Consider the following 72,089-nt stretch of genomic DNA (forward strand, 5'->3'; position numbering starts at 1 on the left):
TGGACCATGGACTAAGAGAGTTACATCTGTGTGTCTGCATACAAGTAGATAAAAGGAAGAAAAATTTGATGATTAATTGGAAAGTGTAGAATCTGGGCATGATGTAGATGGTATGGAATAAGGGGTGGATAATGTCCTGGTTCTGGCCAGGATAGAGTTAATATTTACCTGAGCTGGGTGGAGAACTGAAGCTGGTAGCCCCTATGGCTGGGATAGTTAACTAATTAGCTAACAGCTGGGGTTAATTTACCCAAATTAGCCAAAGGGCTATTCCATCCCATCTGACATCATGCTCAGTATACAAGTGAGGAGGGTGCTGAAGGGAGGCTCTCCTAGTTGGAAGAGACTGGATGTAGAGATCTGTTGTGAGCTATTATACTGTATTTGTGTTCCATCACTCTATTGTTTTCTTGTCATTACTGTTAAATTTACTTTTTGTTTAATCTCAACCCGCGTGTTTGGTTTTTTTTTGTTTGTCAAATCTCCTCCTATTCTCTCGGAGAGTGGGGGGAGTGAGAGAGAGACTGCGTAGTCTGGTCCCCGTTGGGGCTGAACTACGACAAAGACCATGGCCGTTACAGGGTGCTCATTCCCCATGTTTTTCGGCAGATGCGAGCATAACCAACAGTCAGACCATTTCATGACTTTAGCAACTTTTTCATGGAGCTGCAGAAATGTGTTACTTTCCCATGCCTCGACTTGTCAGGATAACGACTAGCGTCATTATAATACAAGTTTTTGAGGCTGTACTTGTGTGACCCTCCATGTAGACTTCGGTGCTCTTTTTACCCTGGTGTGGTGTATCCAGGCACTCTGTTCTCTGATCTTGATTGCTGTGAAGGAGGTGAGGAGTACCTGATACGGTCCTTCCCACTGTGGTTCCAGGGTTTTTTCTGCAAGAGACTTTACATATACATAATTTCCAGGTTGTATATCATGCACAGGTTCATCTAGACCTCTTCCCCGGGTCCCAATTACATGCTTTCTAATTTTATTGAGCTGTTTGCTCAATGCCACCATGTAGGAAGTCATAATTTCATCCCAAATTTGCATGGATATCCCCTTTTGTATCTCATAGGGTCGTCCATTGTCGTAGTTCAGCCCTGATCAGGACCAGACTACGCAGTCTGTCTCTCGCTCCCCCCACCCTCCGAGAGAATAGGAGGAGATGATATAAGAAAAAACAGCTCAAGGTTTGAGATAAGGATGGGGAGAAATCCTTAAAGTTAATGTCACGGGCAAAACAGACTCGACTTGGGGAAAACTATTCATTTATTTCTAAAATTAGCAGGAGAATGAGACAGGGAACAAGATAACCTCCCCCCACCCCTCCCTCTTCCCGGGCTTAACATTATCTCTACTACCTTCCCCTCCCGAGCGGCACGGGGAGGGGAAAAGGGAATGGGGGTCGCGGTCAGTTCATCACGCGTTGTTTTACGCTCCTGTATCATCGCCAGGGGAAGAACTCCTCGCATTCCTCCTCTGCTCCAGCGTGGGGTCCCTCCCACGGGCCACAGTCCTTCGTGAAACTGCTCCGGCGTGGGTCATCTCTTCCACGGGGTGCAGTCCCTCTAGAACAGCTGTCCCAGCAGGCCCTCCACGGGCCACAGCCTCCTTCAGGCCTCCACCTGCTCTGGCGTGGGGTCCTCCACGGGCTGCAGGTGGATCTCTGCCCCTCCGTGGACCTCCATGGGCTGCAGGGGAACAACCCGCTCCACCATGGTCTTCACCACGAGCTGCAGAGGAATCTTGGCCAGGAGCCGCGTTACTCCTCCCCCTCCTCCTTCACTGACCTTGGCATCTGCAGCCGTTCCTCACAACAGGCTGGCAGACGCCTCTCAGGATCCTTTTTACATCTTATTCACTTCTCATCTCCTCTCCACTTCTTGCAGCCAGGCCGGGCCGAGTTGGGCCCAGTCGGCTGCCCGGCGGGAGGCCAGAGGGTGAGGCCTGCAAGGCACATGAGGCTCGCGCCTCCCCCTCTCTGCCCCCTGCTCAGCTGCTTCACATCTTCTCCTCCTCTTTTTCCTGTTTTCCCCTACTTAAATACGTTATCGCAGAGGCGTTATCATGGGACATTCTGCTACCAATTGGCTCGGCCTTGGCCAGCAGCGGGTCCGCCCTAGGCCCGGCCGAGTCCACTGAACAAAGGGGAGCAACTTCTAGCAGTTTCCTACAGAAGCTACCACCTTAGGCCCCCCCTCACTAACAAAACCAGAACATCCATACAGAATTTCAAAGGGGCTCAGTCCTTCCCTCGCCCTTGGTCTCGTTCGTGTACGCAAAAGGGCTAAAGGGAGAGACTGAGGCCATGTCAGGTTTGCTTCTTGTCCCAATTTCACAATTTGCTGTTTGATTAAGTGGTTCATTTTCTGCACTTGGCCACTCGACTGAGGGCGATACGGGGTATGAAGTTGCCAATCTATACCTAAATGGTGGCTGATTTGTTGCACTATTTTTGAGACAAAATGTGGTCCTCTGTCAGAGGATATGGTTGCCGGAACCCCAAAACGTGGTATTATCTCTTGTACCAATACTTTAGTTACCTCCCGAGCCTTGGCTGTCCTAGTTGGGAACGCTTCTGGCCAACCTGAAAAGGTGTCAGTTAATACCAGTAAATATCGATACCCCCCTTTTCTTGGAAGTTCTGTAAAATCAACCTGCCATTGTTGTCCAGGCCCATTGCCCTTCCCAATCTGGCCCATTTCTGGTTTGGGAGTATTTTTTGGATTAGTCTGGAGGCAAAGGTCACACTGTTGAGTCACCTGTCTCACTGTGGTATATAAATTTCTAGCCACGATTTCTCTTATCAAATGTTTATACAGAGCCTCTGTTCCCCAATGCCTTTTTCTATGTTCCTCCCGTATCAAGTGCCACAGTAAACAAGAGGGAATAATTAGTCTTCCCTGTGGGGTATAAGCCCACCCCTCTTCATTATATGACCCTTCTAAGTCTGTGATAAGTTTCTGATCTTCCTTGGTATATTCTGGCTTACCTTGTAGGGAGATTTGCCTATCAGGAATTAGGGCCCCTTCTAGTTTTACCTTCGTTTTGGCCACTTGTTTTGCCTCTCTGTCCGCCAGTTCATTCCCTTTTTCCAAATCCGAGCTCACTTTCTGGTGTGCCTTAATATGCATAATTGCCACTTTCTCAGGGAGTTGGACAGCTTCTAGTAGCTTCAGAGCTGCTCCCGTCTGTGATCCAGTTTTCCCCGTTTTCTATGGGGCTATCCTTCAGGTCTGGGCGGCTTGCGTATGTTGCTTCGATGGTTTCCAAACAGTCATGATGCACTGGTTCTCCTGGGTTCCCACTGAGAAAAGAAGCTGGGTTGACAATGTTAGTGACCACGATTTCCACATCATCCTGTTCCACTATCACAGCTTGATATCGCAGGAATCTTTGTGGAGAGAGCCAGTGCCCACCCTTTGCTTCCAGTACTGCTGACACTGCATGGGACACAAAAACAGTAATTTTCTGGCCCAGAGTAAACTTTCGGGCTTCCTGTATGTTCAGTATCACAGCTGCAACCGCCCGTAGGCATCCAGGCCAGCCCTTTGCAGTGGCGTCTAACTGCTTAGAGAGGTAGGCAACTGCCCGTCGATGCGGACCCAGATCCTGTACCAATATTCCTAGGGCAATGCCCTGCTTTTCATGAGAGAAAAGAAGAAACGGCTTACTCACATCTGGGAGTCCTAAGGCCGGGGCTGACATCAGAGCCTTTTTCAGTTGCTCAAAAGCTTGTTCAGCCTCCTTATTCCATTCAAGGTGTTTCTGCTCAGTCGCTGTCAGTGCATACAGTGGTTTAACAAGCAGTCCATAATTGTAAATCCACAATCGACACCACCCGGTCATTCCCAGAAAGGTCCGCAACTCCTTTACTGTCTGGGGTTTCTGAGTTTGGCATATCACCTCTTTGCGGGCCTGCCCCAAAGTTCTCTGCCCCACACTAATTTCATAGCCCAAATAATTCACTTTACATTGCATTACCTGGGCCTTCTTCTTGGACACCCGGTATCCTTGGAGTCCCAAGAAATTCAACAGACTCACCGTCCATGTCATACAGTCTTCCTCTCTCCTGGTGGCGATCAGTATATCATCCACATACTGCAACAATTTTCCTTTCTCAGACAGGGTTTCCCAGGATTCTAGGTCTTTCGCAAGCTGATTGCCGAAAATGGTAGGACTATTCTTAAATCCTTGCGGCAACACCGTCCAAGTGAGCTGGGTCTTCCGACCACTCTTAGGATTTTCCCATTCGAATGCAAACAATTTTTGACTGGCTTCGTGGAGAGGGAGGCAAAAGAAAGCATCCTTCAAATCTAAGACAGTAAACCAAATTAGATCAGGTGTTAACGCAGTCAGCAGGGTATATGGATTCGCCACTACTGGGTAGAGGTAAGTCTTGGACCACCCTATATGACCCATCAGGTTTCCGAACAGGTAATATAGGGGTATTGAATTCAGACTCACACTCCTTTAATAGTCCTAATTGTAGAAATTTTTCTATCACCGGCTGGATTCCTTCTCTATCTTCTTTCTTTAGGGGATATTGTTTAATTCTTACCGGTTGTTGGTCTTTCTTAACTTTAATTTTGACCGGTGGAGCATTTTTCGCTCTTCCCGGTACGTTGGTAGCCCATACCCCCGGGTACACTTGGTTTAGGATTTCCTCATTAATTTTTCCTTCTGAGGGAAGACTGGTTAAGGTTAGACTCAATATTTGAACGTATTGTTGATCTTTTACCTCCAGAGTAATTTCTCCTTTTTCAAATGTGATTTTTGCTCCCAATTGTTCCAATAGATCTCTTCCCAAAAGTGCTTTTGGGGAGTTGGGCATATATAAAAACTTGTGGATGCCCCATTGTTTTCCCAATTTGTATTTTAGAGGCTTACAAAAATATGCCTTTTCACTTTGGCCAGTCGCCCCTTTTACCATGACATAATCATTTCCCAGGGGCATCAAGGCTTGATTCAAAACAGAGTATGTTGTCCCTGTATCTACTAAGAATTCTACTTCTTCTTTTTTTTCCCCTAGCTTAATTATAACCAGTGGATCTGCTAGGGTAGATTCCCCAGGTTCCCGTCAGTCTTTCCCTACGTGGGCTATTGTTCTTCCTGTGTGAGCCCTTTGGCCCCCTTTCTTATTCTTTGGGCATTCCCTCTTCCAGTGACCAAAATTCTTACAGAAAGCACACTGATTTTTACCCACACGAGGCAGGTTCCGTTTAATCCCTTTTTCCTTTTCCTCCCGCATGACAGCTATCAGCTTCTTTTGCCCTTGCCTATATTCTTCCTCTCTGTTACTAAACACTCTCCATGCTTCATCCAGCAGCACTTCTAAATTCCTGCTTTCTGTGGGACGTAACTTCTGAAGTTTGCGTCTTATATCTCCTGTGGATTGACCCAAGAATAGGGAGATTAACTGTTGTATTCCTACCTCTGACCCAGGATCCAACGTCCCTCAATCGATCCAGGAATTCAGATGGGGACTCGGAAGGGCTCTGTCTGATTGCATACAAAGCTGACCAATTTATAGTTTTGGGGGTTGCCTTACACTTACCGGGTAATCTTTTGCAATCTTTTTCCACTCCCCTAGGTCAGCAGTAGAAAAGGGTACTTTAATTAACATCGTCCCACCATCCGGTCCCACCGCCTCCCGGAGAGGTGCTTGCAAAACTGTTGGAGCGGATTTCTTCCTGGTACGGGAAGATACGGGACTGTCCGGGGGGGTCAAAGCTCTGTCCAAGTCCGCATCCTGTTCCTGTGGTCGAGGGGGAGGCTTAAACAAATCAGTTAAATCTTGTTCTGGTGCCTGACGACTCTTACTTGCCTTAGTACATCTTTGTCCGATACTACGAAACCTCATCCCATTTTCTTTCTCTTCTTAAAAACAACATTAGTTGTAAAAGGGTGTTATAATCTATTGACCCATTGAGTGGCCACTTAGCCTCACCTTCTAGCTTATACAACGGCCACCATTGATTGCAATATTTGATAAGGGTCTTTTTACTTTCCGTACTTCCAGTCCCAGCAATATCTTTCCAGTGAGCAAGTATGCAACCCAGAGGACTTTTCTTTATTATTCCTCCACTCTGACCCCCTCCCATATTTATTGATTTATTATTTATCCTTCTTTCGTACACAAACACAGCCCTTTCTTTCTTATCCCAGTCTAAATTTTACACTTAGGATGCTCGAAATTCCAGCCAAACTCTACCCACAACTTTTCACCACAACACTTACACTCTAGAACAAAATATAGGTTTATGAGAGTTACCGTGGTGTAAAGGGCACTATTCAGGACCGTCAGGGTCCCACCACAATGGAACAAAGGAATCTACAATGACAGAACACAATAAGCTACTACCGCGGTTACAAACACACACTTTGGATCCAATTCAATCTTTGCACACAAACAATACAATTTACATAGACTCACAGTGTTCACACTCTCGTGAACGTCCACATACTCATAGTGGTCACACAGTCATACAAGAAACATGGGAAAGAGGAAAGTCCCCTTGCTTTCTAGCCCACCTCAGAAGACTCTGGGTGGCTAGGGGCGGCTGGACAGACCTCACGCCACACACACAGTCACAGCTTTGCTGGGATTCCCGAGACTCACTCACGCTTTCACAACACAGGCATTTACACCATAGAAGGTCCTGCACGCAACATAGAATTTTTACCATGCAACATAGATCACACACACACAAGAATCCTTCACGCAGACACTATGGCTCAGCAAGTCCAAATCAGTAGCCAACACAAAATGCCTTATTGCAAGAACCAAAAATCGATACCAGCAAAACACAGACTAATTTGATCTACTCCCAGGATCACTAGTGGTCACTCTATCGGTCAGTGAGTCCCCAACTGGAGCCCCAAACCAACCTGGGTACCCACCCAAAGGGGACTATGCTGCACGCCAGACGTCTCTGCGCGATTTACCAGCTGCCCCGGCCACGCGTACGACTTACAGGCCCCCTCCGTTAAACATACCGTTTGGTCCACGGCTTCAGGAGGTTGTTGTCTGCTCCCGTGGTGAGCGGCTGGCAGCGGAGGCTCCTCCGAGGAAAGTGCTCGGGGCGCGCCTAGGAGAGTCCGCTCCGCAGTCGATCCCGCAGCCAAGCAGAGAGCCTCCTGCCTGGCTCACCCAACTGACATGCGGAAAGCAGACTCCACAATCTGTAAGATTGTAAAGTAGGTATGTTTATTCGGCGCCGGGCAGCACGGGGGGTAGTGTGTGGCCCCTCGGTTGGGGAATGCAAGACTTCCCCCCCCGGGTAGTTTTTACAATAGCTAGTTAGCAAAGCATAAAGCGCCATTTGTATTAGCATGCACAGCAATAATCAATAAATGCCATATCTATTAAAGTTTCCTTAGCCCCTCTTCTCAAGACTTCCCCTCCCCTTAGGTAGTTTTCACAATAGCTAATTAGCAAAGCAGAGGATCATTTGTGTTACCATGCACAGCAATAATTAAACAATGCCATCTCTACTAAGGTTTCTTTAACACCTTCTCTCAGGACCTTTGCAACAAGGGTTACCATCTCCTTCAATGATACCTCAACACTGGAGTATTACCGTAATTAATTTGAAAGATTGTTTTTTTCACCATACTTTACATCCTGAGGATGTTCCACGATTTGCATTTTCTGTGCCTTCAATCAATATGAGTGTGATGGTTTAGCCCGAATCACCACACAGTTTCTCGCTCACCCTCCCCCTCCCCAGGGGGATGGGGGAGAGAATTGGGAAGGAAGGAGAACTCGTGGGTTGAGATAAAGATAATTTACTAAAATAAAAAGGGAAAACTACAATAATAACAGAATATAAGGATATTAAAAATATACAAAGTGAACAATATGTGTTTTCTCACCACCTTGTTATAGTTTATCTGCCCTCTTTGTCCAATTAACTGACAGAGATTGGCCAATTAAAAATTTGGTTTATTAAAGCAAGCGACCAGTAAGCAAAACAGCGCTGGGCGGCCGGGGAGTCTCCTGCTCCGCCAACGGCGCGCGCCGAGATAGCAAACCGCCCCATTCTTATACAGTAAAAACAATAAATATTTCGTTGATGCTTATACATATTCATTACCTAAACCCACCTACTCTCGCTTCGTATGTTAATTAGCTTATCAGTCCTTCGCGCTTGCACAAATTCTCCCAGGAATTGTGGGCGAGGGTCTTCGGGGGTCTTTTGGGAGGAAGGCCGTAGGTCTTCTTCACGGTGTACTTTTCACCTTTGCCTGGAATGTGCTGTTCCCACAAGTTGGCAGTGTCCTTATCAGTCTGAGCCGATTCGTGTCCTTCTTGAACAAGGAGATTTATGTGATGGGTGCCATCCTGTTTTCGAATCCTTGCTCCTTTTAATCACTCCCTCACTCCCTCGAGATAATGTGAGACTGTTTCTTGCTCCAAACCAGACTTCCCCCTCCCACTAATTGCTTCTTCAAACTATATGGTTAGAAAGTTACTGGTTTTATACCCTTCGTCTTTATGAGCCCCCCCCGCTCCCTCCTTTCGCAGTCCTGCATGCCGTTTTTACATAGCCAGGTGCCTGTGGCTGACCTTGTGTATTTCATGTAACTTTCTTGTGGCCGACTTTGTGTATTTCATATAACTCTCCATTGTTCTGACAAGGTTTGATGAACAAACAGCTCACAGTTTATTACAATCCCCCCTTTTTCTTTTCACTATTTTGTTCATCAAATCGCTTAAGCACCTGCTGGCTCAAAATGAGGGTCTCCTCCACCTCCGGTATTCCTCCCAGAGGTTCATGCTTGGCTCTCATAAGCATCAAATGAGCTGCTTCTAATCTGTTTTTTACAATTGTAACTACTCTATTGAATATACAGGGTCCAAAAGTTAATACCAGTATTAATATAATCAAGGGTCCTGCAATGGTAGATAGTAATGTGGTAAGCCAAGGAGAGTGGTTAAACCAGGACTCATACCAGCTTTGTTGCGTTTCTTGTTCTCGTTTTCGTTTTTCTAGGCCTTCCCGAAGTTTTGTCATAGTATCCCTTACAATCCCTGTGTGATCAGCATATACACAACATTGTTCTCCCAAGGCAGCACATAGCCCACCTTGTTGTAGAAACATTAAATCTAACCCCCTTCGGTTTTGTAGCACCACCTCTGATAATGATCTAACAGATTTTTCCAAGGCAGTTATTGATTGTTCAATTCTTACCAAGTCTTTGTCTACTGCTATTCTAAGTGATTGAAATTTCTGATTTTGTTGGACCAATGATGTTATTCCTGTGCCCGCGCCTGTTGCTCCTACAGCTATCAAAGTGGCTACTGTCAAAGCCGTAAAGGTAAATGGTTCTCGTTTCTGTAAGTGGTGACTCTGGGTATTCTGGTTATTATGCACAAATTCCTCAGGGTGGTATATGATCCGGGGGATTATCATCACTTGGATGCAATATTCCTCATATTCGTTGAACAATTTAAGAGATAAACAGGGAGTGATTCCAGTTTTGGAGCAGATCCATTTGGTGTTACGGGCTGGTATTAGCCAATCAGCAGGGGGCTTCCCTTTCAGGGAAGCTCTTATCTTGCATAATTTATTTTTCTCTGGGGGTACATTCCCAATACATCTCCCTTGTCCCGATACATGTTGCATCGTCAGGCCTGGTTTTCGACCTTCAGAATCCCATAAACATTGTATTGGGTTTGAACCATTTACCCTTTTCGCCTTGGAGTGGATGCCTATTGCCTCATAGAAGGGAGGTCTAGTATCGTAACACAACCAGCAATGTTGGGTCATATTTGGGTTTGTGTGGTTTAATACCAGGTAACTGGCTTGCATCAGTTTCCAAAGAGGGTTATCCCCAGAGTTTTCGTCAGGGGTTTGGATGGCTTGGGTACTATTCATTACAATAACTTTCGTTACATCACCCTCTGTTTCCTTGACCAAACTATCAGTCAATGTCTGGTCGGGGTCTGTTTTCTTAGCCAAATCATCAGTCAGGACCTGGTTGGGGCCTACTGGCAGTGGATCATTCGAGGCTGGTTTCTTTTCAATGTGTATTAGCCCACCTCTATCTTGCCCTAGTTCCTTATAATAACGAACTCCCCAAGTTCTTCCTACTAGCCAGCTAGGGTCCTGAGGTCGGGTCACATTCAAGTGCCAGTAGTTGCAACTCCACTTTGCGATACTGACAGACCCACTTCTATCCAGTGTACGTACCACTTGCGGCTTACATCCATAAGGGGCCCAAGATACCTTCAAGAAGGGATCTTTTCCAGGCTCTGGAATCCACCGGTTAGCAATTGTTTCACAACCCCAGTATGTGCAAAAATGTTGTCCTGGTTGGTTACAATACGATTTCCCAGGGTTAGAGCTCGGGCATAGATAAAATGGTGTACCTTCATTTTTACACGCTCCATCTACTGGCGCTAACTGACACAGAGTGGTCTTAAAGGCAGGGGCCCCTGGAGTTATTATAGTTTGTATGACTTTATCATCATCATTGCCCACTTGATGCAGTGTCCATTCGAATGGCTGATGAGCTTGGTGGCTCAGTTTCCCCCATGTTTGTGGTAACATTAAAAACAGAATAGTCAGGACGTACCGAAAAGGGTGAAGCCTCCAATTTTGTTTTAAGCCAATTTGACTAGTGCCTTTTTCCCATTTGGAACCTCGGGGCCTTTTCACTTGGAGGGCCTTTAAATCATCTGCAGTGACAGGGGTCAGTTCTCCACAGCACCTTGTCCCTCCACCTCGCTCGTCAACTCGGTTGCTTCGAGCTACGAGGAATGTCATCTTCTTGGTGGCAAGGACAATCTTCAGGAGAAATGTGATAGTGAATCGGCCCTCACTTATTTATTTTCTGTTCGGCTCCCGATTCTCCTGGGAGTAGCACTTTGGTATTTTATTTTTAAATTGTTTAAACGAGGCTACTCCTGTTTTCGGCACTTCCAAAGATATGTAAGTTCCTTCCCTGCTACTATAATGATAATTACAATTACAACCACAATTCTGATTTCAATATAGTCCTTACGTATCCATGTATTTTCCAGGTCTCCAAGTGTGGTTCTTCTGTAAAAAAAAGGTTAACAAGCGAAGCGTCTCCGCCTTACCGATACATGTTCATTGCTCAGTTCAATTTATTAGTCTGTCTTTTTCTTCGCAGTTTTAATTTCAAGGTATTCGGGTCTCCAGAGCTCTCCCACTGCTCCTCGGAGATGGGTCCTTTTACCCGGCTGGCATGGGTCCACCCCCGTTCAGCAGTCCGGATGGCGGTTTCTGTAGTGAGTAAAACAAGATAAGGCCCTTCCCAGCGGGGAGTTAGTGAGGACTCCTTCCATGACCTAATTAAAACGTTATCTCCAGGTTGTATATTGTGTATTGCAATGTCCAACGGAGGCCTTTGTACTGCTAAGCCTTTATCTCGCAATTGTTTCCTCATAGACATGAGTTGGATTATGTACTGTTTCAGTTGTAAATTTTCAGCCTGGGGATGATCTCGGGGAACCTCCAAATCATAAGGCATTCCATATAACATTTCGAAAGGGGAGATTCCCACATCCGTGCGAGGTTGGATTCTAATATTTAATAAGGCTAAGGGAAGGCATTTTACCCAAGATAATTTGGTCTCCATCATTAATTTGGTCAGTTGTTTCTTTATCTCACCGTTTACCCGCTCTATTTTTCCCGAACTCTGTGGGTGCCAGGGTGTATGATATTCCCACTTGGTCCCCAAAGCAGTAAAAACTTCTTTTAGGATTTTTGAAGCAAAATGTGGTCCCCTATCAGAGTCAATAGTTTCAATAGAGCCATACCTAGGTATCACATTTTCAAGCAATAGTTTTGTCACCGTTTGGGCAGTGGCCCTGACTGTTGGAAATGCTTCTACAAAGTGTGTTAAATGATCTATTATTACCAACAAATATCTATACCTGCCTACTTTCGGTAGTTCGGTGAAGTCTATCTGAATTTTGGCGAAGGGTCGGTGAGCCAAATCTCTTCCCCCTAATGGTCTTTCTCTTAATTGGTGCTTGTTCACTTTTTGGCAAATTAGGCAATCTCCAATTATTCTTTTTGCTATATTATATACCCCAATGCAAGCATATTTTATGGCAAATTGATCTACTAGTGCTTGAACCCCCCAGTGGGTGTTTTCATGGTACTTGCGCATGATTCTTATAGCCATAGTTTTTGAAATGACCTCTCGTCCATCAGGAAGTTCCCATTCTCCAGATTTGACTTCCCTTGCCCCCATTCGGACTAACTTGTCTTTCTCCTGCACAGTGAAGCTGTACAGGTGGTACTCTTCCCCATGCACACAACAAAACTGATAATTAGGATTCGCACAGCTACAATGAAGTGTGCTCTTCCAACAATCCTTGCAAGGAAACTTTCTATCTTTCTTTTCCTTGAAGATCATTAAAGCCGCTCGTTTTGCTTCTTGATCTGCTAGATTGTTTCCCCTTGTCAGTGGAGTTAATCCCCGCTGATGCCCTTTTAAATGGACCACTGCTATTCCTACCGGCCTCCGTAAAGCCTGCAAAATTTCAATTATTAACTCCTGATGAACCAATCCCTTTCCCTGGGAATTTATTAAGCCTCTTTCTTCCCAAATTTTCCCAAATGTATGCACTATTCCAAAGGCATATTTGGAATCCGTATAGATGGTGCCGATTTTTCCTTCTAATAATTGTAAAGCTCTTAAAACTGCGTATAACTCGCATGCTTGAGCCGACCAACTGGGACTCAGGGGCCCTGATTCTATTACCTTAAATGTTTTTCCATTAATTATCGCATATCCTGATTTTCTTTTCCCCTCTATTACCCGGGAAGATCCATCTACAAAAAGTTTTTCCCCATCCTCTAGCTCTTCTTCCTCCAAATCTGGTCTAATTTTGGCTTGTTCTTCAATAGTGTGCAGGCAATCATGAGTTATTTCCTCTGACGGTTCCCCGTACAGAAATTGTGCTGGATTCTGTAAACCAGTAACTTCAAGTTCTAGTTTAGGTGAAGATATCAGGATACCCTCGTACTTCAGGAGCCTGGCATCAGTAATCCACTTTTCAGCTTTCTGTTGTAAAATTCCTCTAATATTGTGGGGCGATAATACTTTCAGTTCTCCCCCAAAGGTAACTTTGTGAGCCTCTTCCACTAGCAGAGCCGCAGCCACTATAGCTTGTAGGCAGATAGGCCATCCTCTGCTTACAGGGTCTAACAATTTAGAAAGGTATCCTACAGGCTTTTTCTTCCCTGCCCATTCTTGCACTAACACCCCATATGCTGTTCCTTCATCAACATTAATAAATAAATAAAATGGTTTCTTGACATCCGGTAAACTCAAAACAGGAGTGTTTACCAAATCCATTTTTAAAACTTCCAATTGTTCATCATCATCCTTAGACCATTTTAATAGGCCATCCTTAGATATCTTAGCATATAAAAATTTTACTTTCCTACTATAGCCTTCAATCCATTGTCTACAATATCCCAAAAGGCCCAGCAATTGTCTGATCTGTCTCTTAGTTTTTGGAGCCGGCAATGATAATATGCCCTGAACTCTTTCTGGGTCTAACTTCTTAGTTCCTTTACTCAATCTGTGCCCTAAATATTTCACTTCCTTTTCGACAAATTGCAGTTTTGATTTCGACACCTTTAATCCCTGTAAACTTAAAAAATTTAACAACCTAATACTCTCCTCCCTAACTGCCTCCTCATCGCTGCCGGCCAACAGTAAATCGTCCACATACTGGACAAGGGTCACCCCCCCACCTAATTCGTACCCCCTCAATATTTGTTCTAATGCCTGTCCAAACAAATTTGGAGACTCGGTGAACCCTTGAGGTAAAACGGTCCACCGTAATTGTTGTTTTCTGTAAGTGTCCGGGTCTTCCCATTCAAAAGCAAAATAATCCCTGCAATCTTTCTTTAAGGGGCATGCCCAGAAGGCATCCTTTAAATCAATTACACTATACCACTGATCATTGGGGCCCAGCTGGCTTAAAAGTGTATGAGGGTTTGCCACTACAGGGAATCTGGTAACCGTTCGTTTGTTAATTTCTCGTAAATCATGCACTAATCTGTATGTCCCATCAGGTTTCTTTACAGGTAAGATGGGGGTGTTAAAAGGGGACATGCAAGGTTCTAATATTCCTTTTTCAATTAACCTTTGAATCTCAGGTTTCAATCCCTGTCTCCCCTCCATCGGTAGGGGGTATTGTTTTATTCTCACTGGTATTTCTGGGTTTCTTATTGTCACTGAAAAAGGTTCAATATCCAATTTTCCAATGGTCTCCGGAGTGTACCATACCTCAGGGTTTATTTTCCCCTCATCAACTGTCCGTAAAGGACACAACTTAATTCTTAGTTCATTTTTTATGACTTCTAAGCCAATCCCTAATTCTATCATTAAATCTCTGCCCAATAAGTTATAGTCCGCCTCAGGCACTAACAGCAAGGACCCCACCCCAAATTTAGAATCACTTTCCAAAACCACATTTTTTATTACGGGAACCCCAAAAGGCTCTCCTTTTGCTCCAATAACTTCTACTTTCTCCGAGGATGTCTCACACCCCCGGGGCAATTTTTGAACAGTAGATCTTTCTGCTCCAGAGTCCACTAGGAACTCTATTTCTTGTCGCTGGGGACCCACTTTTAATTTTATCAAGGGCTCAGTTTTCTCCCGGGTCCCCAGCAGATAGAGCCCCTGACCCCTCTAATCTTCTTTAAACATTCTCTCATCCATCATCCTCTTCCTACAATCCTTCTTAATATGCCCCGTCTTTCCACAATAGAAACAGATCCTCATTTCCTTCTCCCCTCTCTGGTCCCTACTTTCCTTTCCAGAGGGTCCTGATGGGTTAAGGTTCGTATTCCGTCTGGGCGGAGGACCTCTCTGTCCTTCCCTTACTGCTGCAACCAAAAGCCTAGCTTGTTTCTTCTGAGTTTCTTCCTCTCTCCGAACGTAAACTTTCTGCGCCTCCCGGAGTAACTCATCTAATCCCCTTTGCTGCCAGTCCTCCATCTTTTCTAATTTCTTCCGGATATCAATACATGACTTAGCCACAAACTGAGTTTTCAATAATGCTTGCCCTAAATCAGTGGTTGGATCTAACCCGGAGTACAATTGTAAACTCTTCCTTAGTCTTTCTAACCATTCTGTAGGGGTTTCATCTTTCTTTTGTTGTTCATTAAGTGCTTTGTTAATGTTTTGTCCTCGAGGAACAGCTTCTCTAATTCCCTGTATAATTATTATCCGCAAGTCGGACATGTGGCCTCTATCAACTTCATTCTGATTATTCCAATTAGGTCTCTGGATTGGCCACTTTATATCTGCTGCCGGACCCCCTTGATGTTGATGGTCCCATATCCTCATTCCAGCTCGTCTGATCATATCTCTCTCTTCAGACGTAAATAAAATACTCAAAATTGCTTGTAGCTCATCCCAGGTATATATATTAGGACCTAGGAACTGATCCAATCTTTCCGAGACCCCTAGGGGGTCTTCCAACAAACTCCCCATCTCTTTTTAAAATTCTCTCACATCCCCTGAGTTAAGTGGGATGGATACATACCCCATGCCAGGTTGAGGTCCCCCCATCGCAATTTCTCTAAGGGGATATAACTCTGCCCGCTCCTCCCTCCGTCTGGTTTGGCTACGGGTTACTACCCTATTTTCCTCAGGGGAACTAGGAGCAGAGTCATTCTCATACCTTGGTGCCACTAGTGGGGGGGGCGCCAAAGGCTGTGGAGGAGGGGGTGGTGGAATATAAGGGGGAGGTGAGGTAGGAACCCCTTCCTTGTCCTTCTGTTTCTTTCTCCTAGCCCCTTCCTTTTCCTTTAAGGGATATAGATTCACTCTGGTCTCTGACCCAATCCACAAATGTGCATATTCACTTTCTTCTAAATTAAAAGGTTCCTTTGAATGTATGTAGATGTTTAGGGCCTGGCAAATCCAATCTTCAAAGGACCCAAATACAGGCCAATATAGATGGTCCCCTCTAATTTGTTTACCACCCCAAACTTCCATGCAATAGTGAATCATTTTTACTTTTTCCTTACCCCGCCTAGAGGGGTAATCATCCCAATGTTTAATCATTAAGCCTAATGGACTATCCGGTGGTATCTGCGGGAGCCTCACCTGGACCCCAGACCCACCCATGGGATCAGAGTGCTTGCTTTTCCTCTGTCCCATCTTCCGAAGCGCCTTCTTTCACTCACACACTCACTTCCCCTGGTTCGTGGCCCAGCCCCTCGCGGGGTTTGGGAACCGCACTACTGAGGGTCCGCACTCACTTCGCCCGGTGGACTACTGAGCCCAATGGACGTCTCACACAAGCACGCTTCAGGATACCCAACCCCAACCGAACGGATAACCGGCCTATACTCACGCGTCCTGCGTCTTCGTCCGGGGCTTCGTGCACAAAGATTATGGGGTTAACCGGTTTTATTTGCTTACTGTCTAATTTAAGGTTCGTCGGTAAAGGATTTAGCATAGAAGCACCCTGACAAGGGCCGCTTATTCAGCGGGGCGCCTCCCCTGCCAAGGACCTCAGGCCAGATTGCCTTTATCCGAGTCACGGCACCAAAATTGTTATAGTTTATCTGCCCTCTTTGTCCAATTAACTGACAGAGATTGGCCAATTAAAAATTTGGTTTATTAAAGCAAGCGACCAGTAAGCAAAACAGCGCTGGGCGGCCGGGGAGTCTCCTGCTCCGCCAACGGCGCGCGCCGAGATAGCAAACCGCCCCATTCTTATACAGTAAAAACAATAAATATTTCGTTGATGCTTATACATATTCATTACCTAAACCCACCTACTCTCGCTTCGTATGTTAATTAGCTTATCAGTCCTTCGCGCTTGCACAAATTCTCCCAGGAATTGTGGGCGAGGGTCTTCGGGGGTCTTTTGGGAGGAAGGCCGTAGGTCTTCTTCACGGTGTACTTTTCACCTTTGCCTGGAATGTGCTGTTCCCACAAGTTGGCAGTGTCCTTATCAGTCTGAGCCGATTCGTGTCCTTCTTGAACAAGGAGATTTATGTGATGGGTGCCATCCTGTTTTCGAATCCTTGCTCCTTTTAATCACTCCCTCACTCCCTCGAGATAATGTGAGACTGTTTCTTGCTCCAAACCAGACTTCCCCCTCCCACTAATTGCTTCTTCAAACTATATGGTTAGAAAGTTACTGGTTTTATACCCTTCGTCTTTATGAGCCCCCCCCGCTCCCTCCTTTCGCAGTCCTGCATGCCGTTTTTACATAGCCAGGTGCCTGTGGCTGACCTTGTGTATTTCATGTAACTTTCTTGTGGCCGACTTTGTGTATTTCATATAACTCTCCATTGTTCTGACAAGGTTTGATGAACAAACAGCTCACAGTTTATTACAGGTGTGGCGTGTAATGTTTGAAGCCTTGAAGAATCACACGCAGAAAGGAGATGCAACAGCACCCGTTACCCCGTCCGCTCCTTCGTCCATGGAAACAAAGACTAACAGCGAGCCAGAAAAATCCCTTTGATCCAGGTCCCATAGATCCGGAAAAGGAGCCCTCGGTCTTTGGAGCTTCCTTGTTATAGAGGTGGCGTGTTTGTGTGTGTGTGCATATAAGCATGAAGTAGACGGTATGAAATAAGGGATGAATACTGTCTTGGTTTCAGCAGGGATGGAGTTAATTTTCCTCTTAGAAGCTTTGGAAGAATGTTGATAAAAACGATCTGATGATAACAGTTGTTGTTAATGAGAACAAGGACACTGTCTGGCTTTCCAAGTCTCGTTAACAAGCAGGTGCAGGGAGCTGGGTAAAAAAAAAAACAAAACAAAAAAACCACCCCGGTCACTTGGACATCGAGTGGTGAGAAACTGTACACTGTTCATTTTGTATATATTAATGTTCTTCTACTTTGTTGTTGTAGGTTTCCTCTTAGTAAACTGCAGCATAAGGTAACGTATGATTGGCCGACCCTGGCCCTCATTCCCACTTCCCTTCCCGCACCTCCCCCCACCGTCCCCCCCCCCCCCCGCCCCGCCCAGTCCCGCTCAGGGGGCCGGGGAAGGAGGTGGAGATGGTGTTAAGGGAGGGGGAGGAGGTTGTCTTGTTCCCTTTCTCATTATCCTGCTTTGGTTTTAGTAATAAATGAATAGTTTTCCCCAGGTCGAGTCTGTTTTGCCTGTGACGGTGGCTTTAAGGATTCCTTGCCGCGGCCGCCGCCAGGCGCGCCCCCCACCCCCCCCCGCCCCATCCGGCGGGGCGGGGGCAGCTTACCCAAAAACTGCCATGGTTACAGATGCTCCCGTCTGGGTCGACCAGTGGCCTTTAGCAAGACAAAAGCTGCACCATTTGAATGAGTGAGTTGACGAGCGATTACAACTTGGACATATAAAGCCAACAGACAGTTCCTAGAATATATCTGTGTTTGTAATACAGACAAATCGGGTAAATGACGACTCTTACAGGATTTAAGGGCAGTAAATTCAGTAACTGAGGATATGGGACCTTTGCAACAGGGGTTACCATCTCCTTCGAGGTACGAACTTTGTATAAGTGAAAAGATGAATCCCTCAATATTGCCTCTGATTCTGCCTATGTGGTCAATGTAATACAATGCGCTGAATGGACAATGTTAAAGGAAATTAATAATCTTTTGTTATATGACCAGTTTCAAAAAAAAAAACAAAAACAAAAAAAAACCCCCCACATGTTGGAGCGAAAATAAGAATCTGGAAACAGGTAATTGGGAAGGACCATTCCCTCTTATGACGTGGGGGAAAGGATATGCTTGTGTCTCTACAGGAGCAGTGAACAAGTGGATCCCTGCACGATGGGTACGACCAGCGCTCCAAGCTGCCTTGCGTTCGTCGGATTATTAACAAGCTGTGTGGCAGCTCCATGGACATCAGTCACGGAAAGAACAAACGTGTGGGTAACTATGGCTGGTGCCACAGGGTGGGGCGCCATTTGTCTGTCTGTATCATCTTCAGATAAGCCTTTCAGAACATGCTTGGTCAATCTGCCAGATCAGACAGCGGTAGGATGGCAACTCTGTGTAAAACAACAGCAGCTGCGAGTGCTGAGTGCTAAATTACAAAAGATGGAACTTTTGGGATCAGTAAAGATGGACTTCTGCCTATTTTCTTTAACTATTCAGGAGCTAATGTTACTAGAGGGGTAATGACTGTAAATGCTTTAAGACCTATACATTGCAACGATACAGCATGGTGTAATCACGCGAGCACATGTCAAAATCCAGACAGCATAAAAGACCTAAACGAAGTACACATAGCTTTGAATCTGATTGCCAAGATAATATAGAGTTTTGGAAACCAGGTGAAATTATTGCTGCTTCAATCTTTGCACCTGGTGTGGCAAGTGCCCAGGCATTAGCTACTCTAAATAAATTGGGCTGTTGGCTTGCTAAGCAAACGCATACAACTGCATTGGCACTATCAACGCTGTTAACTGATGTAGATTCTATATACTATGCTACTTTACAAAACAGAACCCCTGTTAGCCTGCAGAGCACATATTTGACAGGCCTTGTTGCATGTGCTGGCCACGCATGCAGCAATGTCTAGTCAGTACTCTTTCACTGAATCTGCTGAGGGTATAAACAGAGGTGGCTCGGAGTGGGGGAGAGAGGATGGACCCAGAGCACACTTTATTTACAACAGGGGATGCCCTGAAGGTGCTGCACCTGCCTCCCTTCTCTGCTCTGACCCAGCTGATAAACATCCTCTTGCTCAGCGGTGTCTTTGGCATAGTTGGGTTGGTAACAGAATAGATCAGCAATAGATTTTTTATTATTAGCACAAAATCATGGTTGTCAGGATTTTGATGGGCTTTGCTGCATGAATCTGTCTGATTATTCGGAATCTATTCACAAAAGTATTCAAAACTTGCAAAAAGGAGTACAAAAAACTGCAACAAAGTGATGATTTTGATATATTCAGAAATCTTTTTGGTGGATTGATAAAAGCTTATTACAAATAGCTGTAGGATGCTTATTCATGCTTTTTATACATGTATTTTGATCTGTATTCCGTGTGTGTGTTGAAATATGTGCAGACTTTAACAGATAAAGCGTTGAAACAAGCCTCTTCTCATAAACAAAGAAGAGAGAGATGTGGGTATTTCTTGAGCCAGTACGGTGTCAGTGAAAGCAAACTGACCTTGGGAGAGGGATACAATCATGTTTGCTGGAAGAAAGCCATGGAATGAGAAGGGAAGCTTTAAGATACAAAACATTGTTAGCAGAATTTATGGCTTGTTTCAACAGAGGCTTACAAAAAAGAAACTAGTCACTGGCCTTGTAGATAAGAAAGTTACTGGAGTTGTTATGTCTGTAACAGGAGAAGAATGCTGTAGTAGAAAATTACTAGAAGGTAGTGAAACTTAGTTTTGCCTAGCAGTCATGAATATGTATAACGTGTGATCAGTAACTTTATTGGCTAAGCTTGTGTGTGGCATAACTGGGTGGTTGCTATCCTTGGCTAAAATCGGAATTGTGATACTAGGCATCATACTAGGTATAATCATTAATATTTTGTGCTTGGTCACCTGCCTACAAAAGTGATACAGAGAAAAATATATCAGGGCGCGCACGCCATATGATGTCAGTTCCGACTGCCCATCTCACAGGCTCGGGCTGTGCTGGCAGCCTGTCCAGCATGTCAAGCAGCAAAGCCAACCCAGCCCTTATACTACCCAGGCATTAACCCCGGGGGTATGCTCCGAACCAGGTATGGCAAGTGGATATCACAGAGTATGCGCCATTTGGCTGTCTCAAATACATTCATGTTGCGGTCGACACTTGCTCCCGAGCTCTTTTCGCATATCCATTCACGACGTCCACGACACAGAAATCCATCCTACACAGGAACCGGGCTTTTGCCTGCCTAGGAGGCAATGTTTTCCAGTTCTCCTGGAAAATTGCTGCACCAGTCTCCTGTAGGCAGAGTAGAAGGAATAGCTTTAGTTCTGACCCTCTCGAAGGGACCTCTCATGCATATTTAAAAGTAATGACCAATGAATACTGGGGTCAAGATTAGAGAAGCCCTGTCTCCAGCCAGGTGGAGGAGAGGGATAACAGAGTTTACTGGACTGTGTGGATCCGATGGCCTGGCACGTCAGACCCACAAGAGTATAAAACTGTAGTGGGCACTGGTGCACTATGTACCTTGATGCCCTCAAGCTATAAAGGGGCAGAACCCATTTGTATTTCTGGAGTGACAGGAGGATCCCAACAGCTGTCTGTATTGGAGGCTGAAGTGAGCCTGACAGGGAATGAGTGGCAAAAGCACCCCATAGTGACTGGCCCAGATGCTCCATGCATTCTTGGTATAGATCACCTCAGGATCCGGTATTTCAGGAACCCAAAAGGGTACTGGTGGGCTTTTGGTGTAGGTGACGTGCGGATCAAACTCTACAACTCGGAGAGAGTTATAAAGCAGGCATGTTTATTCGGCGCCGGGTGCGTGGGGGATCGCTCCTCCAAAAGCACGCACACCGACAGCACGTTTTTCCAAAAATTTATACGGTGCAGGTATACATATTCATAGGATTGCACAATACAGACATACGTATGCATAAGTGAGGCGGGGTTATTAAAAAAACCACTTGCGTTGGCATTTCAGATCTGTCTCTGGTGGTCGTTCACTTCTTCAGGGGTCTTATCTTCCTCTAGATGAACTTTAGTCATTCACCCATGCTCTCCTTTCACTTGGGGATTTCAGCAGTTTCCCGACTTCTGACCGAATTTGTGGTGGAACTAACATTCTGTCCTTTGCTAGACATATTAGTCCTTGACAAATACCAGTTTCTTGACACATACCAGTCCCTGATAAGCTTAAGTGAGTTTCAAGGCAAACAGGATTGTTAGGCATTCTCTAGCAGACAGTTAGTCTCCTAAATCAAGCAATATTTAGCAGACCGTTAACTCCCTGTATCAATTTCCCCACTTTTCTTTCTTCTAAGCAAATTCTTTTGCTGTTAAAAGTGGTTCATTATATTTCATTACCATTTTTAAGGTCCATATTTGTTCAGCAAGCTTCTTCAGTTTATACTGAAAGATAAGATTTACTACCGTTAACATTGCCATGACTATCAGTAAGATCAATGTCGGGTGGGTCAGTATGATTAAGATCTTGGTAGCAGATGGGGAATAACCCATGAACACGTCCCACCAATAGTGCTCTCTGTCTGACTTCACTCGTTCCATTATTTCGTGTATTCTTTCTGCACCATGTTGGATAGTAATTGAAGTCTTTCGGCCACTTTCCTGGACTTGCTTTATCAATCTCTCTAAATTTTCATGATGCAGTAGTTCCCTTACCAGAACAAGATTCATTCCAATAGGGGTGGGCTGCAAATCTTGAATCAATTCATGACTAAATCATATCAATTGATAGGTAATGACAGGAGCAGTATAATTAAAATCACATCCTGTGAGACTAACAAAATTACAGATGCAAATATTTGAATGGTTACTCGTGTCCACTATTAGGTCATCAACTTGTACAGAATCACACAGAGTCCTCAAGCAAGCACATCCCATACCCTTGTAAATTACAATGGTTTCTGGGGTCTCATTGGGGTGTATCTCAAAGTGACAAACATTTTGTTCCGTATCCAGACAAATATCCTGCGCTTTTATGGTATTACCTTCACAAATAAATCCCTGCTGGTCTCTCACAGCACAGGCCTCAAGATCAATAGTTTGCCATTTTTTCCCATTTTTCATAGCCCATACCCTATGTTCTAAGGGATAAAGTACAGCTCCACGGTGATTTAATCCTAATGCAACAATCGGATATATATTGTACACACCAAGGCTTTAGATATAGTTAGTACAAAAGCTGTGGCTGTGTTGCTAGTAGGGTCAAAGGTAAAATTAACTAAGTGCCACCATGACTGGAACTTCTTTTCAAATTCAGTTGCATTATCCCAAATTACCTTTCGAATTTCTCTTGGTAGGATTCCATCCTCTCCTTCCCTGATGATTGCAGCTGCTATTGATTGTATCCGTAATTGGGCCTGGATACAACTGAGTGTTTTAAAAACATTAGTTTGAACTAGGTTTAATGCATCTACAATTAATTAATTATAACAATTTTTACAATAAAATGTGGTCCTCTATCTGAGGAGATTGTTGCAGGAACCCCGAATCTCGGTACAATTTCTTCTAGTAATGCTTTAGTTACCTCTCTAGCTTTATTGGTTTGGCAAGGAAATGCTTCTGGCCAGCCTGAAAAGGTGTCCGTTAGGACTAACAGATATCAGCACCCCCCTTTTCTTGGGAGTTCTGAGAAATCAATTTCCCATTGTTGCCCTGGATAGTTTCCTTTCCCTATTTGTCCGAGTTGGGCTTTAGGGCTTGTCTTAGGATTATTCTGCAAACATATTTCACACTGCTGTGTCACTTGTTTAACAGTAGCGTAGAGGTTCCGGGCAGCTATACGCTGACTCAAGTATTTATACAATGCTTCAGCTCCCCAATGGGATTTTCTGTGTTCTGCCATAACTACGGCCCACAATAATGCAAATGGAATTATTATTCTGCCTTGCAGAGTCTTTGCCCACCTACCCTTCTCTATTTCTCCACCTAAATCTTCAACTGATTTTCGATCCTCTTTGGAATACTTGGGTTCACAATCAATTTGTATTTTACCGTCTGGGACCAAAGACTGCACCTCTAATTTACCCTCTCAGCCGCTCTTTTGGCTTTCTGATCTGCCATAGCATTGTCCAATTCTTGAGCGGTATTTCCTTTCTGATGAGCCTTGCAATGCATGATAGCCACTTTTTTGGGTAGCTGCACTGCTTCCAGGAGCCTAAGAATTTCTTCAGCATGTTTTATATGTTTCCCTTGGGTGGATAGGAGTCCCCTTTCTTTCCATATCACCCCATGGGCATGGACTACCCCAAAAGTGTATTTGGAGTCCATCCAGACATTAATCTTCCTGTCTTTAGCTAGTTCCAACACTCAGGTTAAAGCTACTATTTCTGCCTTTTGTGCCGAGGTATTTGGGGCAAGGGCTGCAGATTCTATTACCTGATCCATAGCGGTTACCGCATACCCTGCTTTGCGGATGCCTTGTCGAACAAAGCTGCTTCCATCTGTGTACCAGGAGTCTTCAGCATCTTCCAGTGGCTCCTCTTTCAGGGCCGGTCGGCTGGAATAGACTGCTTCAATCGTTTCCAGGCAGTCATGCGATAGTGGTTCTCCCGTGGTTCCGCTGAGGAAAGCTGCTGGGTTGACAATGTTAGTAACCACTATTTCCACATCACCCTGTTCCACCAGAACGGCCTGGTATTTAAGGAACATTTGTGGTGAGAACCAGTGCCCCCCTTTTATCTCTAATACTGTGGATACAGTATGAGATATCAACACTGTCATCTTTTGGCCTAATGCCAATTTACGTGCTTCTTGGATATGTAGCACCAGTGCTGCTGTCGCCCTTAGGCAGCTAGGCCAACCTTTACTTACTTCATCAAGTTGTTTGGAGAAGTACGCCATTGCCCTTCTATATGATCCCAAGTTTTGGGCTAGGATTCCCAGGGCTATTCCCTGCTTCTCGTGAGAGAACAGCCAGAATGGCTTAGTAGTATCTGGTAACCCCAAGGCAGGGGCATCCATTAGCTTCCTTTTCAGTTGCTGGAATGCTTTTTCTGCCTCTCCTCATTCCAGGTGAGGTCTTTTGGATTAGATTTCAACAGTTCATAGAGTGGCCTTACCAAGAGTCCATAGTTATATATCCATAGGCGACACCATCCCGTCATTCCTAAGAACGTGTGGAGTTCTCTAGCTGTCTGTGGTCGAGGAGTCTGACAGATGGCCTCCTTTCTTGCTGTTCCTAGGGTCCTTTGGCCAGCAGTTATCTTGTATCCGAGGTAAGTCACCTGCCGCTGAGCCACTTGTGCTTTCTGTGGAGAGACTCGATAGCCATTAAGTCCAAGGAAATTTAGCAGACTGACTGTCCATATTATACATAGTTCTTTCGTCTCAGTGGCTATCAATAGATCATCTACATACTGTAATATTACTCCATTCCATTTCCATGTGGTCGCTCCCACCATTTCAAGTCTCTGGCTAATTCATTTCCGAAAAGAGTGGGGCTATTCTTAAACCCCTGTGGTAACACAGTCCATGTCAGTTGTGTCTTTCTTCCAGAATCGGGGTTTTCCCATTCAAATGCAAACAACAACTGGCTTTCTGGGCTGAAGGGTAGGCAAAAGAAGGTGTCTTTCAGGTCCAGTACGGTAAACCAGGCCAATTCAAGTGCCAATTTAGTTAATAATGTGTATGGGTTTGCTACGACAGGATACAGATCTTCAACAATTCTATTAATAGCTCTGAGATCTTGTACTATTCTGTAACTACCATCCGACTTTTTGACTGGTAGAATGGGAGTGTTATGCTCCGACTCACACTCCGTTAACAGCCCATGTTTGATAAACCGGCTGATTATTGGTTGGATTCCTTCCCTATCCTCTGTCCTGAGGGAATGTTGCCTGATTCTTACAGGCCACGCCCCTGGTTTGAGTCTGACTACTACTGGGGAGGCATTTTTCGCTTTTCCTGGTATTTCTGCGGCCCATACCCCCGGATATACTTGGTTCTGGACTTCCTCAGGTATTCCTGAGCTAACAGGAATATCCATATCTATGAGGGCCAGACTCAAAAGTTCAATTAGCTGGTCATCTCCCACTCGGAGTTCCACTTTTCCTTTTTCAAATTTTATTTCCGCCTTTAGCTGTACCAATAGGTCTCGCCCTAATAGGGGTTTTGGCGAGTTAGGCATATATAAAAATTTATGTATTCCCAATTTAAATTTAAGAGGTTTCAAAAAGTACGCCTTCTCACTTTGGCCAGTAGCTCCCCTTACCGTTACAAAGTCATCATCCATAAGTGTTAAACCTTGGTTTAAAACCCAAAATGTTGCCCCGGTGTGATGGTTTAGCCTGAATCACCACACAGTTTCTCGCTCACCCTCCCCCTCCCCTGTGGGATGGGGGAGAGAACTGGGAAGGAAGGGGGTTGATATGAAGACAAGAAGATAATTTACTAAAATAACAAAGGGAAAACTACAATAATAACAGAATATAAGGACATTAAAGTACACAAAATGAACAATGTATGTTTTCTCACCACCCGATGTCCCAATGACCGATACAGCCCGTCCCGAGCAGCGATCACGGAAACAAAAAAGACGGGCAAGCAAAGGAGCAAAAGGGAGCCAGGAAGGTAGAGGGAACGATGCCAGCGAGAGAGAGAGAGAGGGATGGATGCCAGGAAGGCAGATACCCACCCTGGCCAGCCCCCACTTATATACTGAACATGACCTTGTACTCGAAGGTACCTCGTGCCCATTGTACTCGAAGAGCAGGTTCGGGATCATCTAAGGAACCTGAAGGTGCACAAGTCCATGGGTCCTGATGAGATCCATCCGCGGGTCCTGAGGGAACTGGTGGATGAAGTTGCCAAGCCACTGGCTATCGTATTTGAGAAGTCGTGGCGGTCTGGTGAGGTCCCCGATGACTGGAAGAGAGGGAACATAACCCCAATTTTTAAAAAGGGGAATAAGGAAGACCCGGGTAACTACAGGCCGGTCAGCCTCACCTCTGTGCCTGGCAAGGTCATGGAGCAGATTCTCCTGGAAACCATGCTAAGGCACATGGAGAGCAAGGAGGTGGTTGGTGACAGCCAACATGGCTTCACCAAGGGCAGATCGTGCCTGACCAATTTGGTGGCCTTCTATGATGGGGTGACGGCATCGGTGGACAAGGGACGAGCAATGGACATCATCTACCTGGACTTGTGCAAAGCTTTTGACACTGTCCCGCACGACATCCTTCTCTCTAAACTAGAGAGGCATGGGTTTGATGGATGGACCACTCTGTGGATAAGGAACTGGCTGGATGGCCGCACTCAGAGAGTGGTGGTCAACGGCTCAATGTCCAAGTGGAGACCGGTCACGAGTGGCGTCCCTCAGGGGTCCGTGCTGGGCCCGGCCCTGTTCAACATCTTTGTCGGCGACATGGACAGTGGGATAGAGTGCACCCTCAGCAAGTTCGCCGACGACACCAAGCTGTGTGGTGCCGTCGACACGCTGGAAGGGAGGGATGCCATCCAGAGGGACCTGGACAGGCTGGAGAGGTGGGCCCGTGCCAACCTCATGAAGTTCAACCAGGCCAAGTGCAAGGTCCTGCACCTGGGTCATGGCAATCCCAAGCACAAATACAGGCTGGGCGGGGAATGGATTGACAGCAGCCCTGAGGAGAAGGACTTGGGAGTGCTGGTGGATGAGAAGCTTAACGTGAGCAGGCAATGCGCCCTTGCGGCCCAGAAGGCCAACCGCATCCTGGGCTGCATCAAGAGAAGTGTGGCCAGCAGGTCGAGGGAGGTGATTCTCCCCCTCTACTCTGCCCTGGTGAGACCCCACCTGGAGTACTGTGTCCAGTTCTGGAGCCCCCAGCACAAGAAGGACATGGACCAGTTGGAGAAGGTCCAGAGGAGGGCCACGAAGATGATAAAAGGGCTGGAGCACCTCTCTTATGAGGACAGGCTGAGAGAGTTGGGGCTGTTCAGCCTGCAGAAGAGGAGGCTCCGGGGAGACCTGATAGCGGTCTTCCAATACCTCAAGGGGGCCTACAAGAAAGATGGGGAGAGGCTGTTTAGTAGGGCCTGTTGCGATAGGACGAGAGGTAATGGTTTTAAAATAGAGGGGGGTAGATTTAGATTAGAAATTAGGAAAAAATTTTTTACGATGAGAGTTATAGAACACTGGAACAGGTTGCCCAGAAAGGTGGTGGAGGCCCCATCTCTGGAAACGTTCAAGGCCAGGCTGGATGAGGCTCTGAGCAACCTGACCTAGTCAGGGATGTCCCTGCTCCTGGCAGGGGGGTTGGACTAGGTGACCTTTGAAGGTCCCTTCCAACCCTAACCATTCTATGATTCTATGACATTTATGGCATGGAACACTCTCTTTGGCCAGTTTGGGTCAATTGATCTGTCTGTCTTTCTCCCAGCTTCCTGTATCTGCATGTTAGTGAGACTTGGAAAGCAGGACGGTGTCCTTGGTCTCATTCACAACAACTGGTATCATCAGGGTGTTTTATCAACATTCTTCACACATGAAATCCAAAACACACCAGCTACTGAGAGGAAAATTAACTCTACTCTATCCCTGCCAAAACCAGGACACCCTGTATCAACTAGAAATTCCATATTCAGGTGTTGTTTCCCTAACTTCAATATAACCAGTGGATCTGCTAGGGTGGATTCCCCAGGTCCCCGTCAATCTTCTTTGACGTGGGCCTGTATCCTTCCTTTCCCTTTTCTCTTTGGACATTCACTTTTCCAGCGTCCCCTTTGTTTACACCACGCACACTGGTCCCTTTCCAAAGGTCTCCCAGGTCCCACACCTCTAGATCCCTTACTCTCTTGTAGTGCTGCTACCAGCATCCTTTTATCCTTCCTCCGATCCTCCTCTTCTCTATTGCTAAACACTCTCCAGGCTTCATCTAACAAAGTCTCCAAATTTCTGCTCTCTGTCGGTCTTAATTTCTGCAGCTTCCTCCGAATATCACTTGCTGACTGTCCTATAAATAGAGACACTAACTGCTGTACTCCTATTTCCGACCCTGGGTCCAGAGGAGTGTGTCGCCTCCCTCTGGCCCCACCCCCTCCCTGAGGGGTGCCTGCACCACTATCTGTTCTTTCTTACTTCGAGTGCGAGAGGATACTGGACTATCTGGAGGGTTTTCCGAATCGGAACCTTCATTTCCTCCTTGTTGTGCTCCTACTGGTGGTTTATAATGCTCCGGCAGGTCTCCTATCCCAGGACCCCTTATTTTCCCCAACTTTGTACCTCGCTTTCCTTTTTCCTCTTTCTTATTTTCCTTTTCCAAAGCCATCACCATTGGGTCCTGTGGGGGATGCTAATTCACAGTCCATTTGATATTCGGGATGATTTCGGAGGGTGAAAAACATGTCCGTATATGAGACCTCATCCCATTTCCCTTCTCTCCTCAAAAACAACATCAATTGCAACAAGGTATTATAATTCAATGTTCCGTTAATGGGCCATTTCTTGTCATCATCTAATTTATACAAAGGCCACCACTGATTGCAATATTTTATTCAAGTCTTTTTGTTCACATTTCCCCCTGGCGGCTCCCCTATCTCCTTCCAGTGAGCTAAAATGCAGCCCAGAGGGCTCCTTTTCACTACTCTGCCGCTTTGTTTGCCTCCCATAACAGACACTCTGCTTATTCTTTAGCCAAAAATACAACCTAATTAAATTGACAACAATAACACCTTATCCAAGGCCAAAGATACAAGGGCGTACTCGCCCCACAGCAAATGCACCTCAATTCAAGACAATTGCCAAGATTCTCGCCAAGACAATTACTGAGATTCCTGTTTCCTGTTAAAAAAAATAATGTACTTATGATACTTCAAACACTTAGCGTGAACAATCAAGCAACACTGATGGCATACCGGTGGCACTCGTCTGTGCCCCACACCAAATAAACCCGGCACTACTCAGCTCTACACTTCCTCCCATATACCAGTGGCATTCTCACTGATTCCTTACACCTTTTAAGTTCCCACCGAATACCTGCTTAAGCTGGCCTAAACGCTTGATCCTGTCCCTGTCAGACCAGTTCCCTTGACATTCACCACACAAAAATCGTCCCCAAACCGTATCTCAATGTTCTGTTTACAACCAAAGCATTCAAAATATATTGGATTGCATGAAACATCCTTATGCACATGTACAGGACAATAAAGGGTTAACAATCAGTTCGACTAACACGGTCTCAAAGTCTATCATACGCTTCGTCCCTCTCCGGCCGCTCTCCTTGCGGAGAACACAGAACCATGGATCAGGACTCCACACTCGCTCTGCAGTCAGACTGCGTCTCACTCACTCAAACACTCACCCAGCTTACTTCAGACAGCAACATAAACCATTAACGATACAATAAAACACGCATCCCACAACCCGCGGTATGGGACACACAAAACTTCTTAAGTAGACAGCCTATAACAACTATCATAAATCAATTACAGCTGCAATAATATAAATTCCAATTCCCATGGGTTACAACAGACGAACAATAGCTATCCCACACAGGGCTCCCACAATCCAGTGAGAAGCACTCAATTCACCACAGGGACCCACGTACTGCCCTGAAGGATTCCCGCAAAGTCACCACAATGACTTGCGTACTGCCCTCAGGGGCAGTATGAACTGGAGTCCAAGGTGCCGGCTCTCTTGCCAGCAAACTAACCCAGGACGCATCGGAGCCCCGCCCCGGGGAAAGCAGGGCATCACACGGATACCGTCAAGCCAAGCCTTCAATTTAATGCTGCGCAACACAGGGTTAAATACCCGTACACCCGCTACGCACAGGAACACACCTGCCCCCTGCGCCCATGGATCTATCCGTGCCCACCACGCATGCGACCGCACCTGCCCCCTGCACTCATGGACTTATCCACGCCTAGTGGGCGAAGAACGTTACCCCACAGTTCCCCCCCTCTATGCTAAATCATCCTGGTCTAATGGCTGGTACTCTGGGGCAGATGCCGCCATAACATAGTTGTTCATGGATAGTCGCCTAGTGACCCCTCAATCATAGCATGCAAGAAAGGTAACAATAACAGAAACAAACAAAGCATTATCAAAGCAACTGCTAGGATCCTCAAACCTATAGACACAATATTTCTTAGCCATCTAGGTAAACCAAACAGGTCTGGAAACTACCCCCAGTCCTTTAGGGCTTTGATGTTGAATACCGACTGGGCAGCATGCGCACGCGTCTTCTCCAAGGCCAAGGAAGCATTTTTGCTGAAGTCCAAACAGCAGTAGCTTAGGAGACCTAGGACTCCCTCCAAGTCACTGCAACCGATGCCAGGCCTCGCAAGGGCATAACCTAATGCCAACTTAATTTGTGTCAGTCCTTCATCGTGTGCTGCTAAAGCAGTCGCCAGTTCAGATATGGCGAGGGCTGTGCGGTTGGCATTCCCAAGAGCCCAACAGGCCACGCACTATGCAAACCTGAGTGGAGTCGGCGCAGTTCGTGAACCGCTCCCAGAAATTAGTCGTTATCACTGGCCTTGGAAGACTCACAATCAGGATCAATCCCACTAGGGTGAGCTGGAGGGCGCCGCGCCGCTCGGTTACCCTGCTGATCCTCCAGCCACAGCTGTACCAACCGGGCCGGGATCCATCAGGTCCCCGCACCTGTGGAGATACAAGCATACCCTCGTCCCCATGATAGCAGATCAGCGGGACACTCCCAACGTGGGTTTTCTGGCAGGCGGTACCAGACCTTTGGGAGTGCCTTGCCCCCAAACAGCAGCTGACACGAGGAAAAATGGTTTTGGATAGGAGAAACGGATTGGGGGTTAGCGAAGGACATATGATTCAGTACTACAAGCGCTTTATCAACTAAGACCTCGGGCAAACCCCTCTCTCCCCCCTCTCTTAAGCACATTAGCTGTGCGCCCTGATGTAGTATTCTCTGTATCATTTTGCAAGCAGGTGACCAAGCACAAAATATTAACGATTATACCTAGTATGATGCCTAGTATCACAATTCCGATTTTAGCGAAAGATAGCAAACACCCAGTTATGCTACAAACAAGCTTAGCCAATAACGTTACTGATCACACGTTATACATATTCATGACTGCTAAGCAAAACTAAGTTTCACTACCTTCTAGTAATTTTCTACTACAGCATTCTTCTCCTATTACAAACATAACAACTCCAGTAACTTTCTTATCTACAAGGCCAGTGACTAGTTTCTTTTTTGCAAGCCTCTGTTGAAACAAGCCATAAATTCTGCTAACAATGTTTTGTATCTTAAAGCTTCCCTTCTCATTTCATGGCTTTCTTCCAGCGAGCATGATTGTATCCCTCCCCCAAGGTCGGTGTGCTTTCACTGACACCGTACTGGCTCAAGAAATACCACATCTCCCCCTTCTTTGTTTATGAGAAGAGGCTTGTTTCAACACTTTATCTATTAAAGTCTGCACATGTTTCAACACACACACGGAATACAGATCAAAATACATATATAAAAAGCATGAATAAGCATCCTACAGCTATTTGTAATAAGCTTATATCAATCCACCAAAAAGATTTCTGAATATATCAAAACCATCACTTTGTTGCAGTTTTTTGTACTCCTTTTTGCAAGTTTTGAATACTTTGTGAATAGATTCCGAATAATCAGACAGATTGTCGTGGGTTTCAGAGTGAGGGGGGGCCTAAGGTGGTAGCTTCTGTAGGAAACTGCTAGAAGTCGCTCCCCTTTGTTCAGTGGACTCAGCCAGGCCTAGGGCAGACTTGCTGCTGGCCAAGGCCGAGCCAATTGGTAGCAGAATGTCCCGTGATAACGCCTCTGCGATAACGTATTTAAGTAGGGGAAAACAGGAAAAAAAGAGAGAAGAGAAGATGTGAAGAAGCTGAGCGGGGGCAGAGGCGCAGAGGGGGAGGCGCAGGCCTCATGGGCCTTGCAGGCCTCACCCTCTGGCCTCTCGCCAGGCAGCCGACTGGGCCCGACTCGGTCCAGCCCGGCTGCAAGAAGTGGAGAGGAGATGAGAAGTGAATAAGATGTAAAAAAGATCCTGAGAGACATCTACCAGCCTGTTGTGAGGAACGGATGCAGACGCCAAGGTCAGTGAAGAAGGAGGGGGAGGAGTAATGCGGCTCCTGGCCAAGATTCCCCTGCAGCCTGTGGTGACGACCATGGTGGATCAGGTTGTCCCCCTGCAGCCCATGGAGGTCCACGGAGAAGCAGAGATCCACTTGGAGCCCGTGAAGGACCCCGTACCGGGGGAGGTGGATGCCTGAAAGCGGCTGTGGCCCGTGGAGGGCCCACTGGGACAGCTGTTCTGAAGGGACTGAACCCCATGGAAGAGATGACCCACGCCGGAGCAGTTCCACAAAGGACTGTGGCCCGTGGGAGGGACCCCACAATGGAGCAGGGGAGGAATGCGAGGAGTTCTTCCCCCAACCACGAAGCAGCGGCGTGAAACAAAGTATGATGAACTGACCGCGACCCCCATTCCCTCTTCCCCCCTGTGCCGCTCAGGGAGGGGAAGGTAGTAGAGATAATGTTAAGCTTGGGAAGAGGGAGGGGTGGAGGGAGGTTATCTTGTTCTCTGTCTCATTATCCTGCTGTTTGTAGTAATAAATGAGTATTTTTCCCCAAGTCGAGTCTGTTTTGCCCGTGACAGTAACTTTAACGATTTCTCCCTGTCCTTATCTCAAACCTCGAGCCGTTTTTCTTACATTTTCTCTCCCTATTCTGTCGGAGGGTGGGGGGAGTGAGAGAGAGACTGTGTGGTCTGGTCCTGATCGGGGCTGAACTGCGACAGAGATTCATGCAACAAAGCCCATCAAAATCCTGACAACCATGATTTTGTGCTAATAATAAAGAAATCTATTGCTGATCTATTCTGTTACCAACCCGAGTACGACAAAGACACCGCCGAGCAAGAGGATGATGATCAGCAGGGTCAGAGCAGAGAAAGGAGGCAGGTCCAGCACCTTCAGGGCGTCCCCTGTTGTAAATAAAGTGTGCTCTGGGTCCATCCTCTCTCCCCCGCTCCGCGCCACCTCTGTTTATACCCTCAGCAGATTCAGTGAAAGAGTAGCCACTAGACGTTGCTGCATGTGTGGCCAGCACATGCAACAAGGCCTGTCAAATATGTGCTCTGCAGGCTAACAGGGGTTCTGTTTTGTAAAATAGTATAGCGTATAGAATCTACATCAATTAACAGTGTTAACAGTACTGATACAATTGCATGCGTTTACTTAGCAAGCCAAAAGCCCAATTTATTTAGTGTAGCTAATGCCTGGGCACTTGCCACACCAGGTGCAAAGATTGAAGCAGCAATAATTTCACTTGGGTTCCAAAACTCTATATTATCTTGGCAATCAGATTCAAAGCTATGTGTACTTCGTTTAGGTCTTTTATGCTGTCTGGATTTTGACATGTGCTCGCGTGATTACACCATGCTGTATCGTTGCAATGTATATGTCTTAAAGCATTTACAATCATTACCCCTCTAGTAACATTAGCTCCTGAATAGTTAAAGAAAATAGGCAGAAGTCCATCTTTACTGATCCCAAAAGTTCCATCTTTTGTAATTTAGCACTCAGCACTCGCAGCTGCTGTTGTTTTACACAGAGTTGCCATCCTACCGCTGTCTGATCTGGCAGATTGACCAAGCATGTTCTGAAAGGCTTATCTGAAGATGATACAGACAGACAAATGGCGCCCCACCCTGTGGCACCAGCCATAGTTACCCACACGTTTGTTCTGACATACGGAAATAGACTCCATAACTCGAAAGTTATAAAGTAGGTATGTTTATTGCGTGCAGATGCATGGGGGATTGCTCCACCACAAACGTGCATGCCCGAGGTTACAAATTGTCCCATTTTTATACAATAAAACAATGACTATTTAATTGACGCTTATACATATTCATTATCTAAACCCGCCTATTCTTGCTTCGTATCTTAATTAGCTTATCAGTCCCTCGCGCTTGCACAAATCCTCCCAAAAATTGTGGGCAGGGGTCTTCGGTGGTCTTCTGGGAGGAAGGCCGTAGGTCTTTTTCATGGTGTACTTTTCACCTTTGCCTGGAATTTCATGATCCTGCAACCTGGCAGTATTCTTATCAGTTTGAGCTGTTTCATGTCCTTGTTAACCATCTGTTTTCCTCGAGCAAGGAGATTTATGTGACGGATGCCCTCCTTTTTTCGAACTTCTTGCTCCTCTTAATCACTCCCTCGAGATTATGTGAGACTGTTTCTCACTCCTCACAAATAAGTCCTTTGTCAGGAAAAGAAAACAGACTTCCTTCTCCATTTATTGTTTCTTTAAGCTATAAGGTTATGTGACTATGTTTTGTAAACATATTCTTTAAGCGCATACATATATAGTTGTGATTAACTTATTGTCCTTATTTCTATGCGGTCCTCTCCCCCATATCAGTTCTTTCCGTGACTGATGTCCATGGAGCTGCCACACAGGTTGTTAACACTCCAATGAACGCAAGGCAGCTTGGAGCGCTGGTCATACAGGGATCCACTTGTTCACTGCTCCTGTAGAGACACAAGCAGATCCTTTCCCCCACGTCATAAGAGGGAATGGTCCTTCCCAATTACCTGTTTCCAGATTCTTATTTTCACTCCAACATTTTTTTTTTGAAACTGGTCATACAACAAAGGATTATTAATTTCCTTTAACACTGTCCATTCAGCGCATTGTATTACATTGACCACATAGGCAGAATCAGAGGCAATATTGAGGGATTCATCTTTTCACTTATACAAAGTTCGTACCTCGAAGGAGATGGTAACCCCTGTTGCAAAGGTCCCATATCCTCAGTTACTGAATTTACTGCCCTTAAATCCTGTAAGAGTCGTCATTTACCCGATTTGTCTGTATTACAAACACAGGGGTATTCTAGGAACTGTCTGTTGGCTGTATGTCCAAGTTGTAATCGCTCGTCAACTCACTCATTCAAATGGTGCAGCTTTTCTCTTGCTAAAGGCCACTGGTCGACCCAGACGGGAGCATCTGTAACCATGGCAGTTTTTGGGTAAGCTGCCCCCGCCCCGCCGGATGGGGGCGGGGTGGGCGCGCCTGGCGGCGGCCGCGGCGAGGGATCCTTAAAGCCACCGTCACAGGCAAAACAGACAGGGTGATCGCATAGCGGAAACTGCTGCGATGAGCGGTTTTGCTTGCTGCAGCGCTTCTGCCTCCATAACCCGCTTCATCATCTGCGCCACACCTGCATCCCCAGGCAATTGCACCAAAACTTGTTGAGTTACCTCATTTGCATTCTGTTTAGCTAACTCTTTCGCGACTATAGGTTTCACATTCTCTGGTAAATCGGAATTCTCAATCGCCTTCTGTAGCCTTTCCAAGAAAGAGGTATACGACTCCCCTACGCCCTGCCTCACCTGAGTGTACGGCTGCCTTTTGCCCTCATATTTACCCTTTTTTGCGAATGCAACCCGCGCGGCGGCGTGGATATCCCTGCCCCGCATATTAGCCTGTGCGGCCGGATCAGCGAACTTACCTGACCCTAGAATCCTTTCCGCACTAATCCCGTGCAAGGGGTGATTCGGGTCTAAAGCTTCTAAAACCACCTTGTCCGCTTCCTCCTTTAACGCAGCCTCCCACAGCACCATTTGGGGGGCTGTAAAAACCGCTCTAGCCAGCTGCCTACAATCAAAAGGAAGCGGGTTTGCTGCCCAGATCACATCCAAAATCGCTCGAGCCACCACCCCATTAACACCTTCCTCCTTCACCGCCTTCTGCCATTCCCTGAATAACCTGTAATCCAACAGGCTCCACTGCCGACCCTGCTGCCCCTGTGTCACTGGGCACACCATTATACCCCATCTCCGTCTGATGGCCCTAGAGATACCCCTTCCAATACGCAATTCTTAGCAATCAATGTCCAATCCGTTAAACCACGACCTGTTTTCTGTTCAGCCGCTGCCCCCGCTTTACGCGCCGACCCCTCTACTTTACTCAGTGTTTTTTGTACGTCCGCCGCCAACCGCTCGAACCTGCGGATTAAAGCGTCCACTGCTCCCGCTTCGCTGCCCCCTCCCCTGTCCGCAGCCCATGAATCCTCAGGGAGAGGTGGCAAGCCGGTATCGCCCCTCCGCGAATCCACAAGCGGTGGAGCCGACAGGGTAGAAGGAGAGACAGAGGGCACCCCCGCGTCCTCGCATCCGGGGGGTCGCCCCCTCGGCAAGCAAGGCGCAACACACGGGGGAGCACACGCAAACTCCATCGCCCCCTTATCACTGTCAGAGGCTCTCGGCCGAACCGGGCAGACCACCGGAGCGCCACCCCCCGTCCCCTCCGCGCCGTCTCGACCCCGTTCGTCCCCCTCCCCTTCCGACGGCTCTTTCACCGCCGCCTGTAACCGCGCCACGTCCATCACCTCTCCCGGCTTGCCAATCAAGCCCTTCGTCAACGGTGCCGTTTGCACCGGACAATTTACCTCTTTTCCCAACGCCTTTACTGTATCCTGGATGGATGCCATCCTAACAGCAGGCAGGCACGACCGTCCCGCGGCCACGACTCAAACCTGTCCGGACCACGACCGCCCCGCGGCCACGCGTTACCTTCTGACACGTCGGGGGTCACCGGTTGTCGCCGCACGAACAACTTACAGACCTTCCCTCTATCGGGATCCCATCCCGGGGAATCACGTCGGGGTCACCACTTGCCGGCTCTCTTGCCAGCAAACCAACCCAGGACGCACCGGAGCCCCGCCCCGGGGAAAGCAGGGCATCACACGGATACCGTCAAGCCAACCCTTCAATTTAATGCTGCGCAACACAGGGTTAAATACCCGTACACCCGCTACGCACGCGAACGCACCCGCCCCCCTGCGCCCATGGACTTATCCGTGTCCACCACGTACGCGACCGCACCTGCCCCCTGCACTCATGGACTTACCCTGCCAGAGGGCAGTCAGCTGAGCCGGGACCGCCGCCGCCGTGGGCGAGCTGTGAGGGGGGCAAGCGGGGAGAGGCTTGGCGGTGGCCGCCCCTCAGGCGAGCCCGGTGCCGGGAGAAACGGCGGGCGCAGGCCGGTTTCTGTCACGGTCGCTATGGGCGGGCTCGCCCGGTGACTCGGCGGATCCAGGTATATGCTTCAGAGATGTCCAGCAAGCTGAAAAGCCATCCTGCTGAAAATGGAGAGCATCCCAAGAGAAAAATGGAAAACGGAACGGACAGCATGGCTGCCTCAGCCCTTAGCACCTACACCCCAGAAGAAATGGTACAGCAGATGAAAGAGCTCACTGCTGAGAGCAATGAGTTAAAAGAAGCCATCAAGTTGCATAACCAAGCTATGAAGGACTGGTACAAGGGACTTTCCATCTGTCGAGAGAAGCAGAAAGAAGAATGAGGATTTTATGAGTTAAAGTTTAAGGAAGTTAAGCAGTGCTTGCTAGACAAGTGCATGGAAAATGAAAAGCCACAACACCACCTTCAGAACTTAAAGGAAAGAGAAGGAGCTGAAATGGAGGGCTGCATGGCTCCTGAGAAGGAAATGAGGCAGCTGATATCCCAGGTGCACCAGCTCCAGGCTGAGAAGGCCAATATGCTAGGCATCATTTCAGATCTGCAGGTCAAGCTGACCATCTCAGCAGAGGATTCCTTTGTGGAGACTGGGATGAACGAAGGAGAAATAAATAGAACTGCAAAGGAACATCAAGAGAATAGTGGTGAAATGACCAGTAACATTGATATCTACGGCAGGAGCACAACTGCCGATGAATCAAAGAATCTGCAGTCTGAGGAGCTAATTGTAAGCCAACTGCTCTACTGCCTTAGAAATGAAACTCAGAAGAGGGAAGAACTTGAGAAGGAGCTGCAGGATCACAAAGAGAGACTGTCAAAACTGGAGAAGGAAACCAGCAACTGCCTGAAGAGTGGGACACAAACTGAACAGCAAGCAGAGGAGAGTTCAGAGGCTGTTGGCAGTGAAGTAGAAACTCTGAGTTTGCAAGTTTGTGCTCTGTTTAAAGAGCTTCAGGAAGCCCATGAGAAGGTAAAAGAGGCAGAATTGATTCAGAAGCAGCTTCAAGAAAAGTGCCAAGTACTGGAAAGAAAAAGCTCAGCTGCTGCATCAGAAGCTGGATCTTCAGGTGGAGAGCATGCAGGCAGAGGTCAAGCTGGAACAAGCCAAGGCACATGAAGAAAAGGCGAGATATAGTAGCTTGCAGGATACAAATAGCAAACTCCTTCCTGAACTCACCAAGGCAATGAAAACCATTGATGAAATGAAACTCAAAGAGCTGCACAGAGTGGATAAAGTTGTGGTGGAACAACTGAATGCAAAGGTGGAGGCGGCAGAACAAGCGCCTGCGGCAAAGCAGCTCCAGATAGATGAAATGAAGCAGACAACTGCTAATTATTTGTTATTGTCTGTGCCTTTTGATTTGAAAAACATTTATTTTTTTCTATGATGCTTTCAATTTAATTACTTGGGAAACAAACCCATCAGTTTAGTCCGGGATATAGCATAACACTTTTGGCTATGTACTTAATAGAACAGTGGTTTAAGAAAATTTTATATTTCGTTTTGGAAATTACAACTTTAGGCTAGAATGATTCAGCATGGCGGGGCGGGGATCGGTTGTCTTGTTCCCTTTCTCATTGTCCTGCTTTGGTTTTGGTAATGGATGAGTGATTTTCCCGAGGTCGAGTCTGTTTTGCCTGTGACGGTGGCTTTAAGGATTCCTTGCCGCGGCCGCCGCCAGGCACGCCCTCCATCCGGCGGGGCGGGGGCAGCTTACCCAAAAACTGCCATGGTTACAGATGCTGCCGTCTGGGTCGACCAGTGGCCTTTAGCAACAGAGAAGCTGCAACATTTGAATGAGTGAGTTGACCAGCGATTACAACTTGGACATATAAAGCCAACAGACAGTTCCTAGAATACCCCTGTGTTTGTAATACAGACAAATCGGGTAAATGACGACTCTTACAGGATTTAAGGGCAGTAAATTCAGTAACTGAGGATATGGGACCTTTGCAACAGGGGTTACCATCTCCTTCGAGGTACGAACTTTGTATAAGTGAAAAGATGAATCCCTCAATATTGCCTCTGATTCTGCCTATGTGGTCAATGTAATACAATGCGCTGAATGGACAATGTTAAAGGAAATTAATAATCCTTTGTTGTATGACCAGTTTCAAAAAAAAAAAAAGTTGGAGTGAAAATAAGAATCTGGAAACAGGTAATTGGGAAGGACCATTCCCTCTTATGACATGGGGGAAAGGATCTGCTTGTGTCTCTACAGGAGCAGTGAACAAGTGGATCCCTGCACGATGGGTACGACCAGCGCTCCAAGCTGCCTTGCGTTCATCGGAGTGTTAACAAGCTGTGTGGCAGCTCCATGGACATCAGTCCATCAGAACAAACGTGTGGATAACTATGGCTAATGCCACAGGGTGGGGCGCCATTTGTCTGTCTGTATCATCTTCAGATAAGCCTTTCAGAACATGCTTGGTCAATCTGCCAGATCAGACAGCGGTAGGATGGCAACTCTGTGTAAAACAACAGCAGCCGGGGAGTGCTGAGTGCTAAATTACAAAAGATGGAACTTTTGGGATCAGTAAAGATGGACTTCTGCCTATTTTCTTTAACTATTCAGGAGCTAATGTCACTAGAGGGGTAATGACTGTAAATGCTTTAAGACCTATACATTGCAACGATACAGCATGGTGTAATCACGCGAGCACATGTCAAAATCCAGACAGCATAAAAGACCTAAACGAAGTACACATAGCTTTGAATCTGATTGCCAAGATAATATAGAGTTTTGGAAACCAAGTGAAATTATTGCTGCTTCAATCTTTGCACCTGGTGTGGCAAGTGCCCAGGCATTAGCTACTCTAAATAAATTGGGCTGTTGGCTTGCTAAGTAAACGCATGCAATTGTATCAGTACTGTTAACACTGTTAATTGATGTAGATTCTATATGCTATACTATTTTACAAAACAGAACCCCTGTTAGCCTGCAGAGCACATATTTGACAGGCCTTGTTGCATGTGCTGGCCACACGTGCGGTAACATCTAGTCAGTACTCTTTCACTGAATCTGCTGAGGGTATAAACAGAGATGGTTTGGAGTGGAGGAGAGGGGAGGGACCGGGAGCATACTCTATTAACAACAGGGGACGCCCTGAAGGTGCTGCGCCTGCCTCCCTTCTCTGCTCTGACCCAGCTGATCATCATCCTCTTGCTCAGCGGTGTCTTTGGCATAGTTGGGTTGGTAACAGAATAGATCAGTAGTAGATTTTTTATTATTAGCACAAAATCATGGTTGTCAGGATTTTGATGGGCTTTGCTGCATGAATCTGATTACTTGGAATCTATTCACAGAGTATTCAAAACTTGCAAAAAGGAGTACAAAAACTGCAACAAAGTGATGATTTTGATATATTCAGAAATCTTTTTGGTGGATTGATAAAAGCTTATTACAAATAGCTGTAGGATGCTTATTCATTCTTTTTATATATGTGTTTTGATCTGTATTCCGTGTGTGTGTTGAAACATGTGCAGACTTTAATAGATAAAGCGTTGGAACAAGCCTCTTCTCATAAACAAAGAAGAGAGAGATGTGGGTCAGTGAAAGCACACCGACCTTGGGGGAGGGATACAATCATGCTCGCTGGAAGAAAGCCATGGAATGAGAAGGGAAGCTTTAAGATACAAAACATTGTTAGCGGAATTTATGGCTTGTTTCAACAGAGGCTTGCAAAAAAGAAACTAGTCACTGGCCTTGTAGATAAGAAAGTTACTGGAGTTGTTATGTTTGTAATAGTAGAAGAATGCTGTAGTAGAAAATTACTGGAAGGTAGTGAAACTTAGTTTTGCTTAGCAGTCATGAATATGTATAACGTGTGATCAGTAACGTTATTGGCTAAGCTTGTGTGTGGCATAACTGGGTGGTTGCTATCCTTGGCTAAAATCAGAATTGTGATACTAGGCATCATACTAGGTATAATCATTAATATTTTGTGCTTGGTCACCTGTCTACAAAATGATACAGAGAATACTATATCAGGGTGCGCACGCCATATGATGTCAGTTCCGACTGCCCATCTCACAGGCTCGGGCTGTGCTGGCAGCCTGTCCAGCATGTCAAGCAGCAAAGCTGAACCAGCCCTTATACTATCCAGGCATTAACCCCGGGGGTATGCTCCGAACCAGGTATGGCAAGTGGGTATCACAGAGTACGTGCCATTTGGCTGTCTCAAATACATTGATGTTGCGGTCGACACTTGCTCCCGAGCTCTTTTCGCGATGTCCACGACACAGAAATCCATCCTACACAGGAACTGGGCTTTTGCCTTCCTAGGGGTACCTCGGGAGATAAAGACCGACAATGGGCCGAATTATCGATCACGGGTATTTCGCCACTTCCTGCAGACATGGGGAGTCCGCCATACGTTTGGCATTCCTCTGAACAGCACCGGGCAAGCGATTGTAGAACGCGCACACAAAACCCTGAAAGCACAGCTAACGCGCTTAAGAGAGGGGGGAGAGAGGGGTTTGCCAGAGGTCTTAGTCGATAAAGCACTTGTGGTACTCAATCATATGTCCTTCGCTAACCCCCAATCCGTTTCCCCTATCCAAAACCATTTTTCCTCGTGTCAGCTGCTGTTTGGGGGCAAGGCACTCCCAAAGGTCTGGTTCTGCCTGCCAGAAAACCCACGTTGGGAAGGTCCCGCTGATTTGCTAACATGTGGACGAGGGTATGCTTGTATCTCCACAGGTGCGGGGACCCGATGGATCCCAGCCCGGTTGGTACAGCCGTGGCTGGAGGATCGGCAGGGTGACCGAGCGGCGCGGTGCCCTCCAGCTCACCCTGGTGGGATTGATCCTGATTGTGAGTCTTCCAAGGCCAGTGATAACGACTAATTTCTGGGAGCGGTTCACGAACTGCGCCGACTCTACTCAGGTTTGCATAGCGCGTGGCCTGTTGGGCTCTTGGGAATGCCAACCGCACAGCCCTCGCCATATCTGAACTGGCGACTGCTTTAGCAGCACACGATGAAGGACTGACACAAATGAAGTTGGCATTAGGTTATGCCCTTGCGAGGCCTGGCATCGGTTGCAGTGACCTAGAGGGAGTCCTAGGTCTCCTAAGCTACTGCTGTTTGGACTTCAGCAAGAATGCCTCCTCAGCCTTGGAGAAGATGCGTGTGCATGCTGCCCAGTCGGTATTCAACATCAAAGCCCTAAAGGACTGGGGGTAGTTTCCAGACCTGTTCGGTTTGCCTAGATGGCTAAGAAATATTGTGTCTATAGGTTTGAGGATCCTAGCAGTTGCTTTGATAATGCTTTGTTTGTTTCTGTTACTGTTACGTTTCTTGCATGCTATGATTAAGGGGTCACTAGGTGACTATCCATGAACAACTATGTTATGGCGGCATCCTCCCCAGAGTACCAGCCATTAGACCAGGATGATTTAGCATAGAGGGGGGGAACTGTGGGGTAACGTTAGCAGGGCTGCATGTATGCAGGAGGGGTGGTCCGCAGTGATTCGCCCGCTAGGCACGGATAAGTCCATGAGTGCAGGGGGCAGGTGCATCCACGTACGTGGTGGGCACGGATAGATCCATAGGCGCAGGGACAGGTGCGTGGTGGTTACGGATAGATCCATGGGCGCAGGGGGCTGGTGCGTTCGCGTGCGTAGCGGGTGTACGGGTATTTAACCCTGTGTTGCGCAGCATTAAATTGAAGGCTTGGCTTGACGGTATCCGTGTGATGCCCTGCTTTCCCCGGAGCGGGGCTCCGGTGCGTCCTGGGTTGGTTTGCTGGCAAGAGAGCCAGCATTCGCTGTCTGGATATGATTGAAACATACTATGGAACACCAATCGAAATACAATCACACAACGATTCTCATTTTAAAAATCATAAAGTAGCGAATTGGGCTGCTGAAAGAGAGATACAGTGGGTGCGGCATTTACCCTACCACCCACAGGGTGCAGGATTGGTGGAACACCTTAATAGCCTATTGAAACAGCAACTGCTTAGATTAGGAGGTACAAAATGCATGCGATGGGTAGATGGGTAGCAACAAGAAGAGCTTCTATAGGTATGTAGGGGACAAAAGGAGGTCCAAGGAGAATGTGGGCCCCCTCCAGAAGGAAAGCAGTGTCCTGGTTACCTGGGACATGGAGAAGGCTGAGGTACTCAATGACTTTTTTTGCCTCAGTCTTCACCGATGAGGGCTCCTGTCCCGCCACCCAAGCTGTAGAAAGCGCAAGCAGGGACTGTGAGGATGAAGAACCGCCCACTGTAGCAGAAGAGCAGGTTCGGGATCATCTGAGGAACTTAAAGGTGCGCAAGTCCATGGGACCTGATGAGATGCATCCATGGGTCCTGAGGGAACTGGTGGATGAAGTTGCCAAGCCACTGGCCATCATATTTGAGAAGTCGTGGTGGTCTGGTGAGGTCCCCAATGACTGGAAGAGAGGGAACATAACCCCAATTTTTAAAAAGGGAAACAAGGAAGACCTGGGTAACTACAGGCCGGTCAGCCTCACCTCTGTGCCTGGCAAGGTCATGGAGCAGATTCTCCTGGAAACCATGCTAAGGCACATGGAGAGCAGGGAGGTGGTTGGTGACAGCCAACATGGCTTCACCAAGGGCAGATCGTGCTTGACCAATGTGGTGGCCTTCTATGATGGGGTAACAGCATTGGTGGACAAGGGACGAGCAACTGACATCATCTACCTGGATTTGTGCAAAGCTTTTGACACTGTCACGCACGACGTCCTTCTCTCTAAACTGGAGAGACATGGGTTTGATGGATGGACCACTAGGTGGATAAGGAGTTGGCTGGATGGCCGCACTCAGAGAGTGGTGGTCAATGGCTCAATGTCCAAGTGGAGACCGGTCACAAGTGGTCTCCCTCAGGGGTCTGTGTTGGGCCCAGCCCTGTTCAACATCTTTGTTGGCGACATGGACAGTGGGACAGAGTGCACCCTCAGCAAGTTCGACGACGACACCAAGCTGTGTGGTGCCGTTGACACGCTGGAAGGGAAGGATGCCATCCAGAGGAACCTTGACAGGCTGGAGAGGTGGGCCCATGCCAACCTCATGAAGTTCAACCAGGCCAAGTGCAAGATCCTGCACCTGGGTCATGGCAATCCCAGGCACAAATACAGGCTGGGCGGAGAATGGATTGACAGCAGCCCTGAGGAGAAGGATTTGGGAGTGTTGGTGGATGAGAAGCTTAACATGAGCAGGCAATGTGCCCTTGCGGCCCAGAAGGCCAACCACATCCTGGGCTGCATCAAGAGAAGCGTGGCCAGCAGGTCAAGGGAGGTGATTCTCCCCCTCTACTCTGCCCTGGTGAGACCCCACCTGGAGTACTGTGTCCAGTTCTGGAGCCCCCAACACAAGAAGGACATGGACCAGTTGGAGAGGGTTCAGAGGAGGGCCACGAAGATGATAAGAGGGCTGGAGCACCTTTCCTATGAGGACAGGCTGAGAGAGTTGGGGCTGTTCAGCCTGGAGAAGAGGAGGCTCCGGGGAGACCTTATAGCAGTCTTCCAGTACCTCAAGGGGACCTACAAGAAAGATGGGGAGAGGCTGTTCAGTAGGGCCTGTTGTGATAGGATGAGGGGTAATGGTTTCAAAATAGAGGGGGGTAGATTTAGATTAGAAATTAGGAAAAAATTTTTTATACTGAGGGTTGTAGAACACTGGAACAGGTTGCCCAGAGAGGTGGTGGAGGCCCCATCTCTGGAAACGTTCAAGGCCAGGCTGGATGAGGCTCTGAGCAACCTGACCTAGTCAGGGATGTCCCTGCTCCTTGCAGGGGGGTTGGACTAGATGACCTTAGAAGGTCCCTTCCAACCCTAACCATTCTATGATTCTATGATCATCTGCCCACCCCCGTGCGTGTGCTGAATAACCGCGTGGTGGCAGGATATAAAATGCCCCTCCTATTGATGAAAAATTACCAAGCCAGGCCAATAATAGTACCACTCACTCTGGTGCAATACGAGAGTGGCACTCAATTTACATTGACCAGTGAGCAGGGATTCTTATTTCTTTATTCTGCACAAACATTAACAGTTGATGGCGGACAACTTCAGTGGTTCCTTCTGGATGTAAAAATATCTGTACAAGCAGACCAGATGTTTTCTTTCGTCTTCGCATTACACCCAAACCATATCGTCAGCGGTTTTAATCTAATAATTCCGGTACACAGCAGCAATCGATGGCCTATCTCCTTAAGCCTGTGCAACACTGCACCAACAAGTAGGAGTATCCCTGTAGGCCTTTTGGCATCTGTGTATTTCTGGATGATGCCCCCACTCCACATTGAACCCAATCCTGTATTGCAAATGTTTGCAAGTGCACGTGTTTGGTATCACCCTCCCTGGGCAGCCAGGACCAGTTGCAGCTGAAGTGGTGGCTGCTGATGATTCACAGGCCATCACCATTGCCCTTACTGGTGAATCAAACAGGTTGTGTGTACCTGTGCAGCAGTTGCGATGCAGAAACTGAAAAACCAAACCAAACAAAACAAAACACAAAAGGGAGGGGAGTAGAGGGGCAGGTAATCTTGGGTTTTGTCTGTTTTTTGTTTTGACAGGTTTATGCACACACATTTCCCCCGTGAGTAAAACGTATGGGTGACATTGGTGAAGGTGACCGGACAAGATACCCTTTGTCTCAGCACAGCCACTCCCTGGAACCCATTTATGATGTGCTTGGTAGGAGTACCCCTCACCGCAAGTGAGTTCACCGACAAAGTTACACAGTTGCCTGAACTTATAAACCAGTGGGACAGCTGGCTGCCGTATCTGGGTAAATCACCTGCATTACTCCCACAAGAACTTAGAATCCTGCAAACATTGGACGCAGACAACTGTACCTATTTCAAATCTACTAGTAACGTTACTAGTATAGCTCTTTCTGATTTGTTACTTGATGTAGATAATATATGCCATGCTATGCTTCAAAAAGGCACTGCTATTGACTTTTTACTCCTAGCTCGTGGATGTGAGAACTTAGACAGTTTGTGTCTCATGAACTTAAGTGACCACTCGAAGTCCATCCATGCACAATTGCAAGAGATACGCCGATTGAACCAGCAATTAGTGGAATCAATTGGATGGAACCTGTTCGCTGGATGGACATGGGGGTGGGGTTGGTTAAAACAGTTACTGTTGTGGACTATTGTTGATACAGCTTTACACTGCTTAAGAGTACAGGTTGTGGAATACCACAGTGTCCCAACTACGGACCACGCGGTGGCATGTGTGAGGGATTTCAGTGATGGTCAGTGTAGGGCCACTGTGGGAAATTACAAGCTGCACACAGCTGTGAGAATGCGACCTTGGAGAGGGGAGCTAGGAGGGTTGTTATTGAGCAGGAACTGCTATCCAGGAACCGCTGTTAGCCAGCAGGGCACATACTTGGCAGGCCTTGCTGCATGTGCTGGCCACGTGTGCATCAACACCTGGTCAGTACTCTTCCACTGAATCTGCTGAGGGTATAAACAGAGGTGGCTCAGAGTGGAGGGAGTGAGAAAGGACCCAGAACGCACTCTATGAACAACAGGGGACGCCCTGAAGGTGCTGCGCCTACCTCCCTTCTCTGCTCTGACCCTGCTGATCATCATCCTCCTGCTAGACGTTGTCTCCGGCTTAGTCGGGAACATAAATTTCCCCTAATCATTTTGCTCTTTTGTCAAGTTCAATCCCTGTTTTGCCCGTTATCGCTCCCAATTAGATACAATCCTTATCTCAAATTCCTCGAGCCCCACGTTGGGCACCAAAATAACTGTCGTAGTTCAGCCCCCATCAGGACCAGACTACGCAGTCTCTCTCTCACTCCCCCCACCCTCCGACAGAATAGGGAGAGATAATATAAGGAAAAACGGCTCGAGGTTTGAGATAAGGACAGGGAGAAAATCCTTAAAGTTATCGTCACGGGCAAAACAGACTCGACTTGGGGAAAACTATTCATTTGTTACTACAAACAGCAGGATAATGAGACAGAGAACAAGATAACCTCCCTCCACCCCTCCCTCTTCCCAAGCTTAACATTATCTCTACTACCTTCCCCCCACAAGCGGCACAGGGGGGAAGAGGGAATGGGGGTTGCAGTCAGTTCATCATGCGTTGTTTTACGCCGCTGCTTCATGGTCAGGGGAAGAACTCCTCACATTCCTCCCCTGCTCTGTTGTGGGGTCCCACCCATACGCCACAGTCCTTCCTGAAAATGCTCCGGCATGGGTCATCTCTTCCACGGGGTGCAGTCTCTCCAGAACAGCTGTTCCAGCAAGCCCTCCATGGGCCACAGCCTCCTTCAGGCATCCACCTCCCCCTGATGTGGGGTCCTTCACAGGCTCCAAGTGGATCTCTGCTCCTCCGTGGACCTCCATGGGCTGCAGGGGGACAACCTGCTCCACCATGGTCTTCACCAGAGGCTGCAGGGGAATCTTGGCCAGGAGCCGCATTACTCCTCCCCCTCCTTCTTCACTGACCTTGGTGTCTGCAGCCATTCCTCTCACAAGAAAAGTTCTTCACAACAGGCTGACAGATGCCTCTCAGAATCTGTTCACATCATCCAGCTCATCTCCTCTCCACTTCTTGCAGCTGGGCCGGGCTGAGTCAAGCCCAGTTGGCTGCCTGGCAAGAGGCCAGAGGGTGAGGCCTGCAAGGCCCATGAGGCCTGCGCCTCCCCCTCTGCGCCTCTGCCCCTGCTCAGCTGCTTCACATCTTCTCTTCTCCCTTTTTTTTTTCTGTTTTCCCATTCTTAAATACGTTATCGCAGAGGTGTTATCACAGAACATTCTGCTACCAATTGGCTCAGCCTTGGCCAGCAGCAGGTCCGCCCTAAGCCTGGCCGAGTCCATTGAACAAAGGGGAGCGACTTCTAGCAGTTTCCTACAGAAGCTACTGCCGGCTCTCTTGCCAGCTTACCTACCCCGCACGCACCGGAGCCCTGCCCCGGGGAAAGCAGGGCATCACACGGATACCGTCAAGCCAAGCCTTCAATTTAATGCTGCGCAACACACCCGTACACCCGCTACGCACGCGAACGCACCCGCCCCCTGCGCCCATGAATCTATCCGTGCCCGCCACGCACCTGCCCCTGCGCCCATGGACTTATCCGTGCCCACCACGTACGTGGACGCACCTGCCCCCCGCGCCCATGGACCTATCCGCGCCTAGCGCGCAAATCACTGCAGACTGCCCCTCCTGCATACATGCAGCCCTGCTAACATTACCCCACAGCTACCACCTTAGGCCCCCCCTCACTAAACAAAACCACAACAATCTCTCATAAAGGGAAAACAATACACTGGTAACTGCTTATGCTAGGAACTGTAACTGCTTATGCTGGTAACTGCTTATGCAAGGCTATAATAGAGCAATAAATACTGTTGTGCTTTTAAATATCATATGTTGGGTGATCTTCGTGCATAGGAATCCTATGAACCAGTTACAGGAGGTTGAACCAGGGTCAAACTATTGCCTAAAAGATCTCAAGAACTATGCTTAGTGCTCCAAAAGATTCAAATTTTTCTTCAGAATGCAAGTAGTACAACTTGCCTCTACAAGTCTCTTCAAAATACTGGGTAATATCTACCCAGCCTGTATTACTCTTTTCCATATTGTCAGGTATACCAAGTTCCTATCCCGAATCATTATCTTCTACTGAAGCTTTTATAATCATGATATTGCACCTTTAAATCTATATCAAAGACACTGCACATTATGAACAAGTTACAGAAAGGGTTGTAATAATGAGGAGAGAAAGGGAAACAAACTTAGCAATAGCTGTTTAAATGAAATCAGATAAGTACAACCAGCCCAAAAAACTTATTCCTAAAATAAATTTTTAAAATATTATTTTGTTATTCAGTTTTTCTACAACTAGGTTCTTGGCTATGAACCCTCAAAAGCCAAGGACAGCAAAACTTCAGCAATAGAGAGCCATTAAAAAAAGTGCACAGTCAACGCTGAAATAAAACAAGAAACAACCTCGAAATATCCTCCCTTACAACAGATGTAGATATCACAATTTGCGGGGGCGGGGGGAAGAGGGAGTTTACACTACATTAAAAAGAAGGAGCTATAAAACTGACAGCAAACTTGTGTGTGATCAGCCCAAAGCATATCAAAACAAAATTTCCAAAATGAGTGTTTCCTTCAACAACTTCATCATAAAGCAACACCAAAATTACTACATCAATATTAAGCAACTTTGATTTGTAATATATTTTTTAAGCTAACTGCACTGATTATTTCAAGTTGATTTTATGCTTTCATAGCATGTGGAGCAGCCCTGAAGAATTTTATGCTTTGCCTTTGAGATATCATCAACATCAACTACAATCTTATTTTTGTTGCTCCTTATTTTTGAGATATCAATGAGGCTCAAGAACTTTAAACACCTTTAATCAAAGGCCTCCATTACATTAGATCTCCCAGGCATATAGCAATTGACAAAACCAAAAGGGGAGCAGGGGGAAATCAGATTTTGAATTAGTCTAGAAGTCCCTTCACCTAAGTAATACTCAGTTTCCTTTCCTCTTGTGTCAATACTTCATTAGTTCTCAAATGACCACAAAAACTTCCAGTCTCAACAAGCTGGGACAAGGAAATATATAGAAAGCTAGTTAAAAAAAAAAAGTCTAAAACTAAAGTGTGATATCTTTTTTAAAAATGAAAGCCAGCAAAGGTAGACCCCCTCAGACGTCCCCTCTTCCCAGCGCTGCCCTCTATTCCGGGAGCACTGCAGCACACACATGGTATGACCACCTCACAATTCACTGGGCCGTATTTAAAGGACCAGGAGTAGCCATATAGCCATCCCTCTACACTTGGGCACAGCATTATGCCAGAGCTACCCGCTGACAAGTCTAGGCGGCGCCTCCACCCTACTGCAGAGGAGGGGCCAGCGCAGTGCTGTGCCCGTCTGCCCCACTGTCCCACCATAGAGCACCAGTACACCAGCTGCCGCTGAAGGCTTCTAGGCACCCCGACTCCCTTTGTGAGGTTCGCTCTACCTGGAGCCCCGGTAAGGCAAGGTAAGACCAAGGGAGGCAGGTTGCACTGCTACCAACACCAGAGACACAGCTTTCCCTTCTCCCTGATGTGAAGCAAGGAATGTGTGTGCACACATCACAGTATTTTTCCACCCTGAGAAACAGCCCAACAGGTCTTCACTCAGCCCATCACCTTGGTCCCACACAGCAGGCCAACTTTATCTTGCCCTTAGAGTGTGGCTGGATTGCTATTGCTGTGACACAGATGCAGACCCACTGCCAACACCAACCAGCCCAAGAACCTGAACCTAACCTCAGGGTCAGGTGCATGTGTGCACATACCACAAATCCCTTTTATGCCTCCTTCTTCCTCTTCAGGAGAGAGGCCCCCTCCAGTTCAAAAAATGTGCATGCGTCTCTGGTATTGTTCTGCAGTTGGGGGTAGTTCGTAGCATGAGAGCTGGCGTTATCATGAGAAAAGCAGAGGGCAATGGTGCCTTGTGACTGCTGTCATTGCTTTGGGTTGCTATGGTGTCTGGGGTTGTGCCTAAGTCTGAGGGGGACTAAGCCCCAGCAGCAATGAGTCTGCTATGCTTGGTGCTGGCAAAGTTGCCCTGAGTGCAGAGCACAATTGGTCTGGGCACTGGTTGTAGGAAAGCCCAGGGGGATCCAGAGGAGAGCAGTGAGAGTCCCCTTACCCCTCAAACCAGGGGGCCTGAGAACACACTGGCTCAGGCTAGGAAAAAGATGACTGAGGAGGGATCTGGTGTCTTCTATCATGTGAAGGCTGTTTTGAAGGGGATGGGAGAGATCTACCCTCTCTGTCTCCCCAGTGAGGTTACAAAGAAACTGGCTCAACTAGTAGCTACAGGACTGTAGGTTAAATATGGGGAAAGGTCTTCTGGCTGGTAGAGTACATATAAAATGTTTCTTAATGAAACCAGAGAATCTCCTCCTTTAGGGACTGTTTAAGTCAACCACTGCTAGTGGCACTGCTAGTGATGCTGTTGTCCCAAATCTGGGCTCATTTTACCCGGTGTGCATAAAACAAATTCACATGCTGAGCCGAGGTATTGTTTTAATTCATGTTTGCGCAAAGATAGGTGCCAGGTGCTATTTCACAAAGCTAGCACACCTTTCCTGTAACACAGGACTTCTTTTATAGATAGAAAAATATAAAAAATCTTCTTATCTTGTAAGTTTACTTATGTTAGTCTTTATATGATTAGCTAACTAAATATTTGCTTTCATTTAAAGTGGTAGTGCTCTAACTTTTAACTGCTCATGCTCAGAGAGTAGGGGGTTTTTGTGAGTAGGGGTCTACCTAGCCTAAGGGGTGTGTATTTTCGTATGCTACTTAGGATAGTTCACTCATAGTTCAAGTAATTTTTCTCTTTAGCTTCATCAGCAGTTCTGTTCTCCCTGAGCATATCTTGGTATTTCTTTGTTCTGGCAGATTTATGGCATCATCCTGTTCTTTCAGGGCCATGTCATTCTTTATCTTGGTTCTCCCTTTCCCATGCAGAATCCCTCTTCATTCCAGGATTAGCTCAGTGAACATTTTATTTCTCTTTCAACATAACTTCCCTTATCTGTTTGAAATAATTAGTCTGAGATTCAACAATGCTATGGTTTTTGTCTTTGTAGGGATCTCTGATAGGCCCTCTCAGTTCTACAATTCAGTATCTTGTCTTTCATTTTCTGGTTGTTGTTTGTATCCTGATATGAATTAGTTTTGTGAAGGTATAATGGTGACTTCTGAGTTTGGTGTTAGTGGGCCGAGTTGGTGTGCATACAGTGTGGTACAATAATGTTGGTAGTTCTGGCAAATTGCCAAATTCAAAACAGACCTGAAGCAGGTTTTCTGTGTTTCTTTCTTCTCATTCCTTTTGCCCTCTCCATGTTAATGAAATGTTTGTCAGATTCTGTAACTATGTTTCTCTGTGGAGTTTGCTCAGATATGTTGATATTCTTTTTTGCAAGTGGGGAAACTAGCTGACACTTCTAATAAGATGTCTTAGGGAACCACATTTTTAGTGCCATTTACAATCGATTTTATCTTTATTGTTCTTTCAGAATGCACAAACTGAATGCTTTCAGTGTTTCTGACAAACCACCAGCATAAAAGACAGCTGTTAATATGCATTGTCAACTGAATTGACTAGCTTAAGTAGCTTTTGCATCCAAAGTTATGAGGAAGTAGTTAGATTTTTAAAATGGAAGTACTAACTTCATCACCCTTTCTATATTGAAGAACATGGTCCAAATACGGAGCGTTTGTCAAAAGCAGAAGAAGTAGAAAATTCTGCATAAGGTCTTGTTAAAACAGTGACAGTATCTACTTTATATGGAAAAAAAATATTTAGTTCAAGTGCTGTTGACATGTCTGGTGGTTCACAGCTATGCTATAATTACTTAATTCCTAGGAAGATATACAACTCTGTAATAGATATCTTCTAATGATCTTAAGGTTATAGTGAAAAAAGTTAAGTCATTGTTATTGAACCTAGCTAACATATTGAGGAAACCTGATGGTGTTTAAACAGCTGTAAATAAAAACTGGTTATGTCTACTTTCCTCTGATATGGAAAACAGTGGTGCCTGGACCAGCACTCCACTCTGTAGAAAGAATGCTGAATTTCTAGAGGACTGCATCTTTAACTTCTTCAAGAGGGAAGGACTCTAGAACATATAATAATCTGTAACGATTGTCTAGCTACCTGTACTTGGTATACATGGCAAGAGTTTGGTAGTGAGGGGGTTGTAGGGGTGGCCTCTGCGAGAAGAGGTCAGGGGCTGCCCTGTGCTGGACACAGCCAGTTCCAGCCAGCTCTGCAATGGACCCACCGTAGAACAAAGCCGAGCCAATCGGCAAAGGTGGTTGGTGCCTCTGAAAATATATTTAAGAAAGGACAAAAAAAGAAGAGAAGATAAAGCTCAGGGGGAATCTCATCAATGTATACAAATACCTGAATGGAGAGTGCAAAAATGATAGACCCAGGCTCTTTTCAGTGGTGCCCAGAGACAGGAGCAGAGACAATGGGCACAAGTGAAACACTTCTTTACAGTAAAGGTGACTAAGCACTAGGCACAGGTTGCCCAGAGTGGGTGTGGAGTCTCCTTCCTTGGAGATATTTAAAACTGTCTGGACATGGTCCCGGGCAAGCGGCTTCAGGTGGCCCTACTTGAGCAGGGAGGTTGGACAAGATGACCTCCAGAGGTCTTAACCATTCTCTGATTCTATCAACACTACCACCTTTGTTTTTACTATACCATATATTTCATAAGAGCAATGTGGACTGTTAGAAAGTTTTCATCTTGAAATTTATGACTAGGAATGAAGTAATAAAAAAAAAAGTGATCCCCTATATAACATAATTTCCTGTTAATACTCAGTTTATATTAATGAAACTAGTAAACCAACATGGACACTGAATTGATTGACTCCTTTTTCTTACTTGCCTTCTCTGAAGAAAAACAAGAGGCATTCACAATCTAGAAGTTTTATGCAGTGTTGATGGATATTCCTCATGTTTGGAGAAAACTCTTATATTTGTGTCATGGTTTAGCTACTGTCAGCAATGAAGTACCACACAGCTGCTCAATCACCCTCCCCCTCCGCAGGGGACAGGGGAGAGAAATAGAGAAGAAAAAACCTGTGGGTTGAGAAAAAGGCACTTTACTAGGATAGCAAATGAAAAAATAATAGTATTACTATCATTATTTTATATATATATATATGCACATATATTAAGGGGGGGGAAGAATAATAATTTAAAAACAAAACAAACACAAAACCAAATTATACACAATTTCTCACCACCTGACAAGCCGATGACCGATTGTCGTAGTTCAGCCCTAATCGGGACCAGCCTACGCAGTCTCTCTCTCACTCCCCCCACCCTCCGAGAGAATAGGGAGAGATAATATAAGGAAAAACGGCTTGAGGTTTGAGATAAGGACAGGGAGAAATCCTTAAAGTTACCGTTACAGGCAAAACAGACTCGACTTGGGGAAAACTATTAATTTATTACTACAAACAGCAGGATAATGAGACAGAGAACAAGATAACCTCCCCCCACCCCTCCCTCTTCCCAGGCTTAACATTATCTCTACCACCTTCCCCTCCCCCGAGTGGCACAGTGGGGAAGAGGGAATGGGGGTTATGGTCAGTTCATCACATGTTGTTTTACGCTGCTGCTTCGTTGTCGGGGGAAGAACCCCTCACATTCCTCCCCTGCTTCAGTCTGGGGTCCCACCCATGGGCTACAGTCTTTCATGAACTGCTCCGGCATGGGTCATTTCTTCCACAGGGTGCAGTCCCTCCAGAACGGCTGCCCCAGCAGGCCCTCCATTGGCCACAGCCTCCTTCAGGCATCTGCCTGCCCTGGCATGGGGTCCTCCACAGGCTGCAGGTGGATCTCTGCACCTCCATGGGCTGCAGGGGGACAACCTGCTCCACCATGGTCATCACCACAGGCTGCAGGGGAATCTCAGCCAGGAGAAGCATTACTCCTCCCCCTCCTTCTTCACTGACCTTGGTGTCTGCAGCCGTTCCTCTCACAAGAAATTCTTCACAATCAGGCTCAGGCAGACGCCTCTCAGGTTCTCTTCACATCTCCTCTCCTCTCCACTTCTTGCAGCCAGGCTGGGCAGAGTCAGGCCCAGACGGTTGCCTGGCAGGAGGCCAGAAGGTGAGGCCTGCAAGGTCCACAAGGCTTGCACCTCCCCCTCTCTGCCCCTGCTCAGCTTCTTCACATCTTCTCTTTTTTTTTTTTTTTTTCTTCCTGTTTTCCCGTTCTTAAATATGTTCTCGCAGAGGCATTATCAGGGAACATTCTGCTACCAATTGGCTCGGCCTTGGCCAGCAGCAGGTTCGCCCTAGGCCCGGCCGAGTCCACTGAACAAAGGGGAGCAACTTCCAGCAGCTTCTTATAGAAGCTACCACCGTAGCCCCCCCTCACTAAATAAAACCAGAACTAAGGACCAGATTGATTTCATGACCAGTGATGTCATCATACCATAAGCCAGTAGTGCCCAGTATAACAAAATGAGAATTCTCATCCATTTCTGAAAAGTGATAAACAGCACCACAGGAAATATGTGCTGCAACTGAGGATTTACATAACACAACCATGTGAAGACATAGTACAACATTGTGACCAGGGACTCTTAAGTGAAAATAATGAACACTTGTAACAACTTTAACACACTCTGGTCAGATCTGTCATTACCTCAACCCTTAATGCCCCATGTTGGCTGCCAAAAGAACTGTTGTGGTTTAGCTACAGTCAGCAATTGAGTACCATGCAGCTGCTCAATCACCCTCCCCCTCCCCAGGGGACAGAGGAGAGAATCGGGAAGAAAAGAAAACTGGTGGGTTGAGATAAATGCAGTTTACTAGGATAGCAAAGGAAAAGATAATTATATATATATATATAAAATAATGATAATACTAATAGAAAACAACAACAACAATAATAAACAAAGCAAACGAAAACAATGAATGATGCACAATTTCTCACCACCTGACAACCGATACAGCCCATCCGGAGCAGCAATCATGGAACAAAAAAAAAAAAAAAAACCACCAAAACAAAAACCAACTGTAAACGATCCTGGAACGATTACGGAACAGCGAGAGAGAAAAAGAGAGCCAGCTCACCGGCTTACCCTCCCCTACTCAAGTACTGAGCGTGATGTTTAATGGCATGGAATACTCTCTTTGGCCACTTTGGGTCAACTGTTCTGGTTATATCCCTCCCAGCTTCCTGTGCCTGCGCATTAGTGAAACCTGGGAAGCCAGACAGTGACTGTTGTGGTTTTGTTTAGTAGGGGGGGCCTAAGGTGGTAGCTTCTGTAGGAAACTGCTAGAAGTCGCTCCCCTTTGTTCAGGGGACTTGGCCAGGCCTAGGGCGGACCCACTGCTGGCCAAGGCCGAGCCGATTGGTAGCAGAATGTTCCGTGATAACTCCTCTGCGATAACGTATTTAAGAATGGGAAAATAGAAAAAAAAAGAGAGAGAAGAGAAGATGTGAAGAAGCTGAGCGGGGGCAGAGGCGCAGAGGGGGAGGCGCAGGCCTCATGGGCCTTGCAGGCCTCACCCTCTGGCCTCTCGCCAGGCAGCCGACTGGGCCCGACTCGGTCCAGCCCGGCTGCAAGAAGTGGAGAGGAGATGAGAAGTGAATGAGATGTAAAAAAGATCCTGAGAGACACCTACCAGCCTGTTGTGAGGAACGGCTGCAGACACCAAGGTCAGTTCAGAAGGAGGGGGAGGAGTAATGCGGCTCCTGGCCAAGATTCCCCTGCAGCCTGTGGTGACGACCATGGTGGAGCAGGTTGTCCCCCTGCAGCCCATGGAGGTCCAGGGAGCAGCAGAGATCCACTTGGAGCCCATGAAGGACCCCGCACCGGGGGAGGTGGATGCCTGAAGGCAGCTGTGGCCCGTGGAGGGCCCGCTGGGACAGCTGTTCTAGAGGGACTGAACTCCGTGGAAGAGATCACCCACGCCGGAGCAGTTCCACAAAGGACTGTGGCCCGTGGGAGGGACCCCACAATGGAGCAGGGGAGGAATGTGAGGAGTTCTTCCCCCGACCATGAAGCAGCGGCATAAAACAACATATGATGAACTGACTGCAACCCCCATTCCCTCTTCCCCCCTGTGCCGCTCGGGGGGGGAAGGTAGTAGAGATAATGTTAAGCTTGGGAAGAGGGAGGGGTGGATGGAGGTTATCTTGTTCTCTGTCTCATTATCCTGCTGTTTGTAGTAATAAATGAATAGTTTTCCCCAAGTCGAGTCTGTTTTGCCCGTGACGGTAACTTTAAGGATTTCTCCCTGTCCTTATCTCAAACCTTGAGCCGTTTTTCTTTATATTTTCTCTCCCTATTCTCTTGGAGTGTGGGGGGAGTGAGAGAGAGACTGCATAGTCTGGTCCGATCGGGGCTGAACTACGACAGTGACCTTGGTCTCTTTAACAACAAATAACAATATCAGTGTGTTTATCAACATTCTTCACATAAGAAATCCTACCAAAACCAGGACAATATGGAAATCCCATGGAAACTATGAAGATAAAAAAAAGCTTAAGTACCAGTGTCAGTGCTTGTCAATCTACTGCTACTCCAAGCACTCTTGTTCTTTCTTGTTTCTTTGGATAGTTTTCTAGAGGATTATTCTTTCAGTGATTTATTAAATTGCCTTTTTTCCTTTAAAATTCTTTTATAAGATTCTCTTCTATGTGTTTACAATAGCTAATGGCTGTTTACTGCACTTATATTTGTATTTCAATGGTTATGTAACAGTTTAGTTCTGTTTATTTGTACTGCAGTAATACAGCAACTTTTGCAATAAGAACTTCAGTCTTACTGTGAAAACTATTGTTAATATGCTGTCCTGGTTTCAGCTAGGATGGAGTTAATTTTCCTCTCAGTAGCCCGTGTGGTTTGCATTGCTGATTGTGAAATGATGATATGAGTTGTTGCTAAAGAGATCAAGGACACTGTCTGCTTTTTCAGGTCTCATTAATGTAGAGGTGCAGGAAGCTGGGAAGGATATAGCCATAACAGTTGACCCAAACTAGACAAAGCAAGTATTCCGTGCCATAAACATCATACTTTGTACTTAAGTGAGGGTTGGCTAGGGAGGCATCTTCCTCCCTCTCACTCCTTTGCTTGCTGCTCAGTTTCATTCCAGTGATTGCTGCTCAAGACAGGCTGTATCAGTCATTGGAACATCAGGTGATAACAAGTAATGAATTGTTCATTTTGTATATTTTAATATCCTTATATTCTGTTATTATTGTAGTTTTCCTTTGCTATTCTAGTCAACTATCTTCATCTCAAGCCCCAAGTTTTCCTTTCTTCCTAATTTTCTCCTCCATCCCACTGAGGAGGGAGAGAGAGCGAGGAACTGTAGTGCTAGGGCTAAACCACAACAATATGCTATTTGAATGTTTAATTTGAATTCTTGCATGTCTTAGTAAAGGCTGAAATGAAAACTTCAACTTTTCCTTCACCATGTAAATAGAGAAATATGCACTTCCAAACTGTGCTTTCTCCCAGATGTTATTTGTACTTACATATTCACAAGAAGAACTCATTCCCAAGCTTGATCTCCATTACACAGCAAAACACACTGTATATGTGCTAATGAAAAAATGGAAGTTCAGCATTACTCAACAAGACTACTTTTTAATAATTTAAATACATGAATGAGATATGAAGTTCTTAGTTTAGCATATGTACATGATTCCCACTGATTCCATAAGGAGTTATGTTATGCACATCAAGGAAAAAACACCCCTTATGAAAAGCTTCTCAAGTGTTGTGAATTAATTTTGTTTGGGTATATCAGAAAGATAAAGTGATTTGGGCCCTGCTTAAAATATAAGTGAATCTTCAGTAAAGCATGGGTAACTTAGTGGCTGCTAGTGTGTTAGGAAAGGGGAGAATCAGGCTAAATATTTTCCATAAAATTTAGCAAATTTAAAAATTTAGCAAATAAAAATGCTATCTTCTATTCATGGTTTTGCAAATTGGTATGTAAATAATTAATTACACAATATCTAAGTTATTTAATAATTATAAATGCAAACACTGTGTTTAAAATACAGTTTCAAAATATATCTTTCACAAATACTTTCCTGTTCCTGTTTTGTATTTTGTTTTATACATGTGGCATTTTGTAGACACTAACCCACAAACCAGTAACCAAAACACATAGTTTTGTTTCAACACAGATGTACTAGGGTCACCTTTGGATTGCTAGCACACAGATCAAAAAGAATACAGAGGGTTCTTTTAAACTCAGTGGAAGACCACGTGGATATTACAGCATAAAATGTATGTTCACTAATTATACCTATAACACACAGAGATATGTTCATCGCATGTGCAAAAAAGTAATTATTCAAAACACTATTTACAATATATGGGAAAAAATTTGCTTACTGATGCATAAAAATACAACTTTGCTTCCTTTTATGCAAATTAAGCTTTTTATTGCCCATCAATTATTTGCCATCAAATCCTGCTTCCTGTTATTATTATTATTTTTTTTTAATTTAATAGAATCATAGAACAGTTTGGGTTGGAAGGAACCTTTAAAGGTCATCTAGTCCAACCTCCGTGCAAGGAGCAGGGACATCTCCAACCAGATCAGACTGCTCAGAGCCTCATCCAACCTGGCTTTGAATGTTTCCAGGGATGGAGCATCCACCACCTCTCTGGGCAACCTGGTTCAATGTTTACCACCCTCATTTTAGAAAATTTCTTCTTTATATCCAGTCTAAATCTATCTCCTTCCAGTTTAAAACCATTATCCCTTGTCCCATCACAACAGGCCCTGCTTAAAAGTTACTCCTCCAGAGTTTCCCCAGAGCCTCCTCTTCTCCAGGCTGAACAGCCCCAACTCTCTCAGCCTGTCTTCATAGGAAAGGTGCTCCAGCCCTCTTATCATTTTCGTGGCCCTCCTCTGAACCCTCTCCAACTGGTCCATGTCCTTCTTATGTTGGCTCCAGAACTGGACACAGTACTCCAGGTGGGGTCTCACCAGAGCAGAGCAGAGGGCCAGAATCACCTCCCTCGACCTGCTGGCCACGCTCCTCTTGATGCAGCCCAGGATGCAGTTGGCCTTCTGGGCCGCAAGGGCGCATTGCCGGCTTATGTTGAGCTTCTCATCCACCATCACTTCCAAATTCTTCTCCTCAGGGCTGCTGTCAATCCATTCCCCGCCCAGCCTGTATTTGTGCCTGGGATTGCCCTGACCCACGTGCAGGACCTTGCACTTGGCCTGGTTGAACTGCATGAGGCTTGCACAGGTGAAGGGAATGAAACACGGACTCCATTATTTTGGGGGAACTGGAGACGTTTATAGTTCTTTTTCTTCTCATTATATATTTTTTTCCTTGTTTGCGCCAAGAATGCATGTTTATGATTGGCTGTTGGCCCTGATCATGCTTACTTCTGATTGGTTATTGATGCTCTCATCCAGTTTCTCCTTTGGTTTCCACTTCCTCGTTCTTACTCGATTACCTTTTTTTGTTTCTTGCCTCTGAGTGCAGTTTCTTTTCCTGCACCTGTGTTTTGTCCTTTTCCAGACCTTATTTTACTGCTGTATCAACTAGGTTCATATAGGTCTCTGTTGAATCTCCCACACACAAGCCCACCTCTCCAGCCTGTCAAGGTCCCTCTGGATGGCATCCCTCCACTCCAGCGTGTCGACAGCACCACACAGCTTGGTGTTGTCGGCAAACTTGCTGAGGGTGCACTCTATCCCACTGTCCGTGTCACCGACAAAGATGTTGAACAGGGCCGGGCCCAACACAGACCTCTGAGGGACGCCACGTGTCACTGGTCTCCACTTGGACATCGAGCTGTTGACCACCACTCTCTGAGTGCGGCCATCCAGCCAGTTCCCTATCCAGCGAGTGGTCCGTCCATCAAACCCATGTCTCTCCAGTTTAGAGAGAAGGATGTCGTGTGGGACAGTGTCAAATGCCTTGCACAAGTCCGGGTAGATGATATCCGTTGCTCATCACTTGTCCACCGATGCTGTCACCCCATCATAGAAGGCCACCAAATTGGTCAGGCATGATCTGCCCTTAGTGAAGCCATGTTGGCTGTCACCAATCACCTCCTTGTATTCCATGTGCCTCTGCACGGTTTCCAGGAGGATCCACTCCATGATTTTGTGTCATAGTTTAGCCCTGTTCAGGGCCAAGCTACGCTGTCTCTCGCTCACTCCTCCCACGCTGCAGTAGGACAGGGAGGAGAACTGGTGTTCTGGTTTTGTTTAGTGAGGGGGGGCCTAAGGTGGTAGCTTCTGTAGGAAGCTGCTAGAAGTTGCTCCCCTTTGTTCAGTGGACTCGGCTGGGCCTCTGATCATCTTCATGGCCCTCCTCTGGACCCTCTCCAACTGGTCCATGTCCTTCTTATGTTGGGGGATCCATAGCTGGGCGCAGTACTCCAGGTGGGGTGCTCTGGTTTTGTTTAGTGAGGGGGGGGCCTAAGGTGGTAGCTTCTGTAAGGAGCTGCTAGAAGTCGCTCCCCTTTGTTCAGTGGACTCGGCTGGGCCCAGGGCGGACCCGCTGCTGGCCAAGGCCAAGCCAATTGGTAGCAGAATGTCTCATGATAACACCTCTACGATAACATATTTAAGAAGGGGAAAAACAGGAAAAAAAAAGAAGAAGATGATGTGAAGAAGCTGAGCGGGGGAGGCATGAGCCTTGTGGGCCTTGCAGGCCTCACCCTCTGGCCTCCCGCCGGGCAGCCGACTGGGCCCAACTCGGCCCAGCCTGGCCGCAAGAAGTGGAGAGGAGATGAGAAGTGAATAAGATGTAAAAAGGATCCTGAGAGGCGTCTGCCATCCTGTTGTGAGGAACGGCTGCAGACGCCAAGGTCAGTGAAGAAGGAGGGGGAGGAGTAATGCGGCTCCTGGCCAAGATTCCCCTGCAGCCTGTGGTGAAGACCATGGTGGAGCAGGCTGTCCCCCTGCAGCCCATGGGGGTCCACAGAGCAGCAGAGATCCACCTGCAGCCCATGGAGGACCCCACACTGGGGCAGGTGGATGCCTGAAGGAGGCTGTGGCCTGTGGAGGGCCCGCTGGGGCAGCTGTTCTGAAGGGACTGCACCCCGTGGAAGAGATGACCCACGCCGGAGCAGTTTCACGAAGGACTGTGGCCCATGGGAGGGACCCCACAACAGAGCAGGGGAGGAACGTGAGGAATTCTTTCCCTGATGATGAAGCAGCGGCGTAAAACAACGCGTGATGAACTGACCACGACCCCCATTCCCTCTTCCCCCCTGTGCTGCTCGGGGAGGTGGAGAAGGTAGCAGAGATAATGTTAAGCCCGGGAAGAGGGAGGGGTGGGGGGAGGGTATCTTGTTCCCCATCTCCTTCTCCTGCTAGTTTTAGAAATAAATGAATAGTTTTCCCCAAGTCGAGTCTGTTTTGCCCGTGATGGTAACTTTAAGGATTTCTCCCCGTCCTTATCTCAAACCTCGAGCTGTTTTTCCTTATATCATCTCCCCCTAACCTCTCAGAGAGTGGGGGGAGTGAGAGAGAGACTGCATGGTCTGGTCCCAACCAGGGCTGAACTACAACAACTGGTAAAGAAAATAAGGCAAAACTCCTGGGTTGAGATGAACCAAAAATAAAATTTAAGAGAATAACAGAAGAAAACAAAACAGAGATGGAAAACAAATACAGTACAGTAGATCACAGCAAAACCTGATGCTCAGCTTCCTCTCAAGTAGCAGGAGACTCCCCTCAGCACCCTCCTCACTGATATACTGAGCATGATGTCACATAGGATGGAAGAGCCCTTTGGCTCATTTGGCTAAACTATCCCAGCTAATTGGTAACCTATCCCAGCTGTGTCCCCCAGCCATAGGGGTCACCAGCTCCAGTTCTCCTCCCAGCTCAGGTGAAAATTAACTCTATCCTAGCCGGAACCAGGACATGCTTCAGTCCTTTAAAATATTTAAATGAAAGTTTTCCATTGATACAGATCAGGTTTTTTCTGTTTCCCAGAATGCTTTGGAATAGTAACATTTGACTAGGCAGAGCAGATTGGTCATGACAAGCAACTCAGGAATAGGATCTGCAAGATATCATGCAAGAATTAGCAAATCAAATGGGAGTGAATTACACCCATAAGAAAAAGTTTCTTAATAATGAAGGAAATACTTTTAGCTTTTATAGTAATATCTTCAATGAGTTATAAAATAATACATGGGAGAAAATAATCCCAGATCTCGTAGCACTAGATTTATTAATAATTAGGCATCGTTAACTCCAGGGTGGCACAACTTGCTAGGAATAACAAATTTGTACTATTCAGGTTAGTTATTTATAGTTTGCAAAGGAAACACACTAGTGAATACTAGTGGTGTGAGAGCATTGGAGAAAGCTATAAATTCTCCAGTTTATTTCCGGGTCTTCTCTAGACTCATCATGTGACCTTCTATTGATTTCTGCAATCCTGGATAGGGACTTCAGCTCCTTGGTATTTCACTTTATTTATCTATAGAGTGGATTCTATACTAACAGACTGTTTATCAGCTGTTCAGTTGAATATATATGAATGATATGTAATTACGGGCATTATAGTTAGAAAGGATGATCCTAGACCTGATGTACAGGGCTGGGTTTCTGGAGCCCAGTCTGGCTGCTAGGTTTCCTCCAGAGCTTATGCCACCATGACAAGGGGAACCCCAAAATAGCCAGTGTCTCTGAACCCCAGGCCCTAAAGCTTTCCGCAGTTGAGTTTTCCCATCTGTAAAACGTGAACACTGAGAAATCCCTGCCAAAGGACCTGCTGCAGTCATACCTGTTGCTTTGAGACCCTAAAATGTTACTGAGGGGCAAATGTCATTTATTTCAATAATAAACTATTGAAGTAGAATAAATAATTTAAAGAATAAATCAAAGCGTTTAAATACTGTGCAGACCAGAGAGAAACGTGATCCTAATGCAGGAGGAGACTGCCTACTTCAAGCTTTCTGCTGCAGGCTCGCTCCGCAGCCACCGCCACACCACTGTGACTCCACGCCCGCCTGTGGTCCAGGTTTGCGGCGTGTCTTGATGTTACCACACATGGCGGGTGGAGCGGGGAACAGTGCCGGGACTGCGCTTCGGTGAGAGTATCAGAATTATCAGAATTATCAAGATCAAGATTGGAAAAGACCTAAAAGATCATCCAGTCCAACCATCACCAATACCTCTCAGCTAAATCATATCCCTCAACACAACATCCAAACGTTTCTTGAACACCCCCATGGTCGGTGACTCCACCACCTTCCTGGGCAGTGCATTCCAGTGCCTGACTACCCTTTCCGAGAAGTAATATTTCCTAATGTCCAGCCTGAATCTCCCCTGGCGCAGCTTGAAACCATTGCCTCTAGTTCTATCACTGTCTACACGAGAGAAAAGGCCGACCCCTAGCTCACTACAACCTCCCTTCAGGAAGTTATAGAGAGCTATAAGGTCTCCCCTGAGCCTCCTCTTCTCCAGACTGAACAATCCCAGCTCCCTCAGCCGCTCCTCATAAGGCCTGTGCTCCAGACCCCTCACCAGCTTCGTAGCCCTCCTCTGAACGCGTTCCAGGGCCTCAATGTCTTTCTTGCAGTGAGGGGCCCAAAACTGAACACAGTACTCGAGGTGCGGCCTCACCAGTGCCAAGTACAGGGGGACAATTACCTCCCTGTTCCTGCTAGTAACACTGTTTTTGATGCAAGCCAGGATGCCGTTGGCCTTCTTGGCCACCCGGGCACACTGTCGGCTCATGCTCAGCCGAGCATCAATCAGTACCCCCAGGTCCGTTTCCTCCACACAGTCCTCCAGCCACTCCGCCCCAAGCCTATAGCGCTGCCTGGGGTTGTTGTGGCCGAAGTGCAGGACTCGGCATTTGGTCTTGTTGAACCTCATCCCATTGGCTTCAGCCCAGCTCTCCAGCCTGTCCAGATCCCTCTGTAGGGCCTCGCTACCCCCAGGCAGATCCACACTCCCAGCCAATTTGGTGTCATCTGCGAACTTACTGAGGGTGCACTCAATGCCCCCATCCAGGTCATCAATAAAGATATTGAAGAGGACAGGCCCCAGCACCGACCCCTGGGGAACACCACTTGTGACCGGTAGCCAGCTGGATTTAACTCCATTCACCACCACTCTCTGAGCCCGGCCCTTACCCAGCCAAGAGTGTACCCATCCAAGCCATGGGCTGCCAGCTTCTGCAGGAGAATACCGTGGGAGACAGTGTCAAAGGCTTTGCTGAAGTCTAGGTAGACCACATCAACAGCCTTTCCCTCATCCAGCAGATGGGTCACTTGATCATAAAAGGAGATCAGGTAGCGCGGGGAGATCCTGGGGGTGTGATGAGGGGCGGTAAGCCCCTATGCTAACAACATGGAGGAGTTCCTGCCTGTCTAAGCTGGTGAGGTGGGGTGCTGCAGAGGGTGGCGGACACAAAACTTCGCACGACTTCACTCCCGGCAGCTCTGGGTGCAGTGCCCACAAGTGTTCCGCAGCAACTTTTTAGGGTGTTTCAGTAGCGCTTTGGTCCTCGGCATCCATCAGTGGGGCGAGTGGTTGGGAGAGGATGGGGCTTATGATCTGTGCATGGGCTGGGACATATTTTGAGGATGTTTTCTCTTAAGAGTTGCAGTCCTGTAATTACTGCTGAATAATGTTCTGTTTTGTGAACATATGAACCCATATTTGACGGGCATGTGGTGGTTGGCAGTGTGTCTTTTGGGGATTGTTTGCCAGTTTGTAGAATATTTATTACTATCTTATCCTTGGTCCAGGAAAGCAGTCTCTGCAAAAAAACCACTTGCGTTGGCATTTCAGATCTGTCTCTGGTGGTCGTTCACTTCTTCAGGGGTCTTATCTTCCTCTAGATGAACTTCAGTCATTCACCCATGCTCTCCTTTCACTTGGGGATTTCAGCAGTTTCTTAACGACTTCTGACCAGATTTGTGGTGGAACTAACATTGCAGCTCCTGTTATCACGTCCTTTGCTAGACATATTAGTCCTTGACAAATACCAGTCCCTTGACAAATACCAGTCCCTGATAGGCTTAAGTGAGTTTCAAGGCAAACAGGATTGTTAGGCATTCTCTAGCAGACAGTTGGTCCCCTATATCAAGCAATATGCAGACAGCTAATTCCCTGTATCACTCTGGGCAACCTGTTCCAGTGTCTCACCACCCTCATCGTAAAAAAATTTCTTCCTTGTGTCCAATCTAAAACTATCATCGTTCATTTTAAAACCATTGCCCCTTGTCCTGTCACTACAGGCCCTAGTAAACAGCCTGTCTCCATCTTTCTTATAAGCCCCCTTTATACATAGAAAGGCTGCAATAAGGTCTCTCTAGAGCCTTCTCTTCTCCAAGCTGAACAGTCCCAACTCTCTCAGCCTGTCCTCATAGGGGAGGTGGTTCCGCCCTCTGACCATTATTATGGCTCTCCTCTGGACCCACTCCAACAGGTCCATGTCTTTTTTGTACTAGGGACCTCAGAACTGGATGCAGTATTCCAGGTGAGGTCTCACCAGAGTGGAGTAAAGGGGCAGAATCACCTCCCTCGACCTGCTGGCCACACTTCTTTTGATGGAGCCCAGGATATGGTTGGCTTTCTGGACTGCAAGCACACATTGCCAGATCAGGTCCAGTTTTTTTGTCCACCAGTATATCCCCAAGTCCTTCTCTGCAGGGGTGCTATCAATCCCTTCATCCCCCCAGTCTGTATTGATACTGGGGATTGCCCTGACCCAGGTGCAGGACCTTGCACTTGGCCTTGTTGAACTTCATGAGGTTCACATAGGCCCATTCCTCAAGTCTGTCCAGCTCCCTCTGGATGGCATCCCTTCCAGATCAGTGGTCTCTGATGTAGTTTAATTTATGAATTTCAGTTTCATCATCAACCTCTTAAATTTTGGAATTCTCAGAGTTATTGAGGGCTCTGGTTCGCGATTCCTCTGAGGTTTAGCTGTGGTAGTATTCTGATTTTATTTGGCGGGGGGGGGGTGCTACGGCGGTAGCTTCTGTAAGAAGCTGCTAGAAGTTGTTTCCCCTTTGTCTAGTGGACTCGGGCGGGCCTAGGGCGGACCCGCTGCTGGCCAAGGCCGAGCCAATTGGTAGCAGAATGTTCCCTGATAACGGCTCTGCAATAACGTATTTAAGAAGGGGAAAACAAAAAAAAAAAAAAAATGAGAGAAGAAGATGCGAAGACGCTGAGCAGGGGCAGAGAGGGGGAGGCATGAGCCTTGTGGGCCTTGCAGGCCTCACCCTCTGGCCTCCCACTGGGCGGCCATCTGAGCCCAACTCAGCCCAGCCCGGCTGCAAGAAGTGAAGAGAGGAGATGTGAAGAGAACCTGAGAGGCGTCTGCCTGAGCCTGATTGTGAAGAATTTCTTGTGAGAGGAACGGCTGCAGACACCAAGGTCAGTGAAGAAGGAGGGGGAGGAGTAATGCTTCTCCTGGCTGAGATTCCCCTGCAGCCTGTGGTGAAGACCATGGTGGAGCGGGTTGTCCCCCTGCAGCCTGTGGAGGCCCACGGAGGAGCAGAGATCCACCTGCAGCCTGTGGAGGACCCCACGCTGGGGCAGGTGGATGCCTGAAGGAGGCTGTGGCCTGTGGAGGGCCTGCTGGGGCAGCCGTTCTGGAGGGACTGCACCCCGTGAAAGAAATGACCCACGCTGGAGCAGTTCACGAAGGACTGCAGCCCGTGGGTGGGACCCCACGCTGGAGCAGGGGAGGAATGTGAGGAGTTCTTCCCCCAAGGAGGACGGAGCAGTGTAAAGCAACATGTGATGAACTGACCATAACCCCCATTCCCTCTTCCCCACTGTGCTGCTTGTGGAGGGGGGAAGGAGGTAGAGGTAATGTTAAGCCCGGGAAGAGGGAGGGGTGGGGGGAGGTTATCTTGTTCTCTGTCTCATTATCCTGCTTTGTTTTTAGTAATAAATGAATAGTTTTTCCCCAAGTCGAGTCTGTTTTGCCCATGACGGTAACTTTAAGGATTTCTCCCTGTCCTTATCTCGAACCTCAAGCCTTTTTTCTTATATTATCTCCCCCTATTCCCTCGGACGGTGGGGGGAGTGAGAGAGAGACTGCGTAGTCTGGTCCTGATCGGGGCTAAACTACGACATGGGGTCTCATCAGAGCGGACTAGAGCTTAAGCACCCTCAAGGAGAAGAGAGGGTCTCTGGATCTGAAAACATACCAACAGATACTGTGGCTAAACTAGAGATCCAGCCTTCAAATATATCAGTCACCTCTAATTAAAAAGAAGCAATGGAAGTGGAAGTCAACCCGTTTAGTAAAGGATGAAGAAGCTTCTCCTAACAGGGAGCAGGAGAGAGAATCAGAAGAGGCAGCCTGTTCTGCAGCAGAGCAGTCACAAGAACAGGAGGAGGAAGAGACTAAAATCATAAACGAGACAGAAACCACCCAATCCCTATCCCTAAGTGAGCTGCAAGATATGCAAATCTGTCAACCAGGCGAGCAAATTCTCAGCTGGTTACTCCAATACTGGGATATTGGGGCCAACAGTCAGGAATTAGAGGACAAGGAAGCCCGGCAGCCTGAGATCCCTTGCTAGGGATAAGGCCACTAACAAAGGGATTGTAAAAGGGTCAGGAGTTCTCAGTCCCTGGAGGCAGCTCCTGCCCGGTGTGAAGGACAGGTATTCCTTCAAGGAAGATCTTGCAAATTCCCAAAGCAAGTGGACCACCACTGAAGGAGGTATCCAGTATCTGAGGGAAATGGCCATGGTGGAGGTGATCTATAGCAACCTGGATGACAACCAGATATCCAAAGACCTGGATGAAATCTGGTGCATGCACTCCATGTGGCAAAAGTTTGTATGAAGTGCACCGATGCCATATACCCATACCCTGGCAATAATGAGCTGGACAGACACAGAGGCACCAACTGTGGATGGATTTGCCAGCCAACTCCGACAATTCAAAGAGAATCTTGCTTCCTCCCTACAGGCCTGCATCTTGGCTGTGCAGAAACTGTCCCAACAATTGTCTCAGCAATTAAAGAAGGATAAGTCTTCTTCACTCATACCGACCAATGTCTTGGCTATTAAGAGTCAGCCTTTTTGTCTTAAGGGAAGAGGGTTACCAGTGGCACATGCCACATGCCACCCTGTGGTTCTATCTGCGTGACCAGGAGGAGGACATGAGGAAGTGTGATGGTGAACCTACCAGGAGACTAGAAGCTCGAGTACAGGAACTGCAAGAAAAAACAACAGCCAAAAGGCATCCATCCAGGAGAATTACTGCTTCAGTGTCTGTTGGTGCTTAGTTACTGGCTGGGGTTAAACCACATCAGGTCATATGAAAACCTTTCACTGGAGCACAGGAGGACTTCTCAATCAAGTCAGATGATGCATCAGGGATACAGGCAATAGCTATGAGGTACTGAAGCTCATCAACTACTAGTTGAATCCAAAATTATATAGCAATTTTCTACGGAACGTCTCATTTGAGAGGGTGTAACAGATGCACCCACTCTGAGTGAACAGTACTTTAGTTCAGGCATTACTGACAAGTAGGCCTGACTGAAGTCAGCCCTGCTGTTCAAACCTTGAGAATTGTGCTAGGCCATATCTTCTCAGGAACCAAGAAGTCTAGGCCATGTCTTATCAGGAGCTAACAGTACCAGCCCAAGCTGAGTCTAGACAAAACTAAAACTGCTACAGCTACGTAACTGCACATAAACCAAAAGGGGGCTTGACCACGAGTCAATCACTTTATGCTATAAATATCTGCAGCACCCTGCCCCCTGCAAGCAGTGATCTCCCCCCCTTGAGAAGGGATGCCTCAAGGTTACTCCTCAAGGTTGAGAGATCCCTCACTCAAGCATCTGATATCTATAATGAAGTAAGCAACATTTTACATTAAGCCTAAGAGTATATTGTATGCTAGCAACATTTATACATCCAACTATAGCTCAATTATTACAAGTGCAGTACGTAGTAGTGTTTGACCGCTAAATCATCATCTAATCACCATCTAAATGATGATTTAAACAATAATTTAAATCATTGTCAAATCATGGTTAAATGACTGTTTAATTACCATTCAATTATTGCTTAATTACCATTTGATCATCATTTAATCATTAATAAAACCATTTTAGTTAACCCCACAATGATAACTTCTCTTCATTCATCTGCGACGGAGGGTAACAGAAAATGCATTAACTTGAGAACAAAGCAAATGGTAAGAATAAAAAAGCCTAATGAAAACACTTAGAATGAATTCAGCTACTAATAAATCTAAATCTTAACAGTGGACAGTAAACAGCAAGGCCATTCTACACCAGTTCTATTACAAAGAAGTTCACAGTAAGTTATTGCATGTAAGACTGGTTGAAATTAACCCTGAAATACTTCAAGCTTTCTTAATATTAATTATCGTATTAAAATTAAGTCAAGATTCCCTGAAATACATGAAATCTACAAGAGTACATGTCGTAGTTCAGCCCCGATCAGGACCAGACTACGCAGTCTCTCTCTCACTCCCCCCACCTTCCAAGAGAACAGGGAGAGAAAATATAAGGAAAAACGGCTCGAGGTTTGAGATAAGGACAGGGAGAAATCCTTAAAGTTACCGTCACGGGCAAAACAGACTCGACTTGGGGAAAACTATTCATTTATTACTACAAACAGCAGGATAATGAGACAGAGACCAAGATAACCTCCCCCCCACCCCTCCCTCTTCCTGGGCTTAACATTATCTCGACTACCTTCCCCCCCCGAGCGGCACGGGGGGGGAAAAGGGAATGGGGGTTGCGGTCAGTTCATCACATGTTGTTTTACACCGCTGCTTCATGGTCAGGGGAAGAACTCCTCACATTCCTCCCCTGCTCCAGCGTGGGGTCCCACCCCTACGCCACAGTCCTTCATGGAACTGCTCCGGCGTGGGTCATCTCTTCCACGGGGTGCAGTCCCTTCAGAACAGCTGTCCCAGCGGGCCCTCCACAGGCCACAGCCTCCTTCAGGCATCCACCTCCCCCAGTGTGGGGTCCTTCACGGGCTCCAAGTGGATCTCTGCTCCTCCGTGGACCTCCATGGGCTGCAGGGGGACAACCTGCTCCACCATGGTCTTCACCACAGGCTGCAGGGGAATCTTGGCCAGGAGCCGCATTACTCCTCCCCCTCACTTCTGAACTGACCTTGGCGTCTGCAGCCGTTCCTCACAACAGGCTGGCAGATGTCTCTCAGGATCTTTTTTACATCTTATTCACTTCTCATCTCCTCTCCACTTCTTGCAGCCAGGCCGGACCGAGTCGGGCCCAGTCAGCCACCTGGCGAGAGGCCAGAGGGTGAGGCCTGCAAGGCCCATGAGGCCTGCGCCTCCCCCCCTGCGCCTCTGCCCCTGCTCAGCTTCTTCACATCTTCTCTCCTCTCTTTTTTTTTACTGTTTTCCCCTACTTAAATACGTTATCGCAGAGGTGTTATCATGGAACATTCTGCTACCAATTGGCTCGGCCTTGGCCAGCAGCGGGTCCGCCCTAGGCCCGGCCGAGTCCACTGAACAAAGGGGAGCGACTTCTAGCAGTTTCCTACAGAAGCTACCACCTTAGGCCCCCCCTCACTAACAAAACCACGACAGTACATTACAGTACAAGAGTATAGCACATTAATTTGGCCTAAAACAGAGTACTTAGTCCCATCTTTGCTACGAACAGAACTATTTTACCACACAGATCTCAGAAGCCTAGCCAGACACACAGAACTTTACATTTCAGCTGTATCCTAAAAGAGGGAGAAAAGGTATTATTTCCTGTAATTCTTGTTACCATAGCAGAGTAATGAAATGCTTTTTCCTCTTAAGTTGGATGGTGTAATTAGGTACTTACTGGACTTGATGGATTCTACTATGCATAAGAATAGAAAGAAGCCCTACTTGCAATACACAATTGGGAGTTCCCTCCTGTCTTACTATCTTCTTGTACGCTTAGAAGATCTTCTCAAAGATTAATATCCTCACAGTGTTTT

At 46.8% G+C, this 72,089-nt stretch overlaps 1 protein-coding gene and 1 long non-coding RNA gene across 2 annotated transcripts in view; both read left to right on the top strand.

The window, feature by feature from the left end:
- Positions 1–18,756: 18,756 nt before the first annotated feature.
- LOC147596816 (uncharacterized) lies at positions 18,757–46,343 on the top strand. The gene is made up of 3 exons (XR_015261324.1): positions 18,757–18,892; positions 42,324–42,437; positions 46,164–46,343. It is a non-coding gene; the product is annotated as an uncharacterized LOC147596816 (long non-coding RNA).
- A 22,495-nt stretch (positions 46,344–68,838) lies between these two features.
- LOC147596817 (ras GTPase-activating protein 1-like) overlaps positions 68,839–72,089 on the top strand; it is a 96,278-nt gene continuing 93,027 nt past the window's right edge. The window contains exons 1-2 of the mRNA XM_086769652.1: positions 68,839–68,933; positions 69,193–69,307. Coding sequence (XP_086625778.1) covers positions 68,839–68,933; positions 69,193–69,307 — 210 coding nt within the window. The remainder of the gene's footprint in view (positions 68,934–69,192; positions 69,308–72,089) is intronic.

This window comes from Chlamydotis macqueenii, chromosome W, assembly GCF_036417535.1.
Source record: "Chlamydotis macqueenii isolate bChlMac1 chromosome W, bChlMac1.mat, whole genome shotgun sequence".
In the NCBI taxonomy this organism is placed as follows: domain Eukaryota; kingdom Metazoa; phylum Chordata; class Aves; order Otidiformes; family Otididae; genus Chlamydotis; species Chlamydotis macqueenii.